At 46.4% G+C, this 60,948-nt stretch overlaps 3 protein-coding genes across 7 annotated transcripts; 2 read left to right on the plus strand and 1 right to left on the minus strand.

Annotated features, from left to right (window-relative positions):
* Window positions 1-2,623: 2,623 nt before the first annotated feature.
* CYTH4 (cytohesin 4) lies at window positions 2,624-43,164 on the minus strand. Of its 4 annotated transcripts, XR_006182126.1 has the most exons (15): window positions 33,285-33,364; window positions 28,065-28,147; window positions 25,787-25,887; window positions 25,473-25,539; window positions 22,334-22,452; window positions 21,876-21,956; window positions 21,102-21,214; window positions 20,391-20,539; window positions 18,850-18,961; window positions 18,258-18,334; window positions 17,845-17,916; window positions 16,870-17,024; window positions 16,289-16,727; window positions 4,220-4,254; window positions 2,624-2,737 (listed from the first exon to the last, which is right to left on the minus strand). XR_006182126.1 is itself a non-coding variant. In XM_042890425.1 (13 exons), exons 1-13 carry the CDS (start codon window positions 43,162-43,164, stop codon window positions 16,655-16,657), a joined length of 1,296 nt encoding a protein of 431 aa, XP_042746359.1. In that variant the 3' UTR covers window positions 15,645-16,654. The 4 variants fall into 4 exon arrangements, 3 of the variants coding, with proteins under 3 accessions (XP_042746359.1, XP_042746357.1, XP_042746358.1); XM_042890425.1 differs by lacking the exons at window positions 2,624-2,737; window positions 4,220-4,254; window positions 33,285-33,364 and adding an exon at window positions 43,071-43,164 and having other exon boundaries at window positions 15,645-16,727; XM_042890423.1 differs by lacking the exons at window positions 2,624-2,737; window positions 4,220-4,254 and having other exon boundaries at window positions 15,645-16,727.
* A 96-nt stretch (window positions 43,165-43,260) lies between these two features.
* On the plus strand, window positions 43,261-52,425 carry RAC2 (Rac family small GTPase 2). 2 transcript variants are annotated; one of them, XM_042890381.1, is made up of 7 exons: window positions 43,261-43,476; window positions 45,991-46,062; window positions 47,600-47,717; window positions 49,098-49,160; window positions 49,911-50,070; window positions 51,245-51,379; window positions 52,177-52,425. In XM_042890381.1, exons 1-6 carry the CDS (start codon window positions 43,442-43,444, stop codon window positions 51,373-51,375), a joined length of 579 nt encoding a protein of 192 aa, XP_042746315.1. In that variant the 5' UTR covers window positions 43,261-43,441; the 3' UTR covers window positions 51,376-51,379; window positions 52,177-52,425. The 2 variants fall into 2 exon arrangements, with proteins under 2 accessions (XP_042746315.1, XP_042746316.1); XM_042890382.1 differs by lacking the exon at window positions 52,177-52,425 and having other exon boundaries at window positions 49,911-50,074; window positions 51,245-51,305.
* A 6,416-nt stretch (window positions 52,426-58,841) lies between these two features.
* On the plus strand, window positions 58,842-60,050 carry SSTR3 (somatostatin receptor 3). The gene has a single exon (XM_042890301.1). It carries the CDS (start codon window positions 58,842-58,844, stop codon window positions 60,048-60,050), a length of 1,209 nt encoding a protein of 402 aa, XP_042746235.1.
* Window positions 60,051-60,948: the final 898 nt, after the last annotated feature.

The following is a 60,948-nucleotide window of genomic DNA, read 5'->3' on the forward strand; positions in this document are numbered from 1 at the left end:
TGTGGCTGGAAAAGGTGATGTGTGCATCCTGGAGGCTAGGATTGCAGGCACAGGGTTACATCAATACAGAGAGCCACATCTGCAGCTGTAGGGCTGGTCAGTACATTGCAAAGCTGCCTGCAGGGGGGGGGGCAGAGATGGATGTTTGTTTATGTCAAGGAGCGGCACTGCTAAAACACTGGTGGAGAAAGTATGTGGGTGGATATCACGCACATGCCACCCTCTGGGCTGAGAGGGGCGAGGTGAAGTTGTGAGCTTGTGGGAGGGGGTGTGCATGGCACACGCTGTGGGTGATGTGAACAAAGCACTTTCATCCTCTTCGTATTCAGCTGTGCAGCCTCTACAGCTTTAACTGTGCTGTAATGGTGAAGGATGGTGAAGGCTAATGATCTCTGCATATTTATCTTCAGGGTGAATGTTAGGAAAATCTTCTCAGAAAGAGCAGTGCTGCAGTGGCACAGGCTGCCCAGGGAGGTGGTGCAGTCACCGTCCCTGGAGATGCTGAAGAGCCGTGTGGATGTGGCACTGGCAGACATGGTCAGTGGGCATGGTGGGGATGGGCTGGAGCTTGGTGATCTTAGGGGTCTTTTCCAGCCTTAATGGTTCTGTTATTTTATGATTTCCCCAAACCAGGCTGTGATCTATTCCCACACCTTTCCTGTCCTGATTTCCTCCTGTCCTGCTCCTTGCAAGGCAAGACAGATTGCCACAGCAGCTGTCAGCTTCCCCTGTCCTACCTAGCACAGCTAAGAGCACCCAGGTACTGCACTGAGGGAGAGTTGCCGGTGTGCTGGGCACGCATGGTGCTCCTCACCCACATGCAGCACTGCTTAGCTGCCGGATCAGATTTAATGGTGCCTCTTGAAAGCTGAGCAGTGTTGTGATAGCATTAAATAATGGATAGGACTGAGATTTGAGAAGGGGACCCTAGTCTGCTCCTAGATGCCACGACAGCCCTCTGGGATTTCAGACATTAGCTTTGCCGTAGGCTTGTGGAGAGTATTGCACCACTTTCATTCAGCTTTAAAATAAAAGCAGCAATGCTACCTCTCCATCCACCACTCTCAGAGTCCTAAGCTCATTGATGGAGTATGATTGCATACACTCAGTTTCTCCCTGCTTCATTTGAATGGGGCTCCCTTAGTGCTGCTGGAGAAAAAACAAACGAACAAACAAACAAAAACCCAAAGAAATATATGTAGTGTTTAGTGACAAATCAGTAGTCAACTCTGGGCAACCATTCATTTCAGTGATTGTGATGACCAGAGACCCAAGAAGGTGAGTGAAAACTTTAAGAGCCAAGGTGTTTGGCCAAGAGGACAAGATGCAATTGTTGGCCATGCAGGACAACGTGCAATTGGGCTTGATCAAAAGCAGTCAGGCTAAGAACTGCAGCAGGAAATCCTACCACTCCTTTTTACAGCTGTCCTAGAAGTCCCCAGCTATGAATGACCACATAAGTTCTGCTTTCAGGTGGGGATGCCTTTGGACAGTTGCATCACAAACTCAGAATCACCGGATGCTCCGAGTTGGAAGGGACCCATAAGGACCATTGAGTCCAGCTTGTGGATCCACACAGGACAACCCAAAAATCAGACCATATGTTTGAGGACATTGTCCAGATGTCCCTTGAACTCCAGTAGGCCCGATGCTGTAAACACTGCCTTGGGGAGCCCATTTCATGCCTGACAATCTCTGGTGAAGAACCTCTTCCTGATACCCAACCTGACCTTCCCCTGAGCAGCCTGTGTTGCAAACAGTGCATGTGATAGTACACTCTCGCTAGAAGGTTAGCAGAGTTTTTCGTTTCCATGTGTCAGGACAGCAAAAGGGGGCCCTGGATAGAGCATTTGCACTAGATGTGAGCTGTGTCACTCTTGGGAATGCAGGCAGAATAATAGGAGACTGCACAAATCAATACTGTTAATGGGGAGTCTTATTGACTTCACCACCTGAGATAGCCACATAAAAATAGATTTAGGAGAAAGCAGCGGGGGAAGAAAATAAGTGGGTTCTGCTGAGAAAGAGAGAGGAAGGAGAAGTGAAAGAGGAAGAACCCAGTAGAAGGAAAGTCATGAGAAACGGAGGGAGGTAAAGCACTGCGTGTGATATGTACTCTGTTTAATGGAAGGTGTGTAATCTCCCCATGTCTAGGAGGTGTTTGAGAGAACCTGTTGGGGATTTATTAGAAAATAAAAATGCTCTAATTGAAAGCGAGTAGAGACAATTTGTATTAATAACAGGAGAAGTCATCAAATAATAGAATTGTTTAAAATCTATTAGTTTGCTCCACACAGTGAAAAGAAAATGTTGATTATCTTGATATAGAACGCATTAAAATGAGAGCCCAGGCTGCTGGTCCCCTATGCAGATTAAAGACATAATTTATTGAAGCAATTTATTTTCTGGTGGGAAGAAGAGGGAAAAAATGGAAAAGAAGTATGATAAGGGCTGCAATCAAGTCTTGGATTCTTAATCTGAAGACCTGCCTCTTATCTGTCTTCTTTCAGTCATTAGAAAATAATATTCATCCCTTGGTTGGGTTTAAAGAAGCAGGAAGAGACAGGATGGCTGGGAAAAAGGCAGATACCTTAAGGAGGCCTGCCATTCACCTCTTGACGTTTAAGTTCTTGACAACAGTTGCTTCAAATCCAAGGCAAATCAGCCATGAGTTGCCAGGAGTAGCAGTAGCTGGAGCTTGCTGGTCAGCATGGAAGTGCAGACTGTCTAATCCTCCCTGATGATAAAAGGAATATGTTGCTAAACTGGAGATTAATTTGGTGCTGAATAATTCATTCATTCATTGTTTGTCTGTGTGTTAATAAAACACAGTGAGGGGAAATAAAAACAGCGACTCCAACGTTCACGCTTGAAGCCCCTTACAGTCAATGGGCATTTAGATGAGTAAATAGAAATCTGGCAATTAGAAATTTGATATGTTTGGATCTGGAGATCAGCCTTGGAACATGATTTCCCTGGCATGCTCACCGAAAAGATCCTGCAGGCTGGTGCGTATTGCTGTTTTTTCTCAGATAAAGGCCTAGATCCCACCTTGCATTATTTTCTCGTGACTTCATTGTGAACCACCTGAACTCATCCAGTGTAATTGCAGGAATTTGACAGCACAGCACTTCCCGCCTACCCCATCCTTGTGTCATCTGCTTGCACTCTTCACATTTTTATAACCAGACATCTCTCACCCCACAGGCAAAACTCCGATCTCAAAACCGAACCAGAAATAAGAAATAGTGCTAAGGTTTCAGAAGAGACACGGGCAAGAGGTGTTGTTGCGGGGCTGACATCGAGCATCCAAAGAGAAGCAAGGGCAGCCAAGAGACCTGCGCTGAGAGCACTTCTGTGGTCTTGCTCACAGTAGGTGTTCTTTTTCTCAGCCCATTTTCTAAAGTCACTGTATTTTTGATCGCGGGAGAGAAGCTGGATGTGCCATTGAATTGGTTCTGTAATGGGCCTATCAAAGCGCTGTGTGTGCGCAATTGGGATGTCTTTGTGAGATAATGACTTTTCTTACACTTCCTCTGGATATGTACTTACACAGTAACACCTTCCTAAAGGGCTTTTTCTGTTTATGTACTGTAATGAATCCTGATGTTTATAATTCAAGCTTTCGGTCAATTCTTCCCTTTTCCGCAGCAGTGCTGTTTTCATTGCTCTTGGCGTACTTTTTTCATTAACACTTGTTGATTTCTGTCCTTCCTTTCAGCTTCCTTCTTTTACCTTTGCTCAGCATAAGGTACAATGTGATAATATCACTTTGCAGGGAGAAAACTTATTTTTCCTTTTATGCCACTTCAAGTAACACTTTCCTTACTATATCCTATTGCTATTGGATCCAGCAGGAAGTGTCTCCCCACCTTCTAAATAACTCAAGCAGTTTTTTTCCTCTGATTTCTAGCATATCTCTGGACTCTTGAACAATCTTTGAAGCATCTTTCAGATAGGGGTTTCTCAAGCATACCCGTGTGGATCCTAGAGCTGATTCACCACCTTTATTTAACTGAGATTGCTAATGGGTCTTACTGCTGTCATGAGCCCAGCTTGTGTGATACTGTATTGTACCCCAGTCTGTGAGGTTGCTGCTCTGCCCATGCTTGAGTCATCTTCAGCTCCTGAATCATCCTTGTTCATGGAGCAAAAAGCTCCCTAACAATTAACATGCACCTCTTTCCAGCCGTAATAAGTATATATTTGCCACTCTTACCTGTCCAGTGAGGATAATATCCCCTGAAACTGAGACTGTAAAAAAGTAGAGAAATCTGTCAGTATTTCTAGGTAATCAGAAACACGTCCATACTTGATTTACTGCAAATAGGTGGGTATTTATGTGTTAGAAACACAGTCATGTATAAGTACACAATATTGTACTCCCACCAAATCCTCCTTCTGCTATCAAACCCCATGGGAATAAACACTCCCTCATTCTCAAATGCCCTCACCAATTAGTGTGACAGACCAGACTCGGGTTGCATCACTGCCTCCCTTTCTTATTATTCCCCACTGCCTCGAAAAAGGTCCTGAAGCAGATCCCATTACGGGAGCAGACACTCTCCTTCTGCATACCCAAACATTTTTCTTTTCTCCAAAGCACTGCAATTGATAGGGAAAAAGAAGATGAATTCTGATATGAGAACTAGGAGATAGATGGATCAAAAATGCTGTGGGTGAAGGCACACAGGTCTGCAGCATCTCAGCTCCCAGCCTTTGCAATTTCTTGTTTATACACCTACACTGATGCTCACAACCACCAAGATAAAATCCAGACATAATTTTCCTTCTGTCACTGATATTTGACATCATCACCCCAGGAGAAAGAAAAAAAACCTGCTCCGCTCCCCAAATCACTCCTTTTCTTTGCTTGAGTCACTTAAAATCATTTCTGAACAGACATTTTCGCTTGTTTGGAGAGTTGGGGCATATCTCTTCCCTTCCCTTCTCTCCCCTTCCCTTTTCCCCCAAACTCCTGAAGGCCCATGGACAGAGCCATACGTCTATCCTGAACATAGTCAGGACAGTCTGAGCATCGTTCTCAGATTGTCTGCACCACAGCTGTCAGCCCACTCTCACTCATGGCTGTGGATTGTGCAGATCAACAATCTTCTGGATGACGTTCATGCCTGGCTTGATGCATGAATGCCGAGGGTCATTTATAAGGCCCATCTGCTCTAGTAGAGGGGAGGAGAATTTAACCGTCCGAGCATAAGCTCTTTCAGGCCGCTTAGGTTTGGTAACAAACACAGTGAGTCCATGAGAGCTTGGCCCACATCTAGTGAATCAGCTCCATATTCTAACATGAGCTCAGACATCCAGAGCAAACCCTACTTGCATTCCTCACCTCTATTCACCCCCTGCAGAGAAGATGCACCCATCCTGCTTTTGGATTGCTTGGTAGCCCAAACTTGTGGAGGGATGGCAGGAATGGCTTTGATAAGAAATTTGCACTGTCACAAAATCAGATCTTGGCAGCAAATTCCACTGACCCCTGCAACCAAGAAAGAATACGAGAGTCTGTGTTTCTAACTTTATCCTTCACTATCTCTGCTTCATATATGCTTCCAGGAGGCAGAACAAGGTAAGACTTCCCATTTGTCCTTTACTAGATATGCATCTGAATGTGGGTTTGTGTGCTTGGTGTAGAGAAATACCTTCCTCAAGAGACAGAAATCCATGGGAAGGAGCTAGTGAAAGATGTCAATGACATGTTTTCTGAAGGAGGAGTTGGAGAAAACCTGAGGTAATTGATAATGTTAGTATTGGGAACAGTAACCAGGCTGGGCTGGGGAGACAAGAAGGGACAGGAGGGACTGGGGCTAGGAATCACGGAGCAAGCAGTCCCTGTATCTCCACTAATGCTCTCTGGCAGGGTAGCAATGCTAATGGTTATTTAATGTGTCAGCTTCAAGATTTAGCAAAATGGTACCTCTCCTGATGCATCTCATCCTGGCACACAGAGCCCAAAGCAGGGGAGAAATTAGGGCCTGTCTGTACATGCTAAGTATGGGGCTGCTCCTTCCTCTTGTCAGGGAGCTTATTCCCATGATTCTGTACTTCACCATGACAATCCCGTGCCGTGCATTTTGCTAACAGAATGCCTGTTTCTAGGTGAGAAGACATTCGCCATCACCCAGACCTGCTTTCCTCTCAAGGACGAGAGAATGGTGCCTTGCCCTTGAGAGGGAAAAAGGGAAATAGGCCCACTCCTCAAAGGAAAAGGGGAAGCTTGGGTATGGAGTCACCTCTCCATGTCCTATGGAGTGAGGTAGAGATGTGGCAGAAATGACTGGTTGCTGGCTCAAACACTGTGGGTTTGGACTTTCTAGCTCATCCTGATGGTGGAAGACCATCTGTGGTCAGGTTTGACTCACCACTTTGCTGCTGTGCCACACAGACTCTAAATGAAGAGCTGGTGGAAAGAAGAGTCATAGAATAGAAGAGACTGGTTTGCCTCTACTTACAGGACAGATGGGAAACCACAGTATATAGAGTACCAGAAAGAAAATGGGAAAGAAATGTGCTTTTAGGGAGAGGTGGAGCAACATGCCTTTTGAAACTTCTGTTCATGATCTTCAGTCTGCCCTGCCCTCCCTTTACACTTGTGGTGGTGTCTATTTGGCACAGCAATGGTGTCTGTTTGGTTGCTGGAAAGGAAGTCTAATGGAGGAGTAACTATGGCAACCTAACTCTCTCATAGTGACCGTGGAATCCACTGCCATCTATCCATACCCAGACCTTGCACTACAGAATTCCAAATTAAAACCCAACTAAGTTTTCTCCTTCTACTGTTAAGCACCCGCAGCCTGGCCTGAAAGAGTTGGACTCTGTCTCCATCCCAGGCTTTTCTTGGCTGTGTTATGATTTGATCCGTCTTTCTGCCAAGTGGCTGAGTGCCACACTACCAACACTCGAAATGGAAGCACTTGTTACCCAGCCAGCCAGGGAGTACCATCCCTGGGGCTCTGGCCACACAAGTTGTCAGTGACCCAAGCAATGTGGTTTCCTTTGCAAACTCACTCACAGCTCACAGCAAACCTCCAAGTACCTTCCTGGCTTTCTCTGGGCTGGAAAGGAGCAGTAAGCACAGAAATGCCTCTCACCTTCCTTGTGCAAATGCCCAGTGTGCCAGAGGTGACCACTCTAAATTAAGCTCCAAATTACTTCTTAACTGACAAATATTGCCTTACTTTAATCCAATTTCCTCCTTACTCTTCCTGCCTTCTTCCTCGTGGTGGTGAGGGGAAGGGACTGGGAGACAGTCAACCATATTCATAGAATCACAGAAACACATAATGGCTTGGGTTGGTGGGGACCTCAGAGCCCACCAAGCCCCAGCCTCTGCCCTGGGCAGAGCTGCCACTCACCAGCTCAGGCTGCCCAAGGCTCCATCCAACCTGGCCTTGAGCACCTCCAGGGATGGGGCATCCACAGCTTCTCTGGGCAGCCTGTGCCAGCACCTCAACACCCTCTGAGTAAAGAATATCCTCCTAACATCTAAACCTAAATCTCCCTCCCCTCTTTTAGCCATTTCCCCTTGTCCTATCATTATCAGACATGTAAAAACTTAGTCCCTGTCCTGCTTATAAGCTACTTTCATGTACTGTAAGGGTAAAATCCCACTGAAGAACTCGGGAAGGAGGTAAGGAGTAGCCAAACCTTGAGAGGGTTTGAAATGAAAAGGTGAAATAGAAAGGAAAGTACACATAGATAGGAGGTTCTCCAGACAGTGATTCAAATTGTAATTGTGCTCATGATTAAGAAGGAGTCTGCAGCCCAGCCTGACAGGGAGTGTCTTGGGGATGGGGGTTCTTTTACACCTTCTTCGTAGCGGAAAAGGGGGAGGTTGCTGCCCTTCACATCCCTCCTAGGAGCAGACTGGTTGCACACTCCTCTCTGGGATGTGGGCAGTTCCATGGCTGTCCTGACCACAGAATGCAAACCCATCTCTGACCCAGTGCTTGCCTTTTCACAGCTCTGTTGCCACTATTTTGGACCTTCACTATAAAAAAGTAATTGAAGCCCTTGAATGTGTCCAGAGAAGGACAGCAAACCTGTGAAGGGTCTGCAGCACAAGTCTTAAGGCAAGCAGCTGAGGGAACTGAAATTGTTCAGTCTGGAGAAGAGAAGCTCAGGGGAGACCTCATCACTCTCTATAATGACCTGTTCCAGAACCGTGTGGATGTGGCTCTGAGGGACATAGCTAGTGGACATGGTGGGGATGGGCTGACAGTTGGACTCAGTGATCCACATCCTCCTTCTTCTGTTTTCCCTCCCCCAGATCATTCCTAAATCTTTCCCTGGAGCATCCCTCCTTCTGGTTTTCCTTCACTACTTTCCATCATGTTCCACTTGTCACTTGGGTTGCTTCTTCCCAAGCCTTCTTATCCATATTTTTCTGATCCAGCTCCTTAGAAACTCACTTTCTTGCTCCTTTTTTTTCTTAGGGAGCATTTCTGCCCTTTCCCCTTCACCACTAACATATCCCCACCTATATATGCTGCTTGTCATGTTCCTAAAAGGAATAGAGTAGAAAGAGGAAAGCCCCCCCACCTCCCCCTACCCCCCTTCATCCTGTGCAGATGGCATTCTTTCAAAGACTTAGGACTGGGACAAGCACTACAGGTAGGAAGGGAGTTATAGAGCAGGAAGGGTGTACTGGAAGCATGTCTGATGAAGCAGGATGCTGAGCTGGTTTGTGCATTCTGATCGCAGCAGCATGCAAAATCCTATTATGGCTTTACTACGGCAAGTTTAATACACTGAACCCTTCATTGCTCCAGCTGCCCCTGCCAGGCATCTCTGAAATTCACACCAACAGGTTTTCAATTTCTTAGCAATCCTCAGCTCACAGGAGCAGCTCTCGGAGGGAGGGAGGGAGGGAGGGAGGGAGGGTGGAATTATGCAACAGCTCCAAACCTGACTGCAGGACAGTTTCCCTCTTCTTCCTCTCCCACTGCAAAGCCCCATGGGTTTGCTAAGGTTTACCCCAACAGAATGGATGATTTTAAGGATCATCTTGCAGCATGCCGAACAATTTCTGACACATTCTGAGTTTTTGATTTTCTGAAGAAAAGAGGGTGTACTGCTGAATTTGGGAAATGGAGATGAGGAGCTACCACAGGTGAGTCTGTAACAAAGCAGGGAATCATGGAGAAGTCTGTGGCAAAGCTGGGAAGGAATGTTGTACCTTACCCTATGGAGCCATACGTCAAACATGGGTATTTTCTAAAATAAAAGTTAGAAAAACTAAAGAATAAAAGGATTCTTCTGTGTGTGATTACAAAGGACTGAGCAGAGCTGCAGGTGGTACAGGGGTGTTTTGATCAGATGCTGGGGAACAGAGGAGGGTAAGCATTTGGGAGAAGAAAGGAATCTAAGAACACACTTTACAGCGGGAGTTGAGTTATCTGATGAAAGAACTGCATGGAAATGATGCAAATCTCACTGCTTTGTCCTAAACATCATGATATTTAACATCTTCCTTAAAGCCTCAGCACCTGGAGCTGGGGGAATCAAATGACAATTTCAATTCTCATATCAAATACAAGAAAGGAAAGAGAGAAGTGAGGTACTTTCTCTTCTCCAGAGAGAGAAAATAACCTCAAAATATAACCAAACAAAGGTCCCCTGGATATTCAAATAAAACAGTGTTTTTTTAGATACGGTTTTACATTTGGGTAAGTTGGGGGTATTTAGGTCTAGCTTGGCACAGGGATGTGGTGAAATGGTGAATGGGCAGAAGAAGGTACTGTACTGGAAAAGAAACATGTGCGTGCACACCAGTGTTACCCACCATTACATCAGTTTTCACTGCAGCAGAGTAAAGATGTTGCTGCATGGACATCAGCCATTGTGAGGTGAATCTGTGTATGACAGGGGTGTAGGATCAGCTGGAATTTCTGGGAATTTCTGAGGTTTCATGGACCTGAACTGCCAGCTCCTCCATCCCTTCCCATTGCCTCTCCTGAGGTCCTTCTCGCATCTCTGTGTGCAAAGCATGGTTCCCTGTTGAATGCCCTGTGGAGAGGAGGCCAAGCAGCACATTAAGTCCTGGGTATTGAAATCACAGCTCTGAAGCAAGTGGCTGCAGCAAGGAAAACAATTGCCAGACACTTGCAGAACAGAGCCCTTTCACACTATGATAATGGCTTTGGGCTTGCCAGCCCTCTCTTCTGCCCTCTTCTGATACCTTGCTGTTTATTCTGAGTCTATTACTGGCTCCCATTTTGTATATTCCAGTCTTGTATAGGCTGAAGCACAACCGGATGAGGAAGGGGGATGAGGAAGGGGATAGCTGTGGTGCAAATTTAGAGGCTCTTCTCTCACCCCTCTGCTGAAATAATGGACTCTTATCCATGCAGAAAGTGCAAAAGTAGCCCTCGCTGTTCTCTCTCTCCACCAAGAGCTGGTCCTGGAAGCCCTGCTGGAATATGGGGCTTTTTTCTCAGCCATAAGGCAGCAGGCAACAGACAAATCACTGTTATCTGTGTCTCTTCCTTCTCCAGGAGGGCCATGTATCTTTTTCATTTAGGTAATAACAGGCTTTTGGCAGAGCCTTCAGCACAAACCCAAGCTGCAGGTGAGCTGAGGAGTTTGGCTCTGGTTTTAGAAAGTCTTTGCATCGGTAATAGGGGGGTTTCCCTAGAGCTCTGCCAGGGCAGACTTGGAGTTCCCAAGGCACAGCTTGGCTGAGGTGCAGGAAGAGATGGAAAAGCAGCATTGCTGGTAGGGAAAAGAGGGAAGAGGCAGATTTACAGTCAATCAATCACAGAGTCATTAAGGCTGGAAAAGACCTCTATGATCACCTGGTCAAACCGTCAGCCCATCCCCACCATGCCCACTGACTACGTCCCTCAGTGCCACATCCACACAGCTCTGGAACACCTCCAGGGATGGTGACTGCATCACCTCCATGGGATTTGCTGGAGATGGGATGGTAATGGAACCCTTATGGAGAGGATCAAGCTGAAGGAGACACCATAGGAAGGAAGAGACGGAGAAAAGAATGAGATGGAAGAATCAGGGCAAGGAGAGAAAAGGAAATTCTGGAAAGGAGCACAGATATCACAGAATCATAGAATAACTCAAGCTGGAAAGGACCTTAAGGATCATCAAGCCCAACTGCTGGGTAAGCATCAGAACTCTGATGATGGCAGAAAGTCTTTGAACGCGGTATTTCTTGAGGAAGCAAAACAGTATCTTTCTGTAGACTTCATGCCATGTTGGGGGAGGGTCAATGACAAGCTCCAAGAAGCTCCTGTCTGTTAGGTGACTTTTCACACAGGTGCAGGAATTGATATTTCTCTCCCTTTTATTTTCTCTCCCACGTTGCAATGGAAAATAAATTAGCACGCACGCACACACACAAAGAACAAGCTCAAATTCAGTCATGGGTTAAGTTTGTTAATATATCAGAGTATTTCAAGGCGTCTCTCCCCAGCCAGTTGATTTTTAAAAGTCAATTTTTTTCTCCTCCAAAAAAGATTGGAGTAGAATTTTCTAGCAGTTTCTATGTCTCCCATGAGCAATGGCATGGTTATACACTTTCATATCTGTGCAGCCCACAGGAGTCTCTGGTTTAGCTGTGAATGTGATTCTGGTCAGATGGGGCTTTGCTGTCATTCAGGAGCTTGCTGATGAGCAATAAATATTCATAGAACTGATTAGACATTAATTGCACAAATCACCACCTCTTTAGCCATCCCCAGGAACCTTGCTTCCACTCACCACGGTTAAAGGAGCAGAAGAAAACATCTCTTCCACAGAGGTGCATTAGGGTGAGCCTAGTACCTCAAAAGAAAAAAGGAACTGTTAAAAGTCTCACCTTGCAACGTCCCTTAGCACCATAATCCTTTCCTAAGTTCTGGCCATGTTACATGTGCATGCACAGATACGCTTGAGTATGTGTGACTGTGAGCATACAGAACACAACTGTGTTTGGACACAACCAGAAGGGGACCTCTAACCCAATTTTTCCAGCAAGATAAGGAGTGAAGATGTGCTGTACTAGCAGGGCATATGCTCCACTCCCTGCACTTCTGCCCAGATGTGATATATTACTTGGTCTAGATATTTGTGTCATCTCAGCTCCAGAGCTGTGTGTTATTGCAGCCCAGAATGCCAACAGTATCCTGGGCTGGATCAAAAGAGGGGTGGTAAGCAGGGAGAGAGAGGGGATTGTACCCCTCTGCTCTGCCCTTATGAGGCCACATCTGGATACTGCATCCAGGCCTGAGCCCTCAGCACAGGAGTAATGTGGAGAGGGTCCAGAAGAGGGCCGTGAAGAGGGTCAGAGGACTGGAGCACCTCTCCTATGAGGAAAGGCTGAGGAATTTGGACTTGTTCATTCTGGAGAAGAGAGGGCTCTGGGGAGACCTCATTCAGCCTTCCAGTACTTGAGTACAGGAGGGGGAATGACTTTTTACATGGTCTGATAATGATAGGATGAAAGGGAATGGATTTGAACTAAAAGAAGGGAGGTTTAGGTTAGGAAGAAATTTTCAACTCAGAGGGCGATGAGGCACTGGCACAGGCTGCCCAGAGAGCTGTGGGTGCCCCATCCCTGGAGGTTCAAGGCCAGGTAGGATGGGGCCCTGGGCAGCCTGAACTGGTGGGTAGCAGCCCTGCCCATGGCAGTGGATTGGAACTGGGTGGGCTTTGAGGTCCTTTCCAACCCAAGCCATTCTGTGATGTGATATGAAAGACATGTTCTTGTCACTATTCATCAGTGAGTCTCCTCCTTGCTCCCTGTAATCCCCTTCAGGTCAATACACACAGCCTTGTCACAGTTAGATGCCACCAGCATCAACCTCCAGGTGCAAACTGATGACCGTACACAGGCTTACACATAGGAATATGATAACCCAGGACAGGTCACATTCATCTTCATCTCAGGGAGGCAGCAGCATTTGAAATGGCACAATGAGATAAGACTGCTGCACACCCCTGTCACAGGCACTTTAGAGCAGAGCCACTGCATATGTGACAGCAGTGACAGTTCAAGACATCCTGGTCAAGTGTGGACCCTGATCTGCCTGGGCTTCCTCCAGCCCCCACCTCCAGGCAAGAAGGGATGGGAGGCAGGATGGAAGCTCCTGCTGCCCCCCACAGATCTGACTGCTTCATTCAAACCATCTTAGATATGGCAAGGCTGTGCTTCTTTCCATTAAAATGACCGATTCCAGAGGGTATGAAGTCTGGCTCTTGTCCCCCTGAGGGCCTTGGAAGAGCCTTTTCTTTCTCCAGGCTTATGGTATGAGCTGGCAAACCTGTCAACCTCTCTTGGCTGCAACCCCTGCATTGCTGCGGATGGCTTATCACAGAGACAGGGAGAGATGAAAGGCTGCAGTCCTGCTCCAAAACCCCTGTTCAGCTGGCAGAAAAGGGTTGTTTGAATTTCCTTTTGTGTTAAAGGATGCATGACATAGAACTGAGCAGATTCAGGCCAACCAGGAATGGATGGTGTCAGATGGGCACTCCATTTACTGATGATCTCCCATTGCCAAAGGCAGTACACCTCTGAAAAAGACACGTTCTACCTTTTGATGGGCTCTGAATCCAAAATTCTGCTCAGCCTACCACCTACACTGCCCTTCCCCTCCAAATCCCAAAGGTTTTTTCTACTCTTTGCTTAGATACCTAAGCAGTGCTGAATGAGGTTGCTGGCTCTGCTGCTCCATCTATGTCACTTGCAAGCAATTTCTAGAAAGGCTTTTTAAAATGTATTAGCCTTCCAAAAAGGAGCTGATAAACAGGGACAGGAGGAAGGAAAGAAGGGGGAGGAGGCAAGATGCATTGATGTGCTCTATGCTACACTTCGGTGATATTCTCCTCCCAATCCTTTTATGGAAACAGACAGACATTTATTATGAAAATGAATTATTGGGTGCGCACTGGAATCCTTGGGTTGGCAGAGAGTAAGTGTCAGTTTTCTGCATGTGTGTCTGTGTGACCCACATATGCTGCCTACGAGCAGAAAAATGAACATGTCTACCAGAGAGCAGCCTGTCAGATTTAGTACCTGAAGGGCTCTCTGTGTGTATGCGTGCATTTGTGCAGCACCCTCAGAAAAGGGAACGTATGATGGTAGCCAGAAACTCATTGCCTGGTAGTGCTGTTCCTCTTACACAAGTCGTTCCCATCACAAGTTTGTGACAGCTCCGAGCGTGGCTGCCAAAGCACACTTAATACAAGTGGATTGTCAAGTTTTATAGATGAAGCCAGAACATTCTGGCCAATTTTTGTCATTTTTTTTCCCTCCTTGCACAAATATATTGGCATTCAGCAGGCATGGGGGCAGGCATAGCACTTGAAGAGCTCCTGAGTTGCGATGCTGGTGGACAATGTTTGGTACTACTGTGTTCATAGCACTGAGGAGATTGAGCAAGGGGTCTGGGAATTAATTGTGTCTGGAAACATATTGTGTCTCTGCCTACCTCAGCCTCTAAGGGGAGAGGAAATCTGGTCCATCTTTACCTCAATCTTGTGATCAGTTTAATCACAGAATCATATAATGGCTTAGGTCAGAAGAGACCTTAAAGATCATCGATTTCCCAGTCCCTGCTGTGGGCAGGGCTGTCACCTACCAGCTCAGGCTGCCCAGGGCCCCATCCAACCTGTCCTTGAACCTCCAGGGATGGGGCATACACAGCTCTCTGGGCAGCCATTACACACCTTCCTTGATGGGAAAGAGCTTGGACAGACTGCTGTCATAGAAAGAATCCAGGTAAGCTCAGGCAGAGCTCAGCACGAATTATCAGACTGTGGATAGAAGAGCTGCATTTTGATGGCTTTTGGCAAACAGAGCAAGAGCCTGAGAGGCAGTAGAATAGAAATTCCTTACCCAAATACTAGGCTCTGGGGCATCTTCTACTAGCCAAGTGCTTGTATTTCTTTTATATACACTGGAGATGTCTCTGGGATGAGGGACCAGATTCTGACTTCTCCTCCCACCTCTGGCCATGACCTTGCCTCCCTGCATTGCACCCACAGCAAGAGTTGATGCGTGCGCAAGCACGTGCTGCAGAGCAGCGGGCAGAAAACTCACTCTGTATCACATCAGCAACACAGAGATTCAATGCAGGAGACGTTCACAAGCGCAAGCAGAAGAAAACCTTCACGTTCCTTCTCCAGGGTGTGTGCGTGCTTCAACTCTGAGATACACTCCCTGCCTCCTGAAATTAATTCAACATTCCTGTGGCTCGGGCAAAAATAACCAAAATGAATAATCGGTGGTGCAGGCCCTGCTGCAGATTTCCTGGTGGATAGAGCCCTCTGCAGGAAGCAAAAAGGCAGAAGCAGAGCACCATTATTTACAGGAAGAGCCCTGAAAGGTAAAGGGAAGAGATTGCAATAGCTTATCAAGTTCTTTCATCTTGCAGGTGTAATTTTCTGTAGCAATTCTCTGGTATTTATATCCATTCCCTTCCCTGCTTGCAGACAGTGTCACTAGTCCCTGCTCCTTTTCTCCTGTCTCATTTACTCCTCCTCCACTGCTGGTGCCACTGCTCAGCCTGCATCTTGGGTGCACTGCAGAGCTGTGCTGGAGCTCAGGCTGCTTTGCTATGCACAAGAACACAACACTCTTATCTCACATCCTCTGCTTTTATCACCACAATAATCATGCTGCCCTGAGGTTTCCCTTTGTTTTAGACACTTTTATTTCTCCACACAAGAGCCAAAAACAGCAAGTTCCAAGTGAAACCGATCTGTGAAGATGGGAATGCCTCTGTGTGCCCATGCTCATGTGTGTATGTAAATGCACCTCTGATTTATCATGCCTTCTGGCTGCAGACCTTTCAGATACACATCTTGGGCAAGCAATGCTTGCTGGGTAGCCATCAGCCGGAAGGAGAGATAGCATTTGGGGTTCTTCCCTGGGGAGACCTATGGCCAGTCCCAAAGTAGCAAGAGAAGCCAGTCCCAGAGACAGAGACCCAGAGCTGCTTTCCTTGCTCAGGAACCTCTCTACACAGAGTGTGCACCCTATCACCCATCTAACATCAATTACTTCCTAAAACCTGTGACTCAGCTGCAGAGCAGGGACTTCCCAGAATTACAGCCCTCATGGCTATAGGAAGAGGCAAAGAAGAGATCTGCACAGAGGTACTCTTATCATCCTCTGTGCTCTGGTTTCACCCTGGAGTCCTGAAACATTAGTGCCACCTTGACACAACCACAACACATCTGTTCATGGAAGAAAAACCAATGGATCTTATCTACTCCACAACTGACTGGACTATGCTTTGCTGTCTCGATAGCATTCACACAGAAAAATAACCTTCACTTGATGGTTGTAGAGATCAGCTACAGGCTGGAGATGTTCTGGAGGCATTCTTGTCTCTCCTCAAATCCTGCCCTTCATAGCTGGAGCAATATGGAGGAAGCCAAAGGCCAGTTGACGTTTAGCCTCTGAGCTATGACACGGGAAGTGCTGTGCCCACAGCTCTGACAGTCCTCAGTGGATTGCTCCTCTGCCTTTGGGTTGGAAGGAGAAGAAGCAAATCTGGTAAGTTGTCCTGTCGGTCATCTTCATGCCAAGTGGGAAGGAGCCAATCCTCCCAAATTTCTTCCCTGAAAGTGCCCAGCATGTGAGAGATGCTGTCCAACAACTACATCTTCCTGCTGCCAGCGACCAGGTCAGGGATCAGTTTTTGTTGGCAATCTTTTTCTTTCGGGCAGAGACGAGATCATAGAAAGGATTCTGTGTGATGCTAGTCCTGAATATAGGCAGAAATGAGAGAAAGAGCAAGAATAACAAACAGTTATTTTCATTCCCCTTTTCACGCTGTATTCCCCAGCAGCCAGATAAACTGTGTGAACATTTTGGCAGGCTCAGGCTTCCAGTTAAGGTCTCCTCACCTTATTGCCTCAATCCACTCATCACGTTCTGCTGGTGTAGCTGCAGAGATCTTATAGGACTGGTGCTTGCCTTCAACCACCTTCCCATCCCCATCTGTTTTGCAGGCTTTGATCTTCTGCCCTTTGCAGTTGGGATTGAAGAGCTCAAAGCAATTCTGTCAGAAGGGGAACAAAATGGAATTGCAGCAGATGACAGGAGGGATCAAGGAAGCTATGTTGCTTTCAGCCATAGATGACAGGCTCAGAAAGATTTCAAAAGGGACAAGAGCATTCTGTCTTTGCAATGCTACGGGGTCTCATCTTCCCTGCCCCAAGAATCGCCCCATGAGTTAGATCTTCAAGCTATCCCTCTTAGGTAAGCACATGCCTCCTGTGAGGGGTTGGACATAAAAACAGGTCTTATGGAGAGGTGAAGTAGCAATAGTTATGCATTATGGCATCTGTCATCCTGCTCCACACATGAGAATATCTTCCACTTTTGGGTAGACACAGCATCCTCTCTTCTGTCTGCTACCACAAGACAAATGGCACTTCTCCCAAACTCATGTCACATCAAAGTGGTTTTCCATGGAAGATGCACAGAGGAAAAGTGTCACTTCCTGAAAGTTTCTTAATCCCACAGCACTGCCTGGAGTACACATCATGTAACTCATTATGGAGAGTTTTGGTGCAGTATATGTAGAAGCCAGCTCTGTGTACTCATCTCTTCCAACATACATGTATGCACATACAATTAAGCCAGTAAAAGGATGGTTCTCAGACCAGTGGTTGTCTGTTAAAATACAACTATGTTTAGAGTGGGTTCCAACCCAGTTTGGCACCTCCCCTTTGAGAAGTACAGTACACGCAGGCTTGGGAAACTGCTGTTCCCCACTACACCCTTTTCCCAAAGCCACCTCAGCCTTCACCAGCTTGTGAGAACCTTCTCTTCCCACCAACCTCCTATTGGCAGAATATCAAGCAAATGAGACTTACTGGCTTTTTGGGGTCATCCACCTTCTGGACTGATAGGTTCTCCAGGGGAATAATACCTAGAGGCTCCTTGTCCTGCAGTCAAAGAAACAGGAATTAACACCAAACATCATCCCTACACTTTTGCCATAGCCCCTCTGATTTCCCCAACATGTGCACCTTTGTAGAACAAAAGCAGTGTGTGCCTGGGGAGATCCCTACATTTACATTATGGGAACCTTAGATAACAAGAGATCCCAGCAACCGCTTCGGTGCACAGACTATCTCCAGACCACAGCCAAGGAAATGGTATATGAAAGGAAGGAGGTCTGAACCCAGTCTGTCAGTGTGAGGCAGTCTTAACCCCTATCCTCCCCGGCCCCTCAGAGGCTTGTAACCACCCAGTACAAGTTCACAACCTAGAGTTCATCCTTTACCGTGGTATATTCAAAGTAGTACAGGCAGTTATCGGTCAGAATGAACCAACGACGTTTCCAGGTTTTCACACGTCCTCCTAAAGGTTCAAAATCCATTAGTTTCACTCTTAGCTGTCCTTACCCCAACCCTACTATGCACACACACATGCACACTCTCCCTGTAGCCATCAGTCCCCAGAAGAAAACCATGGTCGTTACCACCAGTGTACCAGTGGTACTCACCACTATATGATGGATGCTGAGGGATTTTGCTGTGATGAGGCTAGGGATGGGGAGAGGGGATGTATATATATATGTATGTATAGAAACAGGGTTTTTTTGTTGGTGGTGGTTGTTTTTTGTTTTGCTTTGTTTTTGTTTTTTGAGCAGAGAGACTTGTAGGAGCAGGGCCAGAAGAAGAGAGAGCAGGCGGCTGGTTTCAACAGCAGGTGTCAGCCTCAGCCCACCACACCAGACGGGAGGGAGGGACAATGGAGATGCTGGTGCCAGGGTGAGTTTTGGATGCCTGAGTGGGTTTCTGGGGGAAATTTGTGATGTGAGAGAGGCATGAAGGTGAGGAATCCCGAGGAGTTAGAGGAAGGCTCCCACTGACCTAGTTTCAGGAGCCAGCCCTCACGGTTAGGGTTGAAGAAAGTGTGCGTGAGATCATTTCCATCATCTTCTGGTATAGAGAATGGCTCGTTTTTTATGCTGTCAAACAGATTCTGCACCAGAGCGTTGGATCAAGGAGAGAAAGTGAAAATAAACAGAAAGAAAGACAAATTTCTGACAAAAATTGTACACAATCATTTCAGGTCCATCTGGTACATCACTCTACCCAGGGGCAGGTGAGTGAATCAGAAAGGAGGTAACAGTGAGCACTAGCTCTCAACAGCCCTCAATATACACCTCAAACTGTTTCAAGAGTGACTGCAAGCTTTTTTCTGCACACTGAGTAAAAAATAAAGGAAATCCATTTCGGAAACCATGTAATTCATCAGGACTGGCAGCAGTGATTGACCACAGCATATCCTATGGTGACTGCTGAGGGTATAACAAGGTAGCACTAAGGAAGTTAGAGGGTGGGAGGGGGGTGACAGTGACTGCAGCCCCATTTAGGCCCTGGTTGGTGGTGTACCATACAATAACCAAACATTCTGCTGAGAACTTGCATGCAAAGACCAACACATGCATCTGCATAACCTTAAAGAGATGTATTTCACAGAACCCAGGCATTTAGAGCTGATGATCTTGAAGGTGTTTTCCAAACTAGATGATTCTCCGATTCTATGGCCCTGTGCCTGCTGAGCCCCTGGGAAGCTGATAGCTCCAGCTTTGATAAGGGCTGTGTCTCCTGCCTCCATCCCCCTTCTGCACCTTCATCCTCTGGGATCAGAGATGGTATGGACTGCTGAGAGCTTTAAAGGTGCTGGAAAAGGTGTTTCAAAAGCCTCTGGCATTCATTTTGGGCTTGATGGTGATACTTGCACAGATATATTCTGGTGCAAAAGAGGTCAGGCTCTGTTGTCCTCACCGATGAAATATTCTAGGCCCCTCATCACCCCTGGTCTCTCTCTAGAAGTTCTCTGCCTTTCTTGAACCAGGGTGCCCAGAACTGGACAAAACACTCCAGATGTGGCCCCAGCAGGGCCAAGGAGAGGGGGACGATCACTTCCCTCTACCTGCTGGCCATGCTCTTTGTAATGCACCATTGGCCTTCTGGGCCACAAGGGCACACTGCTCGCTCATGGCCAACCTGCTGTTCACTAGGATGCACTGGTCCTTCTCCTTGAGCTCTTTTTCAGCAGGTCAGCCCCTGACCTGCACTAATGCATGTGGTTATTCCTTCCCAGGTGCAGGATTTTATACTTGCTCCTGTGTAGAAGGCTACCACTGTTCACTGCTATTCTCTGAATATCTCTCTTGCTACATGTCCTCACTAACAAGCATGTCTGCAGTCACTCTCCAAAGCATTTTTCATGTTTTCCAGCTTCCATTTTATACCTTTTTCCTTGAGCAGCTCTCCCCTTACAGGGCAGAAGGTCAGTAGTCTTATATTACACTGAGATCAATGGACCTTATGTTCATGGTGAAGCTTGACCCAGAGAGAAAATAGGGACTGATGATAAAATGGGAGATCAAAACCTTTCTTACCTTTAAGAGCTCTTGTGGCAGGTCTGCTCCATCATTGATGCCTCGGTTGATGGACACAAACCTTTCAAAGGGGGGTTTGTCTTTCACATTAGGGTTGTGCAGGCTGGTGTTGAGCATGATAATGGAGAAGGAGAGTATATAACATGTATCTGTCAATGAGAAAGAAAACCAGGACCGATGGCGTTTTTCTTAGAGAGCAGATAATCCACATGCTAACAGGTGACTAGTCTTCCAGTTGCTAGTGAACAGCTTCAACCTCCCAGATTTAGGAGGAGATCTCCCCTCTACCTGGTGTAAGAGAGGCAGACAGGACTCGAGGAGAGTTGATCTCCTGTGATGGATATGATTCCCTAGTAGGCAATTTGGGCAGACCTGGTCAGGTAAAAGCTCTGCTAGCAAGTTTCTACAGACCCATGCCTGTAAGTGGTACCCATGATGCAAGGAGGTATGTTTCACGTGGGGCTGGGAGCACTTCTCAAGCCTGCTCCCTGTTGGGACGGGCAGGAGTACACTAGAAGAAAGAGGACAGAAGACCATCAGCCTGTCAAAAAGTTCTGGTCTGTCTCCTTTAGCTTCAGGTAAGAGAACATGAAAGACAGCATCCTCACTTTCACAGGATGCTTTCTATGCCCTGTGATTGGGAAAAGAAGGTTCCTCTCTCTAACACACAGAGGTTCTTTGCTTTATAGGCCTTCTTCTCCCTATAAATACCTGTGGACTGGAATACTCCTGGGTTACACTTGCAGTACCAGTTGGCAAAGGCCTCCATCATGCGATCAATTTTCTGTGCTTCCCCAGGCAGCCGGAAGCTCCATAGGAACTGTCTAGCAGGAGTAGCATGCCAGAGAGTTAGTCAGATTGTGTACAAGGAATATTTATCCTTTCCCTCAGCCCATGGGACACCATGGAAATAAAGGAAGTTGTCTCATCACAGCAGGAAAACAATGCAGCACATCAAGCAGGAGATCTGCTCCTTTCTCTAAAAATTTCCTAGGCTCACTCTTAAACACTCTAAAAAGAAGTAGAGCTAAGCATCCTGTAAATCATGACTCTTCTTCCCTACTGAGCATTCTGCAAGATATCAGGGACCTGAAGAGAGAGCCCTGCCAGAAGGCCTGCCTAAAGAGAACAAGATGCTCCAGGACAGAGTCACTTTGTCACACACATAATGGGCACCGTGAGCTAATGTATTTCCTAGTACAAAAAATAACCTACCCTGTCCCTACCCTCCACTGAAATCACAACAACCCACCTTGCTATTCCCATCTTCTCTGTATGAGGCTAGTCCATTCAGAATACCATGAAAGAGGTCCACCAAAGAAAGGTGTGTTTACAATTCACAGAAAAACAGCCTAGAGCCAACACACACAGCATAGCCTTGGGAAACCCAATCTCATCTTACTGGGGCTTTCATGACCTCTCTAGGTGGTAAGACCCAGTGGCTGAACAGGCTCCTGCTCCACTTCTTACTTCTTGAACACTCACCTTAGTGCTTGCACCAGGTTGAGGTTGGCAAACTGGTGACATGCCACAAAGGCTTGGAGAATCTGAATGTTTTTGGAGTCTCTGGGAGAGGAGAAAGGGAAAAGGTCAGTAGAGAGCTGTGTCCCTGCTCTATTTGGATGCTCCTTGGTGTGATCACACGCATCTTGCTCCCTCCCAGACTCCCTTTCCCCTCAACCAGCAAGAAACCAAGATGCATGGGCACCACTCTTGTCAGAGAAGACTGACTCCAGTATAGATGGGAAGACAGATAACCCATGGAGCCAGCCTCAGCCACACTCTAAAGGACATCTCCCAGTGTCCACTGCTCACCCAGCCCACTGTAGTGTGAGGTCATGTTCAGTCTCAGCATCTGCCAAGCGTCATCTAAAATGGTGGCTGAGAGGGATTATGCAGAACAGGGCATCCAAAGGACCTCTTTATCACAGCTGGTTTCTTACCTCCTACCCAAGTAATCACCAATGGCTGTCTTGTTCAAGCCTTCACCCTTGTGGAGGAATTTGGCAATCTCCTGCAGGTCTGAGGACAATAGTTGCTGCTCAATCAGGTACTGGATCCCCTGGAGGAGGACAAGCAAGACAGCAAAGTAAGACAGATCTTTGTGTTGTTGTGAAATTAGAACTTTAATATTCTAATGTCAGACTTAACTGGCTTTGTTAGCATTGTCTCCTGTTATTCCTCAACCCCTCCATGGGAGATCATAGTCATGTTCTCCTTCTTATTCCCACCATTTTAATCTATTGTGATGGACTGGTATCATGCTCATTTCATCCCTAAACTTGGACAAATGTTTCACTGAACTGGAAATTCAAGCAAACAGAAAAGGGCAGTGTAGCTCAAAAGTTCAAACAGCCATGTATATTTAAAGTAAAGTCAAAAGGGTTCTTTTTAACATTCTTGGCCAAAATATCTTAGAGTTCTGCTCCTAAAAGTCAGGTTTAACCAAAGGAACTTAAAGAAAAAAAATTGTTTGAAAATAAATAAGCAGACGTTATTGAAAAAAGTATTCAGGCAAAAATGTAGGCCTGAGACTGTGTCGTTTTCCTGAAGTTTTTGCAGGCCACAGAACAGAAAAGTCAGCAATCTGGTAAACTCCATTCTCCCAAGCCAACAAGGATGGAGTGTGTTCTTTAAGGAAGATAGAGAGTCAAAATCAGGTTGTGCAAACAGCCAATATTTTATTTTTAGAGAGAATTCCATCATTTCCAAAGTCATTGAAATTTGAGCTGTTGTTCAGCTTAAGAGCACTATCTAGAAACACTGCAATTCTTCAGACCACACACAATTCTCCTCACAAAATACAGTAAAGGAATGAATATTGTTTTAGAAATGTCAAAATGTTCTGCTTCAACAGAATCAGTTCACTTTGTCTTGCAATATATAAGAAAATATTTCTAAAATGCCCCAAAGAAAAATCAGTTCCAAAGGAAGAAATTGAAATATTTGAAAGATTTCTCCACGCTATTTTCCTTCCCTTTTCCCCAGATGAAATTTCAGTTAGATCAATTTAATTTTGCAAATTATTGCAGTGATGGTGGAGCTCCATTTCTCAGACTAGAATGTTTCTCCCAGAAGATTTTGTTCAGCTGTATTTCTAGTGTTTACCTCCCGTAGCCTCAAGAATTTACCCTGAGTGCTTGGAGATGGGAACTCATTTCATCAACATTGCCTAGATGAAACATAACCTCAGCAGGGACAAAGAAAGTTCCCTGCATTGCAAGACCTACAAGACTCCAGTTTGTACCAAAAGGGAAGCAATAAACAGAGATCTGTGTGTGCCTGTTCTAAACTAAAATCAATATAGGAACATAGTACAGCAGTTTGACCAGGCTGATCAGCATTGAACTAATAATGCTAAAACGGTTTGGGGTCAGGATTAGTTCAGGCATTTCTGCATGTCATGGCAAAGTGCCATAGCAAGAGATGCCTCTGGGGCCTCAAACCAAGGTCAGACAGAAAGACAAAAAGAGAATCCGCTCTCACATGATCTGTGTGTACTGTTATCAGTGCTCAAAGACAGCTCCCACTGGCAGAGGGATGTCCAGAGGCTGGCATGCACGTCAGATGCAGTGTAGACACTGGGGAAGACATCTTCATGGTCTCAGCAGGGAGGCATGTAAAGCTGTCACTCAGACCAGCAGCCATCCAAGATGATAGCTGCAGTTAGCCTACAATGAACAATTGTTCAATGCAGACTGTGGTTTTTCCTTAAAAGCAGCTGGCAGCCTGTGGCTTGGACAGGTGTAATCTTCACTGTGTAAAAACCCGAATGGATGGCTGGGCCCAGAAAGTGGTGGTGAATGGAGTTAAATCCAGCTGGTGATTGGTCAGTAGTGGTGTTCCCCAAAGGTCGGTACTGGGGCCTGTCCTATTTAATATCTTAACTGACAATCTGGATGAGAGGATTGAATAAATTTGCAGATGACACCGAGTTGGGCAGAAGTGTTGATCTGCCCGAGGGTAGGATGGCCCTTCAGAGGGATCTCAATAGTCTAGATTGATGAGCTGAGACCAACTGTAGGAGCTTCCACAAGACCAAGCTGAGTGGTGGAAAAGGATCTGGGGGTATTAATCAACAGATGGTCAAACATGAGCCAGCAGTGTGCCCAGGTGGCCTAGAAGGCCAACAGCATCCTGGCTTGTATCAGAAGTAGTGCAGCCAGCAGGAGCAGGGAGGTGACCGTATCTGTACTCAGCTCTGGTGAGGCTGCACCTTGAGTTCTGTGTTCAGTTCTGGGCCCCTGACTAAAGAAAGACATGGAGGCCCTGGAGTGTGTCCAGAGAAGGGCAGCAGAGCTGTGAGGGGTCTGGAGCACGGGTCTGATGGGGAGCAGCTGAGGGAACTGGGGATGTTCAGTCTGGAGAGGAGGAGGCTCAAGGGAAATCTTATAACTCTCTACAATGACCTGGAAGGAGGTTGTGGCAAGGTGGAGATCAGCCTTTTCTTCCTCATGATAGGGATACAGTGAGAAGTAATGGCCTCAGTTTGTGCCAGGGGAGATTCAGGTTGGATATTAAGAGGAATTTCTTCTCAAGAGTGGTGCTGCAGCTGGAATAGGCTGCCCAGGGAGGGAGGTGGTGGAGTCACTGTCCCTAGAGGTGTTTAGGAAAAGAGTAGATATGGTACTTAGGGACATGGTTTAGTGGGTGATATTAGTGATAGGGGGATGGCTGGACTAGACCATCTTAGAGGTCTTTTCCAGCCTTAATGATGCTATGATTCTATGAATTCTGACCATCACACAAGAAAGAAGAGGTGGACTGAAGAAAGCTTAGTTCTCTTGACACACTGACAGTGTTAAGCTGTCCGCCTTTTATTTCTCTTAGTTTTGGTTTATATCTAATGAAATTCTCTATAGGCCCCTATAGACACATGATGTGGGGAGGCAATACAGATTGATCTTATCAGAATATTTCAGAAATAGGAAAGAAGTTCTAGTCTCTGACTAGAGCCTTAGTAAGGTAGGAAACCAGCCCCACAGTCCATGGAAATAGCTCCCTTGGCACGGGTGGGACCAGTACTCAACAGAAACACTTCCTCACAGCTTTATCCTCAAATTTGGAATGATCAGATCCTACCTTTTCAGGATCCATGTTGAATTTCTTCCGACCCACAGACAGAAGTTTATCCCTCTGTGATAGTTTGCTACAAACAAAAAGAAGAAAAGCCAAACTTAGAATACAGGGCCATGTTTCACTTAGAACGTTCACAAGGCAAGTCAGATATCAAGGGAGGGCATCTGTTTGGGGAGGGGAGAAATCTCAGGGGACAGAAGGACATTCCAGGCCTCATTTTCCTGCCTTTGTTGTGATACAAATTCCATTAGTGCTCCTGTTTTCCCAACACTAAGGGAGGTTTTGGAAACAAAGGAATACTTACTAGCCTCACTTACCTGGTCCTCTCACCAGGGTTCTGGTCTGCCTCTTGCCTCTCCTCTGCATTTTGGAAGCCCTCAATCTCTGCAAACACTTGCGCAATCTCTTCTTTCAGCTTCTGCAAAAGAAATATCAAGAGGGTGAAGGCAGAGAAGGGAAAAACAGCAGATGTACAAATCCTGTCTTCTTTCATCCCTCCATCATAGGAAAAGGCCAGCTGTTCAGAACTAGTCAAGGATTTCTGTGAAATATGCATCGCTCTAAGGTGACCTTGCCCATCCAAACTGGAATTCAGCTGAAAGAAATGGGAGAGAAGGGCAGAGGATATTCTTGTGTCTGTTGTCATTGAGGGCTGGAAAATCAAGCTCAGTCAGCTTGGAGGAATCAGAGAACTCATCCCAGTATTGATTTTAGTTCTTCAAACAATGTCAGATATGACACTCCCTCCACTGCACATATTTCCTTCTAGATTTTGCTTTGCACAGCCCGGCTACACATCCAGGACAGAGGAAATGGAACCAGTAACTGGGAGGTTAATGTGGATCTGAAGTGGCCAAGTTGAGAAATATACTTTCTAATGCTCCTGTCACTCAATACCAGTGAGTGGATATTTGTCTTTAGATGGAGAAAGAAGAGAGGAGGACAAAAAAAAATTTTAAGAGCCAAATGTTTCCTTTAGATCCATGAGAAATGGTAGCCTTCTTGGCTGGATGTTCTGTGTTACCAAGGAAACCAAGATCTGTGCATCTCCTTGTTTTCCTTCTGCATTTTGGGTTCCCTTCAGAGCAAGAGTGCTTCTTTACATGCCACTTCCAGGAATCTCTCGATTTATTTCTTTAACAAACTGAATAGGCATGGAAAGAAGGGCTATGTGACTAATCTGGCCTCAGCTAGGAGTGAGGATGCAGCTATGATATGAATCTTGGTACAGAAACTGTGAAGTTCTCTAATATCCCACAACTTTGAAGTTTTGCTTTTACTTTCATTCCATTTTGTTTCATCAGTCTGCCAGAGTTGAAAGCGTTCCTTAATAAGCTTCAGGTATTGCACAAATGTCACAAAGCTGTGATCGTATCTCTTGAATTTCAAATGATTGTGGTTTTTTGTTGTGTTTCTCTCTATAACAGTAAGATGAAATTCAGCCTCATTCCTTCTCTCTCTCCCAGACAGCACCACCCTTCAAGTCTGTTTGATAAAGAGTATTGCTAAATAGTTAATGAAGAAATCCACCTGGTAAAAAAAAGTTCTATTTCTAGCTGCACTTTCACCTAAGTTCATTCTGCTCCACTGGACAACCCTGTTAGTTAATGGCTGTGGGTTTTAGAATGAGGGTCAATGTAGTCTAGTATCTCTTTTTGTGCCCAGAGTAGGTTAAAAAAAATGTAGGATTTGTGTTCAAATATTCTGTCTCCCACAGTGCCCATTGCCCATCCTGAAAACTGAAAAGATGAAAACTGCACAAGCAAACTACATGCACGTGCATCCACAGACTCTCGAAGAAGATACATGATGCCTTTCTGTTTTTGCAGCAGGGATGCTAAGTCTGCAAGTGTGAGAAGTCACAGATAATTTGGTTTAATTCTTTATGTGAAGAAATACTTCAGTCATTCCCTAGGAGTCTGGATCTCCTCATGTTGTGGAAAAATCAGTGCAAGATGATAGTGTAGAAGAGAAAAAGCTGTCCACCACCATGCATGATGTGGATATGATGTGATATTACTAACTGATTTTCAGTTTGTCATTTTCAGGCTCTTCAGGAGTCAATGAAGTAGTGTTTGAGTCGGCTAAAGGAAAAGAAGAAAAGCAAATTCAGCTACGGAGGTTTGTGTTGAAGGTCCTTCCATCACACCTTTCAAAAGTGACTTGGCAAGGTCCACACAAAGAACAAAAAATTTAAAAATCACAGAGGGATGCATCAGAGAACTGATAAGGTGACTGATAATTCAAAATAGCCGTAAATGCTGAGTCAAATCCTTGACTGTATGACTTAGTAAAGTCATATTTCTTTCCTTTACCCTAAATATGCAATCCCTGTTAATGAACTGCCAACCCTTCCTCAAATACCCCATTATGTTGCTGGATGAGTCCCGCAGCAGAGTATCACAGGTTGGATGAGTGCTGGTGACAAGTATGTCAGGGCAAACTGAAGCTTAGAGTTCAAGTTGGATCATGACAGAGCAATATGCCCTGTGCAGAAGCACTTCTGCATGGCCAGGACTGTTATGTGCAGAGATTCCTTGGTGAAGACAGCTCTGAGAAGGCTAGGCACGATGGAAGGAACAGGATAGTTCTTACCTTAATGTCCTCCAAGAGCTCCTCTCTGTGCTGCCTTATTGTCTCTATTTCAGCCTCTTCAGCCTCACTCAGGTCAGATGACCCTGGAAGAGCAAACAGGTGCCTATGAGAATAGTTGATGCCAACATATCACAGGAAAAGCTGCCTCAATCTCTCAGTGCCTCAGCAGCTTTGATATCTGTGCTCCTGCATCTATGCTCCCCGCTGTTGTAACCACTGAACCTGAGCTTTGTCTTGCAAATGATTCTCAGACCAGAGCCAGCAGCAGCCCCCTATACCCTGCCTCACAGCCAGCTTCTCTGCTAGCAGCCCTCTGATCTAACCTTGCAGCAACCCACCTGCCTACACAACCCGGTTTACTCACTGCAAGCGCAACAAAGAGACTTTACCAAATGCTCTTTGGTGGTTTTTGTGTCAGTCACCTCAATGTACAAGACCTCTTGCACAAGAAAGCTGTGACCTGAATAGTCCATCTACATCCAAACCTCCCATGAAGAAACACTAGCTTCATTGATTGACCCACCACAGTTAGAGTCAAAAACGGCTCAAGAAAGAGAATCAAGGACTTTCAAGTCTGAGGACAGGGTCTAGGGGATGAAAGCCTTGCTGAAGAAGAAGCATCTGTGGGAGGCTGTTATTCTGCCCTCCTCCCCCCTGTGGATTACAGACAATATAGAAATGCGAACAGGCTTCCTTGTAATGCACAGGAAGTCAAACAGATAACAGAGCCTAAGAGACCACAACATGATTCATAAAAGGCCTAGAAGAATTGGGGTGACAGCACTGCTGCTAAATATAATCGTGATGAAACAGAGCCTCTTCAGCAAGGAGAATGAGGAGGCTAAAGCCACAGAGAGGCACAGCAGATGGTAAGCCTCAGGAAAATATAAGGGACACACACAGACTGAGGGCAGTGATGCTGCTGGGAGCTCAGTGCACAACTTGCAGTGAGGATCCTACACACAGAGAAATAAAGCTTTCCCAGGAAGTCACATTAGGTTATTGGAACACCCTGCCCTGCTGTTTCATAAGCCAAAATCCCTTGGGCCTCTCATCTTCCTGGAAAAAGGGGAAGTGGCACCAAGTGTCTTGGAAATTGTCTTAGTGTGGCACTCACATGAAAAACAAATGCTATAAATATGAGTGGGGAAAAAGGGGAAGGAACAAGACAAGACAGAGAAAAGGAAAAGAGGACAAAGTCATCTTGGAGTCCGTGTGGTTCTTTCCTGCCATGTCCACAGTGGCTCAGATAAACCTACCTTCCCCAAGCATGGACATCTTCCCATCCCTTTGTCTGTCTGGGTTTCCATGTGCTGTCACAAGGCTGTGCCCCATCCGTCCTGCAGCCATGGGGAGAGGCCACTGCACCTCTGAGGGGAAAGCACTGGGCCAGCAGCCAGCACGAAGACAGGAATGGGAACTGCCCATTTCCCTTCCCAGATCTGCAAAGAGCCCTCATGAGGAGCTGAAAGAAGTTGACTATCGCTGAGGCCAGTCAAGAGGGCAGGAAAACCTGTGGAACCCAGCAGCTTGAGACAGACAAACCTGAATGTGAGAGGGTAAAAAACCTAATCCCCCATTCAGTGGCTTTGCTGCTTGTTAGGCGGGCTGCTGACTTCCCCTTGAATGTCAGCCCTGCCTGTGAGCAGAGCTTGGGCTTTCAGCTGCCTCCCACAGCTCTTGAGCCTGCAGGAGATGATGCTAGACTCAGCCTCCCCAGCTTTATCTCCTTCACCTCTGCAGGGTCTGATAATTATGGAATCACTGGGGTGATTATTTGGCAAATTCTCATTCAGACCCTTTGTGCTGTATTACTGCAGCAGGACTTACCTGAGGAACCTCCCTTTCCCCCACCCCACGCGCAAAGACTGCGGTGTCTGGTTGCTTTGCTTCAGTTGTTCCACATCTACTGAAGCAGCCTAACGCATCTCAAAGAGACCTGAGGCTCCCAGAGGGCATCATCTCACCCACACGACCCCCACAGACACTGTAAATAACTCTCTCCCTTCCTCCTGAACATCTGAAAATCTCATGTCCCAAGTGATTCACCTGCCCGGTGTGTTAGAGTGAGAAACATGTGGGAAAGACTATGTCGGGAGAGAAAATGCATGTGAGTCATGGAGAAGGGGAGGGAATCAAGTCATGGATAAACAGGAAAGGGCGAAATAGAAAGGAAAACAGCACATGGAGAAAAATTTCAGGGCAATTTAGACTGAAGTGCAGAAAAGGTCCTTGTAAGGTTTTCTAAGTTTCCTAAACTAAGTCTCTGATTTCTTCAGAAAATAATTCTGAGGTCAGTTCCTGTACGCTACTCTGCTCCCTAACAGGAGGCCTAACACCACTCAAGGTTATTTTGAGGCTCTTCATCAAGATTAAACTGCATGCATCGGGGTCTATAATTAGGGGAAGTGAATGCAAAAAGCTCGTTTGGGGAACTGTCCACAGCAAGGCACAGAAAACTGCAGAGGCAGCTGGGCGAGAAGCAGAGAACAGGAGCAGACTGCTTTGCCTCTCCTTCCTTCTCCACTTTCAAAATGAGCCACACCAACTGGAGAGGGAGGTTCTGAGCAAAACAGTTTGCTCACTCCCAAACTGTGCAAAGCAGAGGGAATTCAGCCCTGCACCAGAACACTGAGGAATGGCTTCAGTGTCATCAAAGTCCTCAGTACCAGTAAGTTCCACTTCTTTCTAGGACTAGATCATGGCACAGATGAAGCGTAGCCCTTTTCAGGGTTCTCTGCACAAGGGAAATTTCACACTGATGAAGAGTACCCACAGGTGCGAATAAAAACACCCACAGCTTTCAGGAGAATGCTATCACCCAAACCAAACTCTGCTGGCCCATGCACAGCTCACTATGTCGATATCAGCTGGCATCCTCTACAGAATGGACTTGAAGTTGCTGCTTGGAATTTATTTTCAGAGAGCAGATGTTGAAAGGACAGCACATGAGCATAGCACACGCGGGACTCTCACCTGCTCTTTAGGTTGCTTTTCCAGTCTCAGAGCATTCTCAGATACAAAGACCTGACCATTCCTCAATTGCCCAGCCTTGTATTTTCAGTGCTGCCTCTCAAAACAAAACACAGACTTCAATTTCAGCTGTAGTGACTGATGCCCTCAGCATCCCCATCTGGAGGGCAGGATAGAGTTATCCCAAAGTCTGAGTGCTCATGTAGCCAGCAAAGAGTACTGTGGTGCTGAGTTCATTTCGCATTGACACCAGCTGTCCAGAACTGCCCACATGCTAAGTGAGACCTTCAATCCCAGGTGAAAATATATGCATGAGCATATAGCATTTGGAGTGGGATGTGAGTACATAGGAGAGCTGAAGAGAAATAGCAGAGGAAGATTGTCACGGATGGCAGTGTCTGTAGAATGGATACCGACCAATCTACATGCTACCCACACACGGTATGACAGCACAGGCCCATTTGCAAGGTAATGCAGGGCTCTGAATCATAGAATCATAGAATTGCTCAAGTTGGAAAAGATCTTCAAGATCATCAGGTCCAACTGCAACCTAACCCTAGTACCCTAACTCTAACAAGCCTCTGCTAATTCATGTCCCTGAGTGCCACATCCAAACGGTTTTTAAACACGTGTGGCTGCTAAAGGATTTAGGCACATCCACACATGGCAACACATGAGCTGAGCATTCTGGTGGGCACTTTCTGCCTGGTTAAGGCTGTCTGGTAGGGGAATTTCACCTGAATTTCTATTCCTTTTTTGATATGATTTTTGTGTCGTCTCCACTGCAGACTATCACCAATCTTAGTGCCAGACTGGTAGAAGAAAGCCGTCAAGTTCCCCAGTTCCCTCCAGCCAAACTTATCTCCCTCCTGCACTCAATCAGTTCTCAGTTCTCAGTTCTCTGCCACCCTGTGACAGAAGAAATTTAAGCTGGAGCTCACACAGGTAGAATTTGCACATTCCATCTACAGAGGGAAAGATGTGGAGTTTCTGCTGTTCATTAGCCAAAGCTGAGCAAATTCACATCGTTCCTCAGCAGGATTCCATTGCGCTACCACAGTGTGTAAATTTTAAATAGCTTGTTAATGCATAGCTTGAGTGAAAGAACATCTGTATGAAGTATTCTGCCTCCTCCTGCCCAGTTGGTCCTGCAGTAATTTGGTCCATCATTTCTTTCAGGTAGTGAGGGCCAGCTGCTCTCAAGAGAACCGCCTCCACCAATGTGCATAGCCAGATGCCCACAAAAGCTCTGCTCCCACAGGTCCTAGCAATTTCCTTGGCAAGCAAGTCTGGTATGCTGTTTTTTCATGCTCTTTCCTTGTTTACCCATCTAGGAGCTCTCTCTTTTCTACATCGTACACACAAGAGCTGGCCAGGACAAATGAGTCACAGCACAGTCATTGCGAGATCATCCCTTTTCTCCCTGGTGCTTATTGAGCCCAAATCCTATCCTCTTCCTCTGTCCTCTGCATTTGCTCAGACTTAAAGACACATCAAGCTTCTCCAGCCAGGATGCTGAAAAAGTGCTGTCCAGAAGCCTCCATTTCTCTGCAGGAGACCGACCACTTTATCCACCATCTGCCAAACTAGGAAAATAAAACCCAAGATCTCTCTCAGTTCTTCAGATGTGACTTATCTTCCCCATCTGCAGCTGCCCTAGAGATTATTTTGGGACCTTGCAGGCCCACCTGGAGGTGGTGGAACCCTAGTATAATTACCTATAATCACCTTTAACAAGTGTATATGCAAGAGAGGCTTCTAATGCCAAAAGCCTAGCAAGCTGCTTGCACTGGGACACCCAACTGCATGAAAAGTTCTGCGAACTGTCTCCTGCAGGCCACAGGGAACCACCACTGAGGAGCTTGTGAGCTGTGCCAGGGCTGCATGAAGGGAAGACAGAAATTATAGGTACTCAACCAAGTGCCACATAAAACTCTTAATATCCCTGTGCCGTTTCTGCAGCTCAGGTCATGATCACAAGGGCACAAGGGACCACAGCAATAGACATTCTCCGTACAAAGACCATTTTCAGTGCGAGAATTTCTCCTGATGTGAATGGAGTTGGCTTATAGGAGAGCAAGTAAAATTATACAGGTCAAGGCTGAGAAGCAATTAGCTGTAAACCACCAGGGATCTTCCACCATCTCCTTCCTCCTGACACTAGCTGCAGCATCCACTCCAACTACTGGGATTTCAGGCTGTGCACAGCCCCCACAGAAAACAAAACAAAAGATGGTGCAGTCTTACCAGCAGGACAAAAGTCCATCCTGAAAGTCCTAATGTATTTTCCACAAGGGCTGTGTTTCTCCTTGCCTTCTGCTTGTTCAGATGCTTCACAGAACTGAAACAAATTGGAGCTAGAGACCAAAATTGCAGCAGCATGAGGGGGACGGGCTGCCTTGTTGCTCCGCCTCATCCCTCCGACCACATTGCATGAGCTCACATCAGTGAAGGAAACTGTGTGCAAACTGATCTGGCCTTACAGAAGCTCCCTGACTACTTCTGAAATGCAAATCCATGAATGTACTTCCATCCCAGCAGGTTTGGAGGGAATGCCTGAGCCCACATTTGTGTTTGGGGGGACTGACATTCGCAGAGACAGTACTGCAGCGTTTTGTCTGAAATGTTCCTATGTGAATGGAGAAAAAAAGGAAGATCCTGATTCAGAAAACCCCTCTGATTCAGGAAATGGTTTTATTTGAAAGGAAAAAATTCTTTCTGTGTTAATTCTGCAGCAGAGTATGTATGAATGAACATTCTAGAGGTTGGTTGAAGGAGAAGGGCTTTTTTTTCTCCTTTTCCCTCCCTCACTACCCACTGTAAGTCTTACTCATTTCTTCCACCAAAAAGCTGTGAACTGAGGAGAAAAGAAGTCCTGTCTGAGGCTCAGCAGTACTTCTGCTGTTGGAAGAGCTGTTACTAGAGGCAAAGAGATGCTCTTTCTTTCCCCATCAATTCCACATATTCTCAGAAGGCTGTGTGCCTCTCACTTCCCCCTGAGTTAGTTGTATTTGGTTACCATGTACACCGACATTCTTGCTGTATGTAGTAGATTTCTGACAAAAGTAATGTGTGGGGGAAAAGAAAAAAAAAAAAAAAGAGAAGGCTACGGGAGAGCACCACATCAGAGCCAAAAGAACTGGTGAGTACATGGATCAAGGTAAAAATCAAATCAGATGTGGCTTGATGTGTCTTGCCTCCTGTATCAGGACTGAAGCTATTGAGGAACACCCTTCTGTGCACTCTATGTCCTTAGCACTCCTAGCTCTTGCTGTACTCACAGCAGACTTTGAGCAGGAAAGAGAAATGGCCCAGACTTCTACATATCATCTTTCCATGAGACAGCAGGGTACAGTTTTCAAGAGCCTCTTATGTGTAGAAAAGTAAGAGATGACCTTCAGATGCGTTACACACTGCCAGCTGACATCTGTGTGCACTTGCCACCACTTAGAATGGATTTATGTGAGATCAAAAATCTATGACTCATTAGAAAAGGAAGAGCAACAACCTTCCCATGTTCCTGTTAATTAATTCTTGTCTGAGATCTTCTGTAAATAAAGGCCCTGTGGAAAGCTTGGCTGAGGTCCATTCAACCTCATAGAGAAAAACACAGATTGCCCTCCCTTCCTCTCAGTCTTTTGTATTTGTTGTTTGTTACCCACGGTTGTGCTATAGGTTCATTGCTGCTACTGGAGAGGACAAGTGTTTTAACACACCTTCTGTAACAAATGGGAGATATCCCAACATTGAAGGCATTGTGTCAAGAGGCAAAATAAATTCCAAGTGGCTTCACATAGGCATCTGTAAACAAGGTCGCAAATAATTTTTAATTGTTAGGAAGAGTTAGTCAAAAAGATTCACCACTCACTTGCTGTGGTCAGGGTCAGTATTTTAAGAGGAGAAGCTAGCAGCTTATTTGGAAGAGAAAAAAGGCAGGAGAAGAAAGAAAGCCTTATTATGCAAACTGTTTCTGAATTATCGTACCCATGTCTGCCTTAACTGTCAGCATGCACAGCTTCTTAGAGTTAATGAGAAGCCTGCCTTTGGACCATACCTTGCCAAGAGCCCAGTCTTAAGAGTTTTAACCTGTCTTGGGATTTCAAGCTGCATCGCAAAAGAATTCACTGCCTCACAGCTGATGTCCTAATTCCTCTACTGGGTTTGGATCCAGCATTTTGCCTCCAGTATTGACATCATTTTTTTTTTCCATTAAAAAAAGAAAAAAAGTGTTTCAGCTGACATTAATAAGACATGCCAACCTATGCCACTGTCTTGAAAGAGCTAATTTAATTGCCTCAAGCACATTTGACATAAATAGGCAACTTGGTCAGATCTGTTCATATGCATGTGTTTGTGGTAGGTCAAACCACAAGCAGCTTGCAAACACCAAAATGGATGCCTCTGTACACTGCAAAAACACTCAGCCTCTCCAGCAGAGACCAGTGTAAAGCCTGTACCTCTGTCTCTAATTCACTTATGTTTCATATCTTAACTCCTTGATGCTTTGTTCTTCCCAGAGCTTTGCCTATCTTCTGCTTGCAATCACTGACTACTCTATTTTGAGACCTTACTTACTCATTCTGGGCTACACAATATAGAAAGGATATTAAGGTACTTGGAAGGGTAAAAGGTCCTGGTAAAAGGGCTGAAAGGCACGTCCTGTGAGGAGAGGCTGAGGATATTTTGTTCTCTATTTTGGAAAAAATTAGGCTAAGATGCAACCTCATAGCTCTCCACAGATTCTTGAGGAGGTGAAATGGAGAAGTGCTGGACTCCCTGGTCATCAGTGATAAAACACAAGAGAATGGGACAAAGCTGCACCAGGGGAGGTTCAGACTGGATCTTAGGAAATATTTCTGTGCCATGAAGGTGGTCAAACAATGGAATAGGCTTCTCTGGGAGGTGGTTTATGCTTTATACCTGCCAGCATTCCAGAGGCATTTGGATAATGCCCTCAGTAATATACTTCAACATTTGATTAGCCCTGAAGTGTCAAAGCAGTTGGACTAGATGATCTTTTAAGATTGTTTCCAACAATCCTATTTCTCCCTTCCCTTCCCTTCCCTTCCCTTCCCTTCCCTTCCCTTCCCTTCCCTTCTAAATTTATTTCAATGGATTTTAACAGTGGTTGGCATTGAAACAGTTTAAATGCTTCTAACTTATATCAGCTAAAGGAGTTGGAATGAGGCACACACCATTAGCAAACTGCATAATTTGATTTCATGCAATAATGAAATACCTGCAAGGGATGTTTTCATAAAGGGGCACAAGAAGCAAGACAGCACTGTGCTACTGAACTAAGCCTAGAGCATCTCTTTCAAAAGTGCAAGTAATTATGTCTCCATCTCCATAAATTTATTCCCCTGCTCATTCACATCATACACAAAACACTTTAGTTCTAGATTTACCTTAAAGCACACAACCAGTTTCTATCTTGGGAAACAGACCCAGATGATAGGTTAATATACTTGAGTACACCAGATGGACAACAGAGATTTATGGTGAAGTCAGGAGGACAGCAATGTTATCCCAGTCAGCAATGTATCTGGAAATGCCCTTAATGTACATAACATAGCTCCTGTGATCATGGCCTGAAAATACCATGAAAGGTCTACAATACATCTCTGTCATTATTTCAAGTAAAAAAAAAAAAAAAAAAAAAAGAGGGAGCAGATAAAGTAGGATAAAAAAACAAAGGCAGAAGGAACAGGAGAGATGAAGGTTGAACAAAGGAAGCAGATAAACAAACAAGAAAGAAAAAAAAAAACACGGAAAAAAACAATTATACCTCAAAGTCATAGAAATACCACATGTACCCTAGAGAACATGAGAGTGAGATGGTTTACAGTGTGGTGAGAGCTAGCTCAGATCAACAGGCTCAGAGCACCTGGGTTCTCCACTGGTGTCAACAAGGTCAACATAGATACAGCCTAGCTCAAACACAGGCTAAGCAAGGAAAATCTGACAAGCAGCAGCAAAAATCAGCCTGTGCTGAAAGATACCTACGTTCAAGATGTGGGCTTTCTGAACACTGATTCTTCAATGTTTCTCCTTCTAGAGAAACCTGTGGACTATACATTAAAAGAAAAAAACAGCAACATCTGGGAAAAGAATAACCCGGATCAGATCAAGGGCATGTCTCAAAAAGGAATGCGTTTCTTGGAGAAACAGAAGCCTGGAGGAAGAACCAGAGAATATTTTCCAGGTGACAGATGCTATTTTAACAAGACAAAGAATTGAGATGTGAATAGAGACTCCTGGCCCAGAGTTGCAAACAAAGTTCACTCAACTGCGAGAGAAGTGGTGTCAATAAGAGAAGAAGACTGGAAGGGAATGGGGACATCGTGGAACCTGCACAATATCAAGGTAACTGAAGGAGACTAGGACAGGCCAGGTATGTCTTGGATTGGATTGAGGCCAGATTTGGCCCTTTTTGGCCCCTCCTATCACTCTCCTTCACGCTTACCAGCCCACATGTAAAGCAGTTCTTCTCCTGTGCCTCCAGAGCCACTGGGAACAGGGAGAGGAAGAGACATGTCCTTGGAAAGTAGTACTTTTGATAGTGGACTGAGGTTAGATCCAGTAATTGGTACTGACACTGCACATCCTTCCCAGCTGTGGTTATATATAAATATATAAAGCTGGACTGTGCAAGCAAGAAGTGGGAGAGTTTGAAACTTGGACATCCAAGCTGTGCCAGCAGTTCTCATCTCAACAAGCATGGCACATTAGGCAGACTAGTAATATAGACTTAAAATAATTATGTAAATAGAAAGGAAATACAAATATTTCCTATTACTTTCAAGGCAGTAAAAACAGTGACAAAGCTAATGCTGAATATGACTGGGTTCTGAGCACATTGATTGTATTGCAACAACTGCACACAAAGAGGCAAAGTACAGGTTTGTACAGCTTCAATAGCCCCATCAGGGGGTTTAGACTGCAATTCCATTTGGTCTGAGGGAGTGCAGCATGTCAGGATAGAATATAACAGTTATTATTTATAACACTTATTACTGTGGGGATTATGATCTGCACACACATAATTTTGATGCATGGCAAAACAGCACTATAGAGAAGACAATGACACGTTTTATTTTTTGTCTAACAATTGGAACAAATTAATCCTTGTCCAGTGTGAGAAGCAACATAGACTGCGATAGGCAGAGCAATAGTTCAGCGTGGGAATGTGCAGGGAGTAGGTAAGGATACTAGTGCAAAGTATCTGACATTGCCTATTCTCAAAAGCTTTTACTAATTCAGTGAACTTGAATAAATTCTAAAGGTAGAGATACGGTAATTAAAGAGGCCATAGGGGTAAAAGAACAACAGACTGTTACAAAGACTGCAGAAGGATTGCATGTTCTCTGATAAACTCAAATGAAGAGCTTAAAGTATTTTTTTTCTTGGACTCAGAACTGTGGCAAGCTTAAAGCTTTATGACATCTACATTTTCAAGAAAGGCAAGAAAGATTTTATTTTGGTGTTGTAAAAGTGTAGCTGTAGCCCTCCTTAGTATGCTAAACAGCTCTTTTCACTTCCACCTTCCTAGAAGATCCTATAGCTTACCATGGAAAGAAGTGCATTAGATCTGGCTTTACAAAGCGCAGTGAAGACTGCTAACATGCAAAGAAGTCAAGTCAAGCAGTTTACACTAAATTAGAATTTTCACATGCCACCTTCAGACCCAGTTACCTCTCCACTAAAACAGATACATGAAAAAATGCTATTGAACCGCTTCAGCACCCAGGGAGAAAGGATGCACAGTCAGATATTGATCTGTATTTATCAGCATTAAGTAAGAGGGTGGTATCTGTGAAGTGGGAGATATCACTGGCTGAGAACAAAATAACTGTAAGAATGGAAACTGATATCTGAATCACCAGGGACTTGCAGAAATAGAGAAGCAGATAAGAGCAAGCCATTAAAAAAATAATTAAAAAAAATCAGTATGATTTAGGAATCTGCCAACAACTTCTCAAGTGAGGGAAATACAGGTGTAAATCAGCCCTCACAAGGACCTCAATGCTCAGAGGACCACACCGTGATCTTCTGCTTATCCAGGCACATCATGGAGAAGAGATGAAGGAGATGAAACTACTACTCTCAGTGCCCCAGACAGAGGATGGCAGTGGAGCAGTTATTTTGCCCCAAACAAAAAAGCTGAGAGCAGCCTCAGTTGGAAGGCAGACCAGTCCCCAACTGCCCCATGGCTGTTGTAGGGCTAGATCCCAGGAAAGTCTAGAAGCAATATGTGTCCAAAACTAAGGATTGGAAGCTTTTTTTATTATTATTAATTAATTTATTTATTTTTAAATTTATTAGCTTTTGCTTGACAGATTAAATTTAGGGTAGAGATCGCCCTGTATAGTTATACTAGAAAGAGCATTATGGCCTGAGGTGCCTCACCCCTTCCAGTTATGATCTCAGCTCTGAGTTGATTGCTTCCAACTAAGTATGGCAGACACTGAGAAACCACAGCAGTGAAGGGTGAGGGTTGGCAGCAAAATGGAGGGGTGGACGCTTCATAGAATAATAGAAGCAAAGAAAGAACTAAAGGTAGCAAGCAGACAGATGGTATGAAGCTGTGTGAAAGGGGAAGTATGAAGAGGCAAAAGGGAAATACATCATGTTTGCTGGGACAGTTTGCAGAGAACAAATGTCTTCCCTGGTGGAGGCCCAGCACACACAGAAAACAACTCACGGCCACACAGGACTGCCTGAGCAATAGCTCAGATAACATAAATTATATCAGGACCCAGATCCCTCTCATCCTTTTCTTATCCTATGGCAGAATACCGTAGAAAAAGAGGGAGAGATGGAGTGAGCCAAACTTCCCACTCATTTTTTAGAGGAAAAAACGGTAATGCCATGCATACTGTTCCTTGCCTACTGTCCTACATGAGTGCTATGCAAACCCAGTGCGGATGGGTCCTTCAGAATGGGCAATTCTTCCCTATTAGTGTCTTCCTCAAACTCAGCAAAGGGAACGAGAAAACCCAGATGACTGCCTTTCCTCCACCCTGCTACCCATGAAGAAGGAAACTAATGTCAAGAGCACCTCTTGGTGGTGTGAGAGCAGATCAAAGCAGCAAAAGCTCTGTATTGGCTCACTTAGTGGTGTAGGATGCAATTTCCTTCAGTTTCCTTCCCTTCCCATTCCTTCAGCATGCACAGTAGAGATATTTCAGTGTAGCAGGCACCAGTTGTTCTCAGAGCTATTATAATGTGTATTATTTGAATTTAATATCCTGTTTTTAATAATTTAAATATGATAGAAATAAAACTGTTAAAATTCTGCATGTAGAGCTCTGCTATTCCTCTGCAGAGCGACTGGCAGAGGAGGGGTGTTTATAAATTCACAACACAGATCTCTGACTTGGAAGAAAAGCCAGCTGGTCTGGCTATCCACACCAGTAGCAGGCAATTATCTTCCAAAAGCAATTTGCCCAGAATGAGGATGGAGAAATTCCACCTTGCCAGGACTTCTACAGCTCTATTTTGGCCATACAAAGCTGCAGTGTCTCTGAAATGGAGCTCATCTGGGCATGGTTCTCTACAGTCCCTTCTGCCTAACTGCTTTGATCTCAACAGCAGGTGAGTGGTCCTTGTTCATCTCTGCCAGCAGGTCCCACTGTATGCCTGGGCAGGTTTTCACCCAGTATGCCTTAGCCTGGATCCCATACTAAGTGTCTTCATGTGACCATCACTCTGTCCCAACTCACACTCAATATGTTCTCCATCTCTTTCCATCTCTTTAACCCCCAGCCTTTCCACCCCAGGTGATCACTCTCTGTTCCTGCCATCCTGCATCTTGCCATGCACTCCGGGGTATTTGAAAACTTCAGTCAGAAGATCTGATAGGAATAGAAATGTTCTACTAGATATGATGATTCCAAATGCAATTTCAGAAATGTCCAGGAAGGGGTTTCCTGCTTGCCCGTCCCAGACTGCCTGCCCCTGAATCCTTAGGGACCCTAATTGTCACTCAGAAATCTGCCACAGAGAGTTCCCAATGCATCCACTTGTGAGCAAACTCCAATCAGGTCATAGTATCATAGAATCATAGAATCACAGAATCATAGAATCATAGCATCACATAATGGCTTGGGCTGGAAGGAACCTTAAAGCCCACCCAGTTCCAACCCCTGCTGTGGGCAGGGCTGCCACCCACCAGCTCAGGCTGCCCAGGGCTCCATCCAACCTGGCCTTGAACCTCCAGGGATGGGGCATCACAGCTTCTCTGGGCAGTTGTGCCAGTGCCTCTCTGCTCCCTCAGTGAAAAACATCCCTTAGACATTTCATATAAATATCCTCTGCTTTAGTTTAAAAACATTCCCCATTTTCCTGTCACTATATATATCCATGTAAAAAGTTGTTTTCCCTCCTGTTTATAATTTCCCTTTAAATACTGGATTGCTCAGTGTTCCAAAACCTTCCAAGCACAGATGTGATACAGTTTTTCAAACTTTTTTGATAAATGGACTGATGTTAAGCTTGAGCCATCTTCTAAGATGGCAAGTCGCCATCTTCTATTTCTACTGAGTCTCTACCTCCTGCTCGATCATATTTCTGCAGCTGCCTGCCCTTTCCAGTTCCTAATGCTGCTGTCCCTATAGCAGCCTTTGTGACTCTCTCTTCTGTCCTTCTCTGACCTGTATTCCCTGCATTTCTACAGCTCATTCCTGCTCTTGCAGAGCAGCCAGTGGGTCTCCTCCCCCACTCCCTACCACCCGCAGAGGGAACACCTAGTACAGCTGCTAGTTTTGTGCTTCTGACACAGCCGCAAGGCTTGGAAACGTTTCACGGTTGAATGTTTTTGGGTTGCAGCCAACACTGAGTGACGGATCAGAAAGTGCTACACACCTGAATGGGTCGACTGCAAAAACCTCCCGTGGCTGCAGCAGCACAAAGGTCACCAACCTTTGGAAAAGCAGTTTCCCTCAGCATTCCTTCTTTCAAGAACGTGCCAGCTTAACACCCACTGTTCTCGGCCTAACAGGCCTCCTGACAAACCTGGAAATTCTAATTAATTCTGTGTCACCACATCCCTTCCTCTCTCAAGTGCGCCTCTATCTGTCTACCCACCAATTCAGGCTGAAGACATGAACAAGTCCACTCTTTTCCAGGCATAGCATTGCAAGCTAGGGGAAGGAGGAGCTTCAGACTCATTTTGAGGAGTGAAAAGAAGGAGTAGAGCTCCACGTCTCTTATTTCTGAAGGTGATTGCGTCCCTCTCTTTGTTGCTTAGCTCTAAAACTCTTCAAAATTCTGAGGACAAGATGAGGAAATCTATCAGCAGCTCTCATGGGCTGCTTTAGCACAGAGTGGTCAGGGAGAAAATGGTTTGCGGGGACTCTCTTGCACAAGACTTAGCTCTTCTAGTAGCAGCAAGAGAAAGAAAATTCATTACATCCTCTGATGTGTTTACTCCTCTTCATGACAAACACATAGATACACTCAATGCTTTTTCCTACTAGTAATTCAGGAACAGATGAGGAAGAGGGACAGGACTTTATTGCTCCAGGAGTGGTGGGACAAGCAGCCATGGGGTAGATGCTACTTCCAAGGGGCTTAAGTTCCTTGTTCAGTCTTTGAAGAAAACACTATTTCTCTCAATATTTCACCACTGACACTGAGGAATAGACCCATTAAAGCTGGAAAGACCAAGATCATCCAATCCAATCTCCAGCCCATTCCCACCATGCCCACTGACCATGTCCCTCAGTGCCACATCCACACGGTTCTGGAACACCTTGAGGAACGATGACTCCATCACTTCCCTGGGCAGCCTCTGCCACTGCAGCATCACTCTTTCAGAGAAGAAATTCTTCCTAATATTAAATCTAAACCTCCCCCAGAGCAATGTGAAGCCATTACCTCTTGTCCTTTTGATACAGGGAAGACATGAGAAATCTTCAGTGCCTCATGTCCTTTGCTACTCTCACTGCAGATCCCCAGGCCTGTTTGCACCTCCTTCAAACTCTGGATGCTAAAGATGAGAGGGGAAAGCCCACTCTTCCAGTTTCTCACCCTTCTCTAACATTGCCTCAGCTCTCATGCAAAAGCAGTTTGGTGCCCCCAGCTGTTGGCTTGAATGGGGCAGGAAGGCAGTGGGTTGAAACATGTGGTGTGAAAAAAAATTACAGCAATAATCTCCCAAACCACAACCGTACATGCTCCGCCTTCAGCTAACGGCCTCACTGCAGAGTTGCGGTGGGAGGGGAGGAGGGACCAGAGGGCGATTGAGTGAAGTTCCTTCTTCCACTTCCTCCCTCCCTGCAACCTGACCCCTTGCTTCAGCTCAAGGTCTGATACCCAAATTTGCCCGTGTCTGCCAGCTGTTTGCCTTGACCTGACTTTCCTTTGCCCCAGGCACTGTCCTCCACCACAGGTCTAAGGACATGCAAGCCATCAAGTGTGTCGTGGTGGGAGATGGGTATGTATCCCCTTCTTTTTCTCTGGGAGGGAGCGGTGGTGATGAGGGGTGAGGAAGAAGGTCACTGCTTGCTGAGACCTCCCCAGCTTCATGTCTTATCTCTTGCAGCTCTGCATTGCATTTTTTGCTACTCTTTCTTCACCATGGCAAAGAATATGGCTCTGAAGAGCCTGGGGAGGGAGGAGAGGGTGCTTTGAAGGGCATCTGCAAAAGTGGAACTGTCACTCACAGGCCTGGCAGATCTGGCTCACATGCAGGAGGCAGTGGCATGGCATCACTGACAGATTCAACCTATGGGCAGGAGTCAGATTGAAAACCCGAGAGGTGCAAGTGCCCTGCTGCAGGGGAATGGCTCCTTGAAGGCTATCTGCTCACTGGGGCTGGCCAAAGGAGGATGCAGAGCTATGGTCCTGATGATATATCCTCCAGTGTCTGCATGTTCAGCCTTTCTCAACATGTTGTCCCTTCTTCAGTGTGTAGGGAGAGTGTTTGGTGATGGGTTTCTTTGGGCACAAGGAGAAGGGGATCACAAGGGGCATAGGTTTATACCCCTTGGAGGCGTGCACTGTCCATGTCCCATGATCTTTGGAAATCAATCTAAGCTAACAAAAAGTGAGGCAGTGCTGCTGGGGACCTGGGGGACAAGGTTTGTGGTCCACTGTCCTATGGGAGCAGTGGATGAAGGGAGCAGAGTCCAGCAGTGAGCAGGTCATCTGGCATGGAGTTGGTTAATTCATTTCCCAGCTGGGAGCTGGCCAGAATGTTATCTGGGGCAGCTATCAGGCAACAGACGAAGAGATATTTGCAGCAGCCTTACTCCCCACAGTCACTTCCTCCTTCAGATCTATCCCAGGGAGGAAGAAGTCTGCAAACAACAATAGATGTCAGACATGTTCTCAGGGCTGGGGCAACAGAGTGGGAGGAAGAGACGGGGACTGAGAGAGTTCTGTGTAAGCATTGTTACATCTTGGAAAAGTCCCTGAAAGGTGCAGGCTAGAGCTGGAGGAACAACAACACTGGGCATTGATATGTTGCCCTGTTAACCCGTAGTTTCCCCTTCACATATTACGCCGACTCTTGTAAACAAGGCAGCATTCCTCTTATAACATGGCTAACTCCACTACATGTCCTTCTGACCTCAAACCCTCCCAAATCTTTTGTCCGCCCCACAATTCTGTTTCTCTTTATACTTCCTCACCCTCCACCTAGTTGTCTAGTCACCACCCAAAGCTCTATGGTTTTATTTCACACCCTTCACCTCCCTCCCACCCATACTAGTCTTGTCATTCTCCACCAGCTCAACCCTACTGACCACAGGACCTTCTGCCATCACTCAACTAAGCCCCTCATGTTCCCCCATAGCTGTTCTGGCCTCATAGCCATCCCCATCACATATCCCCTGCCTCTTAGCTCTCCCTGAGTTCAATCACAGGACCTGCTTTGCCATAACCTTCTCCTCTTTGGTGACCCTTGATGCTCCTCTTAGTTCAACCACACTAATTCAGAACCATCCCTCCCTTCCATGCCTAACTCACCCCCTTGGCACCACAGGTCTTCTGAGCCATTCTGCATAGAGTGAGCCTCTGTGGTCATCTGCAACAAGAGCTAAGAGGGAAGCTAGGGAAAAAGAGGGTACTCAGTGAGGCAGATATAAGAATGGGAGGTGGCAGAGAGAAAAAAAAGCATCAGAGCATGCTGAAGTGCTGCTTCATCTTCAGCTGCTTCAGAGTGTGATGACTGAGGTAGATGTCTTACCACTAGAGCAAAGATGCCAACTGTGCATGTCAAGGGCACATCAATACATACAGCCATAGCTCTGCAAGAGAAGACTTTGCAGGTACAGATGAAAAGCTTGGAGGTTGGTTCATGGCCAGATGGAGTGTCTCCACCAGTGCTCTTGCCCATTCTGTCTTGTGCTGCTACTCTGACTTATTTCTCTCCATCCTCATGCAGTGTGTGGGTGGGGGAGGCTGAGGAAGGAGGAAGCACCAGCTACATGTGCAAAAAAGTGTGAGCAGCTTCAGTCAGCCACAAGGAGAGGCATCTTGCTGGTGGCTTGCAGCTCTTGGTAAGGGTGATAGTGCAGCTTGCAGTAGTTCATAGATGGTGCAAATTGTCAAGGCTGTAGACAGCTGGAAAGCTTAGTTCTGACATTTCTGCACAATGACACAGTGTGGCTATTCTGGCTGTGAGTGTGCAGCACTGTGCACACTGGGAAAATGGGCTCTTATCCTCACCTGGATGCAGTCTGACTGAGGGATCTCCATACCAGATCATAAAAACAAGCATTTGTGCTCAAAGGCAACCAACTGTTCTGGGTGAACATCATGTCTTCCTTCCATCTGGTAGTCAAACCTATAGCTATGTTATGTCTAGTCTTGTGAATATGTTAATCCTTCCAGGGTTTTCCTAACAAACTCTAGCTTTGAGTCATGGGAGGGTTTCTCCATCTCACCACTGGAAGACTGCCTGGACTACCACTGTTCTCAGCTATGTTTCTTCTTTCTCTTCCAGAGCTGTGGGGAAAACCTGTCTCCTTATCAGCTACACCACCAATGCCTTTCCAGGAGAATACATCCCCACTGTGTGAGTGACACATCTGCAGTCTGGGGGTGGGTGGGAGGCAAGGAAAGCAGGTTATAAAGGAATGTAAAGAGTCCCTGTTGCAAACCACTGTACCAGTGGAGGAAGAGATGCCAAACCAACGTGACTTCAGGTTGTCATTCACCTTTCACTAGAAGCACAAGTGGCCTTATAAAACCAAAGTATAAATGGAACATTTGGAAAACATAAACTAACCCAAGGCTCTAAACGCCTGCTAAGTTTACGAGTAGTAGATGAAGTCTTGCTGCCAGACTACAAAAAATGGACCAGACCCAGAGAAAGTGGTTTTCTGCGTGAGGGACCACACAGGCTTCCTTGCTCAAGGTACCTGCTGTCACTGAAGCAGGAACTGATAACCCTGGTGGTAAGAGCACAGGATTCAGGTAAATGTCAGAGCAGAAGGTCTATGCAATAGACTGTAAGCAAACTTACGGTTGCCTTACTACAAAAAAAAGACATAGAAGCCATGGAGTGTATCCAGAGAAGAGCAACAGAGCTCTTGAAGGGTCTGGAGCACAAGTCTGATGGGGAGCGGCTGAGAGATCTGGGGTTGTTCAGTCTGGAGACTCAGAGAGTCTCAGGGGAGATCTTATCACTCTCTACCACAATCTGAAAGGAGGTTATGGTGAGGTGGGGGGTGTCGGCCTCTTCTGCCATGTAACAGTGATAGGATTAGACATAATGGCCTCAAGCTGCACAAGGGGAGGTTCAGGTTGGATATTAGGCTATTTTCTTCTCAGAAAGAGTGATGTTGCAGTGGTTCAGGCTGCCCAGGGAGGTGGTGGAGTCTGGATGTGTTCCAGAACCATGTGGATATGGCACTGAGGACATGGTCAGTGGCCATGGCAGGGATGGGCTGACATTTGGTCTAGATGATCTTAGAGATCTTTTCCAGCCTTAATGGTTCTATGATTCTTAGTCAGAGTAGCTGGATGCATTTTTCTCCCCACATTGTGTGAGGTATGTTTGGAGATGCATACCGTGCATCCTCATACAGCACCATTGAGATACAACTACATGCTCCCTAAAGTGGGAAAATGAATGCGTCAGATTGTCATCTCAGGTACAAGAAAACCTGAACGCCCTAGTTTTTACTCTGGACCAATTTGCAACAGAGGCAGAAATAGTGATTGTGGCAGCAAGAACCTCTCTCTTCTTGGAAGCCAGTTTGTGTAAGAACAGCGTACCTTCCTGGGAGTGGCTGTGAAATGGCCATGTATTTGTGGGCTGCATATCATTTTTCCTCATGTCTGAGACTCGTGGTTGGAGATGATGAAAGGAGGCCATTTTGTGTTCCTTGCAGTAAGACTTATCTCACAGTGGCAGCGTGTGTCATGAGCTCGTTCAAAAAGTCTTTTCATTGCTTCCTTCCTGTCACTGGTTTCACTTATGAAACATGAAAAATATACTAGAAACAACAGAGAAGAATCTACCCTTTGCCCTGAGAGGCACAGAGTAAAATTTTTTGCCCCATCCCTCTTCTACTTTTTGAGCCTCAATGTATGTCTCTGCATTTCAGGTTTGATAACTATTCTGCCAATGTGATGGTTGACAGCAAGCCTGTAAATCTGGGGCTATGGGATACTGCTGGACAAGAGGATTATGACAGGCTGAGGCCACTCTCTTACCCACAGACGGTGTGTCACTCCATGCTTCTCCTACTCTGGTTCTTCAGATGTGTTTTCTTTCCCTGCTGCAAAATCAACATTTGTCAGACAGCAATGATAGTATTGTTCCCTTCTCTCTTTGTCCTCTTCTGAGAATCCCTATGTTGATATACAATACCTGGAAATCCTAAAGGTAAAAGATATCAAAGGGTGTTTTGGAGTCCTCATCTACTCTTCATTACTGAGAAGCAAGGAAACTGAGATCCTCAAAACACTTATGAGTCCAGCTGACACTGGTTTTAATGTGGGATAGCTGCTTTATAGAGCCCTGAGAAACAAAAGCCCTTCTTAAGAAGTTAAAGTGGGTGAGGGAATTTAGGAGCAGGGGCAGGAGATTTCCACATTCCTGTGAACTCCTATTTTGGCTTCTTTAAAAGAGTGAGGTTTAAAAGAGTGACCTTTAAAGAGTGAAGGTTTATAAACATGTATTTGATCTGCTGATGCCTCTGCTAAGTCCACTATTCTAGCAGAATAAATGGGTGATTCTCCCCACCTTTCCTGGAGGATATTTTTCCTAGAAGTCTCTTGGAAAGCACAGAAAGAATCTGCTGTCTCAAGAATTGGTTTGAAGGTTGCCATTGCAACCAAAAGGGCTGGAATTGAGGCACTGTTTGTTCCAGTTATGTTTGGCCGCTTGAGAGTTAGATGCTTTATGTATACTGGCTGCCTAGACTCCTTCTGCACACAGTGCAAGCATGCCTACTTCTCAACGACATACTTGTAGCTACCATAGAACATGTGCCAAGCATAGGTGGGTAAAACTTTTCTGAGGTGCTTGTCTCTGGTGGCTGTAGAAATATGGCAGAGGGCAGGTTGGGACTAGCACTCTAAATTGAGATAGCTGAAGTTGGATCAAATATATTATAACTCTGAAGAGTTGCTTTGGCTTTGTTTTGTTTTAAATTGAAGCCCAAATTGTGCCATGCCCAGAAGTGCTTATCCATACTCTGCCTCATTTGCTTCCTGCATGCCCACTTTTGGGGTTGAATGTCACTTTGTCTCAACAGCAGGCAATGACAGCTATCTGGTGTTCTCTGAGAAATGAACTGAACACTCTCAGACCGTTTCCCATACAAATGAATATTCTTACCACAAAAACCCCATCCTTATAGCTAAACGCTTGTCTCTTCTGATAGTGGTGGCTATGGTTACCATGAGTCAGGAGACTAAATATTCTTCCCTCCCCTAGAGGCAATCAACAGCAGTCTGGACAGTGTCAGATGGTGAGAGACAGCTTTCCCCAACATGACCCATTTTGGTGCCCACCCAGTTCTGCAATCCCTTCCCTGCCTCCCGTATTGCAATCCCATACACTCATTCTAACTCTGTACCATGGTTGCGTGCCTACAGGATGTCTTCCTGATCTGCTTCTCCCTTGTCAGCCCAGCATCTTATGAAAACGTCCGTGCTAAGGTGAGACAGAGCATCTTTGCCCATCAGTGGGTGAGAGAGTGAGTTTGGCGTTGGTCTTCTGAAGAGTTGACTGTGGATGGAGACTACTAAGGGGATGTCTAGAGCTAGGGGGGTAATATTGTTTTCTGCATACGTTAGAAGGAATTGAATGTCAGCCTGATTTCTGAGTCTTTTATGCATCAGCTCAAAGAAGGTGGTCAAACCCACTGAAGAATTATATTTTTTCTTGATGAGCTACTCTGTGTGAGACCACAGGCTTACGTTCTGATGGCAGCTTTTATCCAAGACTGTCCATAGAATATGAAAAGCTGGTACCCACATCCTTTGTATAGGAAGTGAGGGAGGAAGGAGAGATGGAGAAAAACGTAGTGTTTCCTTCCTGCAACTCTCAAGTTCCTCCTTGGGTTTCAGAAAGCTATGAGGGATAGAGAACAGCTTACGTTTTCATTAGTAGATTGTATTTAGCACTGTCTCTCCTTTCACTTCTCACTATTCCCCTGCACTGGTGTCTGAGTTCCTGATGGATTCAACTCATGCTTTGAGCTCCATGTCTGTAGACCCAGCAACAGGGGCTGGTCTGGGCCAGGCTGTAGTGCCCAACACTCAATGGAAGGGCATCTTGGAAGGACAGGGTGTCCTGTTAACGTTTTTGAGGGTGCCCTTTTATTTCACTCGCGCATGTCCTTTCTTGTCTTTTTATTTCACTCATGCATGTCCTTTCTTGTCTCTGCAATTTTGCTCCCTCATTAGTGGTTCCCCGAGGTGCGACACCATTGCCCCAGCACTCCCATCATCCTGGTGGGCACAAAGCTGGATCTTCGTGATGACAAAGACACCATTGAGAAGCTGAAGGAGAAGAAGCTTTCTCCTATCACATATCCTCAGGGTCTTGCCTTGGCCAAGGAAATCGGTATGTGCTTTGCAGGCAACACTGAAAAAAGAGAGGCAGAAGATAAGGGCTTCCTCTCAACCTTTTGAGGCTTCCTTAGAAGTATATCTGAAGAACAGGGGGCATGGGACAAAACGCACTTCAGGAGACTTAGGAGGGAGATGTGCTTCTTGAGGAAACATAAACAACTCAAGCCTCTGTCTTCTGCCTCTCTCTAGACGCCATCCTCAATACACACATAAATATGCACTCGCACAGTCTGCTCCCCTTTTACTCTGCTATTTCTATCTGGGCCAATATTTTCCTGTGAAAGCCGCAGCTGCTGTGTGGGCAGAGGCCTTCCGGAAATAGGCAGAAGACTGAGTTTTCTAACATCTCTCAGGAAGAGATGCAACAACAATTTCCTCAGATATCTGCGTTTCACCCCCCAATCTGGGCATCAGCTTCCCCCTGTATTTTGGGACATTGCACAAGTGTTTGCACCAGGTAACCTCTTGTCTCAGCTGTGGAAGAGAGGGTGAGGAACACAAGTTGAAGGACAAGTTTTCAACTGACTGTTCAGAAGTGAATGTGGGAAGCCAGGGTAGCATAGCCAGCATCACACAGCCTCAGATCTGACAATGGGAGTGGGAAATAAGCAAGTCCTGGTCTTGTACAGCTGAAACAGCTTTGCCCTGAGGTCAGGATTGCCTGAGTCAGAGAAGCATGCCCTGATTTTGCTGTATGGATTTGGTCACATGAGTTGTGTTTCTTCAGTTTGGGCAAGAGCCAAGTGCCTTGCTCTGCAGCACAAGATTTCTGAGAATTGGGACTGCAGAGCTCCAAAAGTGAGGTGCTGTGTGATTTAAGATGCCACCAAAGGTTCTTGTGATCAGTCTGAATGACACTTGAAGCATAAGGAAACTAAAACCTCATCTCAACAGGAGATTCAGGTGATGTTTAGGTATACACATCAGGACATATCTGCAAAACAGGCACTGAGGGAGGAGGGCGTTGTGGCTATGAGGTGATTGAGTCAGAGTTGTGCTGCTGACACAGATACATTCCTCCCTCTCATCTTGACAGCAATCTGTGGTATTCCTCCTCCTCTTGCATGGTTCTGAGTCAGCAGCATTCACAGCAAGCTCCTGCATACCCAACCTGCTTACCCCCATTTCCTCCCTCCCCATTACAGCACCTGCTTTCCTCCCAACAGACTCTGTGAAATACCTCGAATGCTCAGCGTTGACACAGCGTGGCCTGAAGACGGTGTTTGATGAGGCCATCCGAGCAGTCCTCTGCCCACAGCCCGCCCGAACGAAGAAACGAGCATGCAGCCTTCTCTAGGACAGTAAGTGTGAAAGGGATCCCTGGGAAAGACACCAGTGGCCATGTCCCTGGAGGCTCAAGGCGAAGTTAGAGGGCGCCCTGGGCAGCCTGAGCTGGTGGGTAGTAGCTCTGCCCAAGGCAGTGGGTTGAAACTAGATGACCTTTAAGGTCCACTCTAACCTAAGCCATCCTATGATTGCTGCTCCTGAACCCACGTGGTTAGGATCTGTTGCATCTGGTGGAATGGGCCATCCTCCTTAGGGACAGGACAGAATGTGGTAGGATGAAGACTGTGGGCACCTTGTCCATTGCCTGCCCTTGTGCAGGTTTGCACCCATCTCTTGATGCAGGGAGGCCCAGAATTTCTTGTCTCTGCCCTCACAGAAACTGTCACCTTCTGCCATAGAAGGAGCAGCATCCACATTGCCCTGAGGATGACCTGCTGTGAGCTATGTCAAGCCACAGCCTTTATCTACAAAGAGTGGTAAAAAAGCTGTTCCTTATTTATGGGAAATTGCCCAAATAGCTCTTCCTCTTCTAAGTTCTTGCTCAGTTCAGGGGATGTTTTGTACTGCTGTGCACTGGCAGACTGCAGCTGGGCCCCCAGGACCCCTTTGCTCCTCACATTGTCCTTTCTTGCCCGTCTCATCAACTCAACGATGCAAGGCAAAGCTGGCCAGAGTCTGAGGACAGAGAGGAGCGAGATCTTCCCAAGCAGGACCTGGCCCTTTCCTTCTCCCCCACTACCAGGGCAAAAGGAGGGAGGGCAGGAGTATGACTGGGCTGGTTTCATGAGGCCTGTTTTTGTTTTGGCTGCAGGTTCTGGCCCCATCCTGATGCCAGGTTCAGCCTCACATGCAGGAGAGCGATGCCTCCACCATCCCGGAGCTCAGTACCTTCTGGCGGTCACTGTGCTTTTTACTTCTGCTAGCTTGAAAGACTGTTGTGGGTCTTCGGCACTGGTTTGTCCATTTACACAAGTGCCCCATGCCCCGGCTGCCCCATCCTCACCACCTTTCAGATCACAATGAGACCCAATAAACAGACCAGTCCATACATCCTTGCCAAGCCCGTGGTGCAAATGTTGTGTTAGCCAAGACAGCACGGTAGTCACGGGAAAAAGTTTCCTCATCCCCTAGCAAGGCTTTCCCTCCTCTGCAGACTTTGGGAGGGGCCACCCAGCCCCAGACTGCTCTCAGTTTGCAGGGTGCTGGGGACACCCTTTTACCACAACACATCTGCACAAACACTGCTGGTTGGCTGTCATAGGTGGTCATATTGGTATTCACACTTGGTCACACTGCCAGGCACAGGCAGAACGAGAACAGGAAGGGGGAGGGCAGAAAAAGATAAAAAATACAACAGAGGAATGAGTCACCAGCCCAGACAAATCGCCTCCAAGTCACTAAAATTAAGCTGGAGAGAGTGGTCCCAGCGGTACAATGGATCTGGCAGCTGTGAGCACCTGCCTTGCTGATGCATTGCAGGGACTTGAGAAGCAGAAGTGCTATGGGGTGACTGCCACCACCTCCGCTCGTGGGTGGGAGGAGGGCTCCGGGTGAGATGATTGGCAATACAAAATCCTGCAGTCCTGGGAGGGCACAGGGAGCTGTGGAGTCAAGCCAGCTCGCCTCTCCTGGATGCAGATCTGCTGCTGAATTCCAAAGGCTGTGTCCTGCACAAGTGGGTGGCATGAGTTGTGTCAGCAGTAACACAACATGGCAAAGCCCTTGGGGTACCCTTCTGTCAGGGAAACTTCTCTGAATTCAATGCATGGCTGTGTCTGGGTACAGCAGCTCAATGCAGTAATATGGTTTAGACAATGCTTTCAGTTATATGGTCTGATTTTTGAATGGTTCTGTGTGGAGCCATGAGCTGGACTCAGTGATCCTTATGGGGCCTTTCCAACTTGGGAATTCTATGATTCTGTGGTTCTATGGAACTCTAGCCACTGATATCTGCATAGCAATCCTGGAGGATGTCCTGCAGCAGCAAGTTCCATAGATTGCACATGAGCTGTCAAATGAATTGTCCTAGCTCGGTTTAAGATAACATAAATTGCGTCTACACCAATCCAGAGAAGCAGAAAAAACGTCTGGGCATGCACCTGTGGAAGGGCAAGGGACAGATCCCTTTGAGATTGGGATCCAGCCTCCTTTAAACAGTGTAAACATTACTCAAATCACTGAATTCCCACTCGCTCTCTGGTTTCCAAGCTTTTACCATCATACTGCATTGAATGCTCTGTCCCCTACTGCATGCAGTGATGCAGAGGGGAGAGGCTTGCTATATGCATGAAACAAAACGGGTGTATCTGCCTGCCACTGGACAGGCACAAGGTGAGCTCTCCTTCCAAGACAGCCCAAGCAGCTTGCACAGCCCCTGTTGGAGCTGCTGAGAACGGAACAAGGCTCCAGGCTTGTAATCAGGTGGACATTGGCCTCTTCTCCCTGGTAACTGCAATAGGATGAGAGAGAGCCTCCTCAAGTTGTGCCAGGGGAGGTTCAGATTGGATATTAGGATATTCTTCTCTGAAAAAAGCGGTGCTGCAGTGGCACAGGCTGCCCATGGAGGTGGTGCAGTCACCATCCCTGGAGGTGTTCCAGAGCCGTGTGGATGCGGCACTGAGGACATGATCAGTGGGCATGGTGGGGATGGACTGGAGGTTGGACCTGGTAATCTTAGAGATCTTTTCCAGCCTTAATGATTCTGTAATTCCACGCTGACAAGCCCTAATGAGTGGACCTCTGCCATTATGCTTTTTATTCTTCTAAGGCACAATTTACGTGGACTGCCTGTGCAGTGCTGCAGCCACCTGCCTTGCCATGACAAAGACAACCACTGGGTGCTGCCCATGCCATTCCTTCCCCATTGAGGTCTCACATCCTCTGTGTCTCCAGACAATGTTGCCAAGACTTCAGTTATCCTGACAACTTTGTAACTTGCCTTCACATGCTCACCTTTGAGGACCACTGGCTGGACATAAAACTGTTGAAACAGATTCAGAAGTCCAGTTTTTAGGCCACAGCTAAGTTCTGATCACAGGGATGCTCTGCTTGTGTTGAGGCTTGAACCATCCCAAATGCCCATAACTCCTATGCCAAATGTCAAGAGCTAGATGACTACACAGCACAAGGAGTCACAGCTGCTAGATGCAGCATAGAGAAGTGGTGAGAAGTATAGGGAAGCACTCAGAGCAGGGAATGAGATGGGGAAATCCTAATTTCCTTCCTGGAGAAGAGCTGTCACAAAATAACTTGATTTTTTATCCTGCCTCTTTTATTCTGGATCTGCCCCTTGCAGCACAGGTGAAAACTAGTGGGAGAGTTTGGGGCTGTCATTTTTTTTTTCCCCAATGAAGGTGTAAAATACATGACATACTGCAAGGAGCTAAGGGAGAGAGAGCTAAGACAAACAGCCCCCTCTTTGCCCATCTACCTCCCCACCCATGGGGTACAGCAGAAGCAATAAGCATTTGCATGCTCAACAACATCCCTCTTCCTGAGCATCTCACCAGCCAGAAGGGTTTGCTGTGTCCCTGCAGCAATCAGCAGTGGTCCTGCCTGCAAGATGCTGCCAGCAGGTTGCTCCTCCGGGGGGAGAGTGGGGAGGGAATTGCAGAGTGCTTTGCACTGCCACCCCCATCTCACAGAACAGAACCTGGCAGAGCCGAGCCACCCCCCCCCCCCCCCCGCTACACCATTTTGCAACACACAGATGCTCTCTGCATCCCTCTCATCTCCCCTCCACCCCCTCCTTCCACCCTGCTCCTCCGTCACCGAACCCGCTGTCTCCCACCCCCTCCCCTGCACTCTCCTCCTCTCTTCTCACTCCCCTCCTGTATTTCTACCCTTTTCTCTCTCCATTTCACTCCTTTCTCCCTTTCATCCCTTCTCCCATCGCTCAGCCCCTCATTCTCATTCTCTGCCGCCTCTCCTGCGCCGGGTGCCCATTGGTTGTCAGGATCCGTCCCCCACCAGCTGCCACCCCTCTCCATCTGCCGCCCCTGGCCGCCAAGCCCCCCTCTCTGCAGATTGACGGTGGACCAGGGGATTTGTTGGGGTCCTCAGAGCCACTGATGTGGGGCTGAGGGGCCTGGCACCCCTGGATGGCCACGGCCACGAGTGGGCCCTGGGGGTGAGGAGGAGACGTCCCGCAGCAGTCAGGGATGGAGCGATGGGCAGGTCCAAGGAAGAAGGACTTGTGGCTCTGCTGATAGGATATTTTAGACTCCCTCCCTTCTGGGACTGCTTTCCTTTAAAAAGGGGAAGGGGAAAACTATGACACGGATTCTCACGGTGAAGCAGAGGAAAATGTGCATTCCAACGACACGTAAGTACCAGGCAGCTCTGTCTGCTCTTCCCAGCTGTCTCCCGCGGGCATGAGTCCATGCAGAAGTTAACTCTGCCACCCCACAGAGGAAACATTCTGACTCCCAGCTCTGCCAGCACCCTGCCACCTTGCTCAACCTGCAGTGAGGCAGGGGCTGTCCTGAGCTGGAACAGGACCTTGGCAAACAAGGTGGGGAGGGTGGCAAGGAGGTAGCAAGTTACCGGGCTCAATGGTCTCTCCTGGCTTTTAGCCCTGCTTTGTAGACAGGCTTTAGCATCCTCCTCCTCCCAATCAATGCAGAAATGTAGAAAAATGTCTATATAGATATATAGATACTTAAATTGGTTGCACCAACTCCCAGCTTCCTCCTATCTCTCTGCCCACACCTGCTCTCCAGCTGTATGGGCCAGATGTATTCTGGCAGCACCTGTTGGAAGATCCCAAGTCTCCTTCCACAGATTCTGTCCACATCATTAGGAACAAACCCCAAGCAGATGCCAACACACTTCAGTCCGAAGCCAGTTTTCCTTGCCACTTTCCACCTATGCATGTGCTGCCAGAGCAGTGTGGATCCAGCCCAAATTAGGTACTGATGTTCTGTGGTTGTTCTGTCAAACTAGCCAGGGCATTTGATGTGGAGTTTGAGCTGGTAGATGGTGCCTGACAAAGTTAGTGGGGCACAGATTGACCACCCCTGCTTAAAGACAAAGTTTGCCCACCAGGATTGTACGAGCAGGAGAATTCATCTTCTGCTCCTTACAGTGAATCAGTGTTTCATATTGCATGCTTTAGCATTTTTATAGGGTTTTTGGACCTCTGAAGCTGGCTTTAATGTATTGCTAAACAACAATCTGAACAACCAGCTTTGAAGTCTGGACCCCAGATATTTCCCCATATGCTTTTCATACCATCACAGGTGTCCTCATATGTATTTATCATTTGTGGGGCTTTATCTCCAAATGCCCTTTTGGAAATTCCTGTGCATGTAGAAGGAACATCCTAAAGGGATTTCTAACAATGTCCCCACATTTTAGAGGATCATCTTTTTATGTACACATTGTTCTGTTCTCTGTTTATGTTCACAAGGATCTTTTTCCTCAGAGTAGACATTTCCTTCTCCTTCCTCCAACAAAGGCTAATGGGCACATATGTCACTGGAACAGCAGTGGAAAAAGATCTTAGAGCTTGGAAACAAGTGTCAAATTGCATCTTACTCTGTCCATTCATTGCAGATAATCATCATGCATGGGACAGCCCAGTACTGCAGAACCTCAAGAGATGGGCTTCCATCAAGACAGTGTGTCATGTCACAGCCCAAGGCACCTTCACATAAAGAAATGCAAACAATTCCAGTCCTTCAAAGCTCATTTAAGTATAGCAGGAAACATTTATGCAATAACCAATTGCATAATTAAGAAGTTGTGGATGCCCCATCCCTGGAGGCATTCAAGGCCAGGCTGGATGTGACTCTGGGCAGCCTGGTCTAGCGCCCCTGGCAGGGGGGTTGAAACTGGGTGATCCTTGAGGTCCTTCTCAACCCAGGCCATTCTATAATTCTATGACTGGGCTTACGACATAGTTGTCCAGTTGCCTCTTCCTGCGGTCTGTCAGATGAGGTTCTTTCAACATAAGATATGGCACACCACACTGAAGTCTGCTGGGTTTTGCCTATCTGATACCTAAGAACCATCCAAAACTGAGCTCTGCCCTGAGGTTTCCAAAAGCTGCAACGACATCAACAAAAAAGACAAAAAGTTGTACATCAAGACATACATGAACAATATTGAGATCCTCTGTAGACTCCAACTGGGAGAAAATTTTCTGGAGAGCTTCTGGCCTCCTGCACATAGTTAATGTTTGGAGTTCTTTCCTTTGAGATCTCCAGGTTTCATTTCAAGAGTAAAAGAGCTTCAGAACCCTGAGAGATCTGTATGAAGGGGAACCTCAGGTCCCTGGCATTTCCACCAAGCCATCACAATTTCCAAGGAGCCGGTTCTCCAGAAAATTTTGCTACAGCTGGAGTGACTCTGAAAACATCACACATCTGCCCTGCATAAGTTATGCCAACAAGTCTCTAGTTTGGACTCCGTTATATTTCTAGAGCCCTGACTGAGGACAAAAGGCATTCTCTCCCCTTCTCTGTCTCTCCTCTCCCTGCAGCTCTGCGCCCAGTGTCAGCAGAGAGCTGGTAGAGGACAGAGAGTTTGTTTGTTCAAAGCTCTCTCTGAGTGAGCTGAGAGTGCGGTTTCCATGCCAAAGCCTGATGTAATGGGCAATTGGGCAACTCAGATTAGGAAGCCTGGGACACTGCTTTGGTGTTGTGAACAGCTGGGGCAGGCAGAGCCACCTCAATTAACAGGGAGCAAGAGGAGAGAGAGAAAACAAGCCAAAGAGACAAGGGAGAGCTCTGTGCTTATCCCTCCTGAAGTACCCAAAATAATGTAGCTCTTATTTTACTTTCAAACCAGCATAACACAAAACAGCAACTCTTCAGCTCAGGTGCTGCTCTCAGTTTCCAGGCTTGAAGTAAGTGTGGAGATGCTTTAATTTCTGCTGGTGAGGCTAACAACCCCATGGTGACCTCCCAAGTCCAAAATGAGCTTCAGGAAGAGAATATTCGGTGAATGGAGGATCCAAAGATTCCATAGGCACTTTGTCCCTGGATATCTCCCCCTCTTTTGTTCATAAGGCACCTGCTCCTCATAAATGAGAATTAGGTCTCTCATATCTGCTCCTCCAGTGCTGTAGCCATCAACAGAAAACAAGGAATTTCCCCGTACCTAACCTACTCTTCCCGGATGATCTTTTCCTAGAAGAGAATATCCTCTTATCCCACACTGAGTCACGTCCCTGTTTATCCTGCTGTGCCTTCTGCACCTCTCAAGTCTGGATGGGATCAGTACTGTTCTGCATGTTCCAGTGGCTGCCTGTACCCACTCACCCATCTCAACTTCCCACACCTGTTCAACCCGTAGACGTGAAGATGTAGACCCGTAGATGTAGACCTGTAGATGTAGAACCGTAGATGTGAAGGTTCTATTCATGGCTTGTTCAGCTGTCAAATTGCTGCTGTAAATTTCTTCTCTTCTCACCTCCAGGTTGCTAATTGATCCTGCAGGGAGACTTTCCTCACCTTCTTTTCTGCTTCTGCTATGGACACTTCTGCTTTCAGCCTCCCCACGCCAACAGTGTCAGAGGAGGGGAATGCCTCTGATAGCTGGGCAGGCTTCATCAGCCCCAACAGCTCCACCACCACCACCAGCCCTGGTGTGGTTGTCAGCGGTGTCCTCATCCCCGTGGTTTACCTCATCGTCTGTGTGGTGGGGCTAATTGGAAATTCTCTGGTCATTTACGTGGTTTTGCGACACTCTGTGAGTGAATCAGTGACCAATGTCTACATCTTGAACCTGGCCCTAGCTGATGAACTCTTCATGCTGGGTCTGCCATTTCTGGCAGCACAAAATGCCCTATCCTACTGGCCATTTGGGTCCTTCATGTGCCGCTTGGTGATGGCCGTGGATGCCATCAACCAGTTCACCAGCATCTTCTGCCTGACAGTGATGAGTGTTGATCGCTACCTGGCTGTGGTCCATCCTGGGAAGTCCTCCAAATGGCGAACAGCACGAGTGGCCAAGGCTGTGAGTGCCACTGTGTGGATGCTGTCGTCCATAGTGGTGCTGCCCGTGGTGGTCTTCTCAGATGTTCCTTTAGGTATGAGCACATGCCACATCCAATGGCCAGAACCTGCCTCAGTTTGGCGAGCTGGATTCATCATTTACACTGCCACTTTGGGCTTCTTCGGGCCACTGCTGGTAATTTGTCTCTGCTATCTTCTCATTGTTGTGAAGGTCCGTTCTTCTGGCAGAAGGGTGAGGGCTCTGTCCTCTAAACATAAGCTTTCAGAGCGCAGGGTGACTCGCATGGTGGTGACTGTTGTGGCTGTCTTCGTCCTCTGCTGGCTCCCCTTCTACGTCCTCAACATAATCAATGTTGTTTGTCCACTGCCAGAGGAGCCGTCCCTCTTCGGTGTCTATTTCCTCGTGGTGGTGCTGCCATACGCCAATAGCTGTGCCAACCCTATCATCTATGGCTTCCTCTCCTACCGCTTCAAGCAAGGCTTCCGAAGGGCCATCTTCAGGCAGTCCCGCCGTGTCCAGAGCCAGGAAGTGCCAGAATGTCCCCCAGAAAAGTCTGATGATGAAGGAGAAGAAAAGGAGATCAGCAAGATCACCCAGAATGGCAATGACAGACAGGAGCGCCCTCTAAGCAGCAGGGCAGGAGAAAGCAATGAGCAAAAACCACTCCCTGAGGAGCCTGTGGGCTGTGAGAAGAGCAGCAAGCTGCATGTCAGCTATTTATGATGGAAGGGATGGTGCAGGGGAAAGAGACTGGGACATGGCATCCCTCCGTGCTATCCTATCTCAGAGACAATGTGAGAAGTTGATACAAGGCAATATTACAGATTATGCTTCAAGATGAAGAGGGCTCCATCAGCTTGTGGAAAAAAATCCAAAGCATTGTACTTGGCTTTGGAAGGGACACCTAAATATTGTGTGGCAAGAAGTAAAGGAAGGGCTGGATCTAGGGAGAGCAGAACAGGATATGGGAACAGGCAATATGGAGAGAGCAAGGTCTGTCCTATGCTGCATGATTCACCTTTGATCACCCACCTATGAAGAGCATGAGCTACCATGTGACTGGCACTTCAAGGAAATGCTCAAAAAGGTATAAGTGATGTGTGCCTCTGAAGATCTAGAACAGGCATCCCAGTGTCTTGGTTGTCTTCCTGTGGACATGAGAAGCGGTTTATCCTGGAGTAAGAACAAGAAGGACAAATCTCTGCAGCTAAGACCCACCAGCAGCCTGTTGCATGAATGGCTGACATCTTTTTAGCTCTTCAGAAAGTCTTAGGGACAACTTACCCCCTCACTGGTCCTGGCTGGAGACCACTCGATAATGAGAATTACACAGCAGTGCAAAAGGGACATTTCTTTCCCAAACTCTACAAACGTCAAGCTTTTCTGGTGACTGCACCCTGATAGAAGACGTAACGAGTAGAAAATAAGCCAGTGAGGCATGGGTTAGAGGCATGTTTCTTATAAACTGAACTGCCTTTTCTCTTTTTCTCTCCCTCAGCCTGGCTGTAAATAAACAAAATGCCTTTGGACTTAAAAGCCAACTGAGCAGAACAATTCTGTGTGTTTAGGAGAAGAGAGATGCTATAGATTTGGCTCTCCTGAGAATACACAATCTCTTTGA

This window comes from Lagopus leucura, unplaced genomic scaffold, assembly GCF_019238085.1.
Source record: "Lagopus leucura isolate 7727_CA_CO unplaced genomic scaffold, USGS_WTPT01 Super-Scaffold_100159, whole genome shotgun sequence".
In the NCBI taxonomy this organism is placed as follows: domain Eukaryota; kingdom Metazoa; phylum Chordata; class Aves; order Galliformes; family Phasianidae; genus Lagopus; species Lagopus leucura.

What these genes read in the sequence shown, in the direction of transcription:
- CYTH4 (XM_042890425.1), bottom strand. Translation starts at nt 43,164, where the DNA reads ATGTTTCAACCCACTGCCTTCCTGCCCCATTCAAGCCAACAGCTGGGG. An exon ending in TGAGGCAATGTTAGAGAAGG is followed by an intron (nt 28,148 to 43,070) that starts GTGAGAAACTGG and finishes TTGCTCTTCCAG; the next exon opens with GGTCATCTGACCTGAGTGAG. An exon ending in ACTACTTTGAATATACCACG is followed by an intron (nt 17,917 to 18,257) that starts GTAAAGGATGAA and finishes CTTTGACTGCAG; the next exon opens with GACAAGGAGCCTCTAGGTAT.
- RAC2 (XM_042890381.1), top strand. Translation starts at nt 43,442, where the DNA reads ATGCAAGCCATCAAGTGTGTCGTGGTGGGAGATGG. An exon ending in CACTCTCTTACCCACAGACG is followed by an intron (nt 47,718 to 49,097) that starts GTGTGTCACTCC and finishes GCGTGCCTACAG; the next exon opens with GATGTCTTCCTGATCTGCTT. An exon ending in TGCCTTGGCCAAGGAAATCG is followed by an intron (nt 50,071 to 51,244) that starts GTATGTGCTTTG and finishes TCCTCCCAACAG; the next exon opens with ACTCTGTGAAATACCTCGAA.
- SSTR3 (XM_042890301.1), top strand. Translation starts at nt 58,842, where the DNA reads ATGGACACTTCTGCTTTCAGCCTCCCCACGCCAACAGTGTCAGAGGAG.